This window comes from Ursus maritimus, unplaced genomic scaffold, assembly GCF_017311325.1.
Source record: "Ursus maritimus isolate PB19 unplaced genomic scaffold, ASM1731132v1 scaffold_3, whole genome shotgun sequence".
NCBI classification, from domain to species: domain Eukaryota; kingdom Metazoa; phylum Chordata; class Mammalia; order Carnivora; family Ursidae; genus Ursus; species Ursus maritimus.
Genome location: NW_024425563.1, coordinates 26,252,014 through 26,307,104, shown reverse-complemented (window position 1 = coordinate 26,307,104; position 55,091 = coordinate 26,252,014). Strand labels below are relative to the sequence as shown.

Sequence of the window (55,091 nt, the reverse complement as noted above, 5' to 3'; positions counted from 1 at the left end):
AAGTATATACTGAAAATTGTGTGCCAAATGAAGTTAATTAGGAAACAACTACTCTAGTGACTGCATCCCACATACCGCTCACTTCTACTTGCTAGGCTTCCTTTGAATTGCAAGTCCTTTAAAGGAATGCCGAGAGTTAGCCTAAGACCCTAAGATTTCTTCCACATCTTTTAATTTAGATGTAAAATAGGACTGTATTTTATTTCTAGCCTTCTATTCATTTCATAGGACTTCTTTCTAAATACTTTTGCAATAGATCTGGGTCAGAAAGATAAATGAGCAAGGTAGTAAGTATTTTCAGTTTTGTGGACTCCCTGATTTCTTTTGCAACTTCTCAATTTTGGCTTTGTAGCAGGAAAGCTTCCACAGACAATACAACAAATCACAATGTGCCTAATCACAAAAATTAACAATGGGCTGGTTTTGGCCCACAGGTAACAGTTTGCCGTATCTTGCTTTAGGTGTTATTTCCATTTAGTCACCTCCCTATAATTCCATATTATCTGCTATTATTATAGCTTATTTTGGGACTATATCAATTAAATCGCCATGCCATCTGACAACTCCTCTGATATTCTACACAATCATGAAATAAAATACGTACCCTATTTATGCTCTAGACTTAATGTGCTTTTTTAAAAAATAGTTTCTTACGATACTAGTTCTGGAGGGCTAGATGCAAAAAAAAAGAAATTAAATGTTCTATCTTTGTAGGATATTCATTAGCCCATTTTTGCCCAATATTATATTTTAAATGGACTGCTTTTATGGAAACATTTATTTTTTGCTTCAAACAAATACCAGGAGATAAAAATCTTGGTGAGATAAAAATCTTGGTGAGATAAAAGAAAGGAAGAGATGATAGTAGCCACTGCAGAACAGAATGGATCTGTAAAATTGTTTTCAGAAAATGAAATCATGACTGACATGATCTAACATCTCTCCCTCAGGAAAACACTAGCCCATACCAATTCAGGTCTGTGTTTATTAGTTCAAAATAAAACATATCTGAAATAGCTACATACTTGAAAATCCTAGAAGGTAAACAAAATAGTCTTTTTCATTTCAATCTCATGTTAATTTCTTTTAATGCAACACATATAGATATATATGTATGTATATACATATATATGTATATGTGTGTATATGTATGTTTTTATTGAAATTCCAGTTAACATACAGTGTAATATTAGTGTCAGGTGTACAATACAGTGATTCAACACTTCCACACAACACCCTGTGCTCATCACAGCAAGTGCACTCCTTAATCCCCATCATCTGTTTCACCCACCCCCCACCCACCTCCCCTCTGGTAACCATCAGTTTGTTCTCTATAGTTAAGAGTCTGTTTCTTGGTTTGCCTCCCTTTCTTTCTTTCTTTTTTTTTCCCCCCTTTTAGTGCAACATATTTTGAATTACTGGGCCAAAGAAGCAAACAAGGAAGCTAGCTACAGCAAATGAATTCAAGCACAAAGTTATTTAAAGAGATGAATTATCATAAGACCCAAGGCTATTTTTGTTTCCCGCTTCAAACAGCATGTGTATGGAGGGAAAAGATATATGTATGACACAGTAGTGCAGTGTCTCAATGAGCACACTAGAACACTAATTAAAATCAATTTTATCGGCTTATAAAAGATATATGAATGAACTTTGTCTTTTAATGTACTTGGTTCGTTTGTTCCTATATAAACCCCTGAATATACCCGTCAGTTGGTTTCTAAAGAAACTGGGATAAGTTCTCCACTTGACTGCTTCATTGCTCACTTAGGATATAACCAAGGACAAGACCTTTTTCAAAGGGAGGAAAATATATTGATGCAGACTGGAATGGCTCAAGCATGAAATGGATTGTAATGTGCCCCTGTGTCCCAACCAAAAGTGGAAGCACTTCTGTGCTCAGGATGCTTTCCTGCAGTGTAGGTGCCACAGAGCTGGAGATGTCACCGAGCGCGAGCAGCACTGAATACCGAAAACAGACCGGCAACAGATCTGTACATAGACAGACTTTGGCTGAAAGCTGGCTCACCTACTATGAACTGTAGGAGCTTGTGCAGGTTATTTAATCATTAAAAGTTTTGGCTCTCTCAACTATTAGGTGGAGCTATATTAACTACCAATATTTGGCTATTTTTAATCTACAAAATTGGCAATTTCATGATTCATCATCAGCATCTACACCATTCTATGGCTGTGATTAAATAAAATGTTTCTAGAAACTTAAAGGTACAGTATAAATGCATTTATAATATTTTTTTACTTCCTCTAAGAAAAATGATTGATTAGCAGGTATTATTTAATAATAGTTGCAATTCATTTTAATTAATTGATTTATATCACAAATTAATAATTGGTAAGTTCATATTTGTCATTACAGAAATATAAATTGTATTCTAGAATAATTTATTTGTGTACATACTCTGTGGTCCTGGGATCCTAAAGTTTACTTCATCATTGGTAGAGCCTTTGCCAATAGTCATGTCATTAGGTTAGACATGGTCTATGCAATAACATGCTCTCCTAATATAGTCTTAAGACACCTGTTTTATACCTTTCTTATTCCAGGTTAGTATGCATTTGTAAAGTTAATTTAATGATACTGGCAAGCTCTGTCAAGATGATTTCACTTGTGAACTCCATCTGCATGAATAAACCTCCAGGTATAGAGCAGAGCTCCATTATTAATTGAAATGGGATCTGTATCTTACACATACATTCAGATCCAGCCAAGCCCACTTGTACAACACTGAGATGCTCAGAAGGTATTTGCTTTAGAAAAACACATTCATAAAGTTACTTAACTCTTTAGTTGAGGGCATATTTGCAGCATTTTATAAAACCTGGGCATTTTGGTCAAGTATCCATTTGATATAGCTTAAGTTTGAATTAATCCAAGGTGAAGAGTTGAGTGTTCATATGGGGTGAAGATTGAAGCAGGACAGCAGAAAATGGTCACTAAGTCTCTACGGTAATTAAGGAATCTCTAATGGGTAGTTTTAGAACTGAAGAAACAAACAACAATCTATAATTAATAATGAGATGTGACAGATTTGCTGATAATGTTTATAATTACTATGAAACCACAAAAGGCACTTGACTCCCATTGGAATGTAGCAAGTGCTTTGGGGTTGCAATGCATCTCCTACTTAAATTTCTCAAAATGGTTTTTAGATACTCTATTAGGTTAAAAATCCTCAAGAAAACCATTTACAGTCAGAAGGACACGTCACCCTTCGCCTCCTTTATATCTGGAGTTTACTGAAGGTGACATCAGTGGGAGAGGCTATACACCTCCATGGTTTCAATCATACTCTGCAAACTAGAGAATGCTAAATATTTTATTACTCTTTCATTCTCAATTATGTCACAGGTTGAAGACTGTTCTGGAAATAACAATATATAACCTGAACACTGGTGAATTTTCTGAAGATTCAAGATCCATTGGAAACTAGTCTGAAAAATCTTGGCCAGATTTTAGAAGAAGGCAAATGTTGGGTCACATGGGTGGCTCGCGTCTGCCTTCAGCTCAGGTCATGATCCCAGGGTCCTGGGATCAAGCCCAGCATTGGGCTCTCTGCTCAGCAGTGAGTCTGCTTCTCCCTCTCACTCTCCCTCTGTACTCTCTCTTTCTTTCTTTCTCCAATAAATAAATAAAATCTTTAGAAAAAGAGTTTATATAGAAGACGACAAATGTTCATTGACAAAATTTTTCATCAGATAGCCTCTTCTTGTGTCCTTGTGAGCTTTGCCCACTTTCTATAGTCCCACGGCCCTTCTCATGCCTTAAGCAGCCATTGTCCGGAATACAGAATAGGTTACTTTCGTATCCATTTTTAATTTTACAGATTATTTTACAATTATTTTATAGTGTACAATAATGATAGCTAATAGAATAACACTCACTATTGGTAATAATTACATTTTATCTTCAAGAGAAAGTCCAAAAGAGTCACTAATGATGTACATTTTAAGTATCCTAATACTGATAGAAGATATTTACTGGTAGATACCTTGAGAAATTCTCAAAGCACCCTAGTGACATGGTCTCATATTTCTGCCTTACGTAACATCACTCCTGTTACAAATCAATCAATCAAGAAGCACTCATTCTGTGCCCAGTACTAAGGTAGATGTTGTGGAGCATAAGCTAAAGTTCTTCTGAAAAATACTTAATTTTTTTTTTTAGCCTTCTAGGTATTGCAGTGTCATTTGAGAATGCCCAGCTGCTGGAGGAAAATTGCCCAGAGGCGAAAAATTGAAACTTGCAAAAATCTAACCAGAGTACAATGGGAGGCTTTGGTGCTATTCACTGAATAAAAATCCAGCAGAGATCTTATTCAGAAAGCAGAAGTTCCCCCAGAATAGCTTTGCATAGAGAAGCACAACAAAAAAAGAAGGAAGCAAGTGTCACAAAAGAAAAACCCGGACTTTACAACAGCATGTCTTTTACTGAATATTTTGTGGAATAAGCATTTGAGGAGATGTGGAGGGTGGGGAGAGAATTCTGTTTTCCTCCTTCTTCTAAGAACCATGGGCAGGCACCCTGTTCAGCCTACATTTCTGAAGGTAGGTTAGCTTGATAGTCTTAAGGTCTAAGAAATAAGTACAGCAGTGCGAGTCCTTCATTACCTGAGAAAACCCCTCCCAATGCCACCTTCTCCCTCACACCTCCCCTCTATTACTAAGTTCATGCTCAAATGACCAGCAATGAAAGGCGGCATGAGTGGGAAAATAATGTAGAAACTGCAGCAACCCGTGAAGTATACAACTGTGAGTAAAGTGGACTTATTTACTGGCAATGAGGTTATGGGCTGATGGCCTTTGGAACAGGGATGACAAACAGACCGCCCATGGGACAAATTTAACTGACAAATGGGTTTTAAATGGGTTTATTTTCTCAGACATGTAATTAAAAGCAGACATAGTCTTCTAAGACAGTATAAAAATCGTATCTTCCCAGACAGCAGATTTAAGGCTTAACTGTCTGCCTTTGCAATCATTACTTTCATAATATTCATTTTTAAACCACCATTTCCTTAGCTTATTTCTAAGAGGGAAAAACATGAATGTTAAAATATTAAGTGTTAATGCCCAGTTTATCTCTAAGCATTATGTGACTTGAATCCTTGAAAACTTTGTTTGAACTATATGGTAAGAATCCTGTCAGTAGAACTGTTTTCATCCTCCTCAGCTAGCTTGGAAAGAAAAAAAAAAAAAACAAAACCTCACAATATTGTACTGTATCATAAGTAGTAAAAATAGTTTAAAGTTAAGCTTAAAATCATGGTCCACAGAAAATCATTGGGGGGGGGGAGCTTGTTAGAGAAGAAACAATCAACGTGGGGAAACAAAAACTAGACACTAATGAGGTCTTTTTGTTTTGCTTTGCAACATTTTACTAATATGTCTTCTGAAATATGTTAGAGGTAATTATACACTTTTATCATTGAAGACTTAAAAAATACCTGCACTTCTTCTCTTTTCAAAATATGATTATAGTTCGATTCTCTAGCGTGATTAAAAACAGTTGAAAACCAGTAATCTCTGATGTTAATAATAATCCCTTTTACTCCTAACTATGTTTTCCTCTCATTATTTCCTTATACTGCCTTGTTAATTATCACTTTTTACAGTTTAAAAGTTTTCCCTAGGGAAAATAACACAAAGAGGAGGAAGAATTTTTCTTGAAAGTATAATTCTTTATTTTTCTTTTTCCAAACAATGTTGACCTAATTTTATGATACCCACTTTGCAAATTATAACAGAACCTAGTTCCTAGTTACCTGAAATATCAGAAGGAAGTACACTAATACGGTTCAGTCTCTGGCACTATATTCTTCATAAATTATATCCATATCCTCAACTTATGTGATTGTTTAATTAAACTGAATTTGTTAAAAATGGCTGTATGAAAAGAATTATAATTGCCATTCTTAGAGAACATCTGTGTCAGTATCTTTTATCTGGCGTGCATTCTTTTCTCCTTCGAACTTTAGTGATATGTTCTCTGTGAGGTTGTGTTTTCTCACGCTGAGAGTGAAAAGAATCTCCTTCCACCTTTGAGGTTGTATAATATGCTCCGTTCTGCAGTAAGACAGAATAGCCTCATTGGCCTAGAATTTTTCTGGGTCCTGATGTTAGCAAAACTTTTCAGAGTAGGATGGATAGCAAGCTTGTGCAATACTCTGAGCTCAAGTGACCTGACTCCCGTTGATTTACCCAGCAGGTATATAGCCCAAAGGGAAGATCTGATTGGGTTAGGTTGACTCACTCAATTCTGGGGTGTCCTTCCTGGGAAAGCCTATGCTAGGTCAATTCAGTGGTGACATACTTCCGTTGTATCAGCACTGTACTACTTAGGTTTACCTTTGTGACAATCCTTAGTTAGTTGCTAGATAGCTGAACTAATTTATTCCCTACGGGTCTCCGGATTCATGATACAACGTCCCAAAATGAAGCAAATAATATAATAAACATCATATTATATATGTTAGAATTCTTCAGTGAAAATAATAAAATATCCACCACCTTGGTGTTAACCCAGTGAGACAGGTATCAAATTTCAGGCCTACAGACCTGTAACAGAATAAATTCATAGTGTTTAAGTTGTTAAACTTATGGTAATTTGCAACAATAGACGCAGAATACTAATGCACTGAATTAGGACACATGGATTGGACACATTTAGACCCACTGCTGAACATGTCACAGCGGCAAAGGAAATGCTATGAGCTGGTTGACCGAGGTAAAAGTTAAGTAACCAAACAAATCATTGTGGAGAGAAAGATGGGGTAAGAATCAGTGAGCCTACCTTTGGAGCTGGGAGAAGCAATCCACACGATTCGTGGCTGTCTCACAATAAAGAATAAATGTGGATGGGAAGTCTAGAATACGTTCTTTAGTACACTTACCTCAGAAGGCGTGCGAAACTGGCAGGTACTTTTAAGACTTGATGGTCTGTTCAGCTCAAAGGTCATTCAGAAAAGTGGTTTCTTCTTTTCTTTCTAAGAGGGGTATGGATTAATTTTTCTTCCATGTCTTACAACTTCTCTTGATCAATGTATTTTTAATGTCTGAGGAGGCTGTAATTTGTCACAGGGTCTGTCTGAAATGAGGTGAATGATGTTTCATGCTCGGAGACTGCTTGCTCGATGCCTAATGGAGGAAAGAATGATTCAGTGGAAGAAAAATGAGGCTCAGACATAAGAATGACCAAGTGTTTATGGGAGAACAATGTTTTTATTACTTAGAACAATATAAGATCATAAACGCATGAAAAAATATTACAGCAAACTGTTTAAATTTATTATATAATTCTTGTTCACCGAGGTATTTCGAGAATTCTTTAAATGTGTATTAACAAAGACCTACTCTCTAACTTTTTATGTTTATTTCCATTTCTGGTGCAAAGTAAATGCTCTATTAATATTTGCTGTCATCAATGCTATTTTATCTATATAACGTAAGTATCTACAGGATATGAGATGACTCATTTCTTCCTGAGTCATCAGGAAGAACTCTGAGATATGAGGAAGACTATTTCTCTCTGAAGGTAAAATTAATGTCAACCCCAAATAGGAAGCAATAGATCATTTCCTAGACATGTGGGAACAGTAAATTTGGCTAGAAACAGCTTTCAATCTAATCAGTGAAGTTAATGCAGAGATATACAGAACTAAATTCTTGTAGCTTATCTACCACTGTCCAAAGAAGAGGGAATCAAAATTGTGAGGAACATGGGCATGTCAGTCATGAAAGGACTTTTCCCCAGGCATCTTCATGGCCTAGAAGAGCTAGCCTTCTGGACCTGTCATTTCCCTTCGCTCACCAAGTGACTACATGGTTACTAATGCAAATCCTCACATTCTTTGATCTAAGGACATAGCACCATAGATAGAGGATATGAGAATATGCTTATATGGCTCCAAATATACAAATTAGCTGATATTCTTATCATATCTGAGCCAGTGAGCTTGTCAACCTAGTCAAATTGTCCTAGGTAATACTGAAAGAGTTTGAGACCAAAAAAAAAAAAAAAATTTTTTGACTTTGGCAAATTCAACTCTATAGGGTCTCTTACCTCATCGCAACTCCACACCTCAACAAACCTTTGGCTTTTCTATTCAAAAAACTCTACAATTCATTAAATAAATCTTGGAGATGCAGCCTAATGGTTTCTATGAAAAAGTATGTATAAAGTTATAAATAACAAATTTTTAAAAATGTAAACCCTTTTGAAATACTTTAAAAGGCAGGAATTGTCTACATATATTCTGTAGTTTTAGGGCTGAATGTTACTCTTCATATTCTGAATTTCATAAAACATGGTAAACTATGGATAGTGGCTATGCCTCTGTATTTTTCAAAATAGTTCATTAACCATACTACCTAACCATGGTTCTCAGTCGGGCACCACTCCACAGTTTCCCAGAGACATTTGCAAATACGGGAGGTGGGGATGAAAAGAGAGGAGCTTTCTCTTGTCAAAATTATTAGGAGATTGTGGTATCTAAGTCCTGAAGGGTCAGGTATAGTTGCAGCAGCAAGCTGCAACGTTGGCAAAATCACACATGAGAAAGAACAACAAAAAACTGTCTTGTCTCAAATGCCAACTGTATTTCTGTTGAGAAACATTGCTCCTAGTTTCTTAGGCTATAAGGATTGATTGTGACTTTCTGAGGTTATGATTTAAAACAGAAAGACACTGAGTGCATTTCCTGTTGCTAGACCAGGAACTAGTATCACCAGTCTGACTTTTTACTCCCATATCATTGTATACAGCAGTGGGGGCTGGGAGGCATGGGTGTGGGTGTGGGTATAGCTGGCTTTGCATGAGTTTCTTTTCCCTTCCAAAGGCTCTAACAATAAAAAAATATTTTCTCCCCATTTTAAGTGGCCAAAGCCTGATGACACAGTCCTTGGGTCTGTAGAAAATGAAAATTTTATAAGCTTGTAAAGTTAATTTGATCAATCAAAGCAGCCAAGTCAGATAGCTCACCTTGGTGACGGGGAACTGCAGAACTGAGCACAAAGTCCCAGTCCTCATTCAGCTTGGCATGGATCAGTCATTCACTTAACACTTATAATTATTCAGTAACACTTCTTTCCACTAGACTCAATCATCCAAAGGTGACAGTATAAGGGGAACCTCTGATCACCCATGCATTTTCTCAACCAGATTACAAAGACCAGCATTATATGCACGCTTTGCTGATGCAGAAATAGGTTGACATACAAACAAGGGCTGATCAAATATCAGAGCAGGGCTGACCATTTACACAAAGGCATTCATTCCAGAGACAGATGCAGCTGGGGCTCATAGGCCTGCCCTAGACAAAGGCTCTTCAGCTAAAATCCTTTATGAGTGAGGTTTAAACAATCATACAATCAGTTGGCATTACAGCATCCAATCTTTTTAAACTTGGTGACCAAAGATCAGTCCCAACCAGTGAACTTTCTAATTGTTGCAAATGTCATGTAAATGCCTGGCTTGTCCTGCCCCAAGGTTTTCAGGAGATAAAACTTAATTCAGAAACAAAGTTCTATGGAAGTCAAGGAAGCCTTTTAAAGAAACATTACTGAGATTTTTTAATCTCTTGCCAAAATGAAGAAAAGAAAAAGTTACATTTCTGTCCAACAATCTCAAAATCAGCAAGACAAAGAAAAATAATCCAACCCCCAAAGGCAACAAAAGGCCCATTTACTATCTGACACCCTGGGTGGACTTTGAAGCCACACTTCTCCAACAATCACCGCATTATGTCCATAGAATAAGGCCAACCTATTAATGTGGGGTTTGTTCAATCAATTTGGAATTCAAATCAGAGTAAATCAGGATAGAAGGCTGCCCTAACACTAAGTCACTAAGGCTAATCAAATACAGAGACACAAAAAACAAACAATTTTAAAAAGTCTTCATTCCAGGAGTAGTGAAGGCAAGATTAAAACTTAACAGAACTCTGCCCACGTTAGCCTAACTATATGGTACAAAAGCATATTTTCAAAATAAAAGAAAACCTGACCTTCATGACTTTCAGGGACTCAAATGTGATTCATGTTGTCCCTCCTGTTCTCACACTAATTCAGAAAAGAACATATTTATCTTTACCAACTGTTCTTAAAATTTTTAGACTTTAAACTTGAAATGCCAATGTGAAAGAAACAAGCTGTACGGAGAAACTTGTTTTTAAACAGAAACATGGAATCTGTTTTTGGAATGACTAGAGCGCATCCCAACATAATTTCTCCATTGCCAAAATGCTTCGGGACTTAGGTCACTGTACCATGCTCTGGAAGCCCTAGTAATCACAGCCCACTTAATTGGTAAACAGAATTAGAACAATAAGATATTCAGGAATAAAAGTCATTAGTGGAAGAACTAGATAGAAGAAAAATATGATTATGTCATTTTTATAAACTCCTTTGAAATCACAAGCTCTTCTAGACATTTCAAATGTTTTCTCTCTCCATTTTCCTCTCCCTCTCTCTCTCTCTCTTTCTCTCAGAGACACTATTCCCTTAAACTTCCAAATTCCGTCTAAGACAAACTTTCAAATTTTATCAAGTTCAAAATAGTTTATTTGATTAGGGAAAAGAATCCTAGTTGACCTAGATCTCTAAATACATTATGAAAACAAATACAAATAAAAGAAATACAATTACAAGAGACCATTTTTCTTAAAATTCAGGAAAATAAATGATTAAATAAAAAAATTTTAAATTTGTATTGTTATAGTTAAATTCAGTGTATATAAAATCACATGTCCGTCCATAGAGCAAGGCATTCAGTGCAGGTTTCTATGGATTTCACAGAATGTATAGCATATAAGTTATTTATATCTCTCAAAAATTCAAGAAAAAATATTGAATTCAGTTTGTAGAATTGACGACAATTGGACTAGCAGGAAATGGAAATGTCACTTGATAGCTATGTGATTGATTAAAGTATTATTAATTCAAGAGGATGCTCACTTTGAGATTGACTAAGGCATATTATTTTTTTTAAATCAATCTTTAAGTTCTGAGTATTTGAGCCACAAGACTTCTAATCCTCTACAAATGTACAGAATGCGATGGAAAACTGATTTAGCACCAAAGTTCTAGGAATCTCATAACTATGATAGTAAATAATTGTCTTCCACTTACACCAATACAATCTCTTCAATCAATGAATTATTATCCTATTTCAGATTGCAATATTTGGGGCACACGTGTGGAAACACAATTCAGCAATATGAAATGAAAAATCAAGACTGAGAATTGTAAGCCTGTTACATTCAAATATATAGGAAGTCAGTTTTCTAATAACCATGATAGGTGGTCTCCTATGAACCATACAAGAGCAATCTAACATTGACAAAGTGAAGTTATTCTGCCTACATAAACAGAAACCTATTGTAGTTGAACAGCAATTTGTTTCATACAAATTCTGGCCTCCTGCTACTTTACGCTTGCCTTGGCTTTTTGCATGCCAGCCTTCCTTGGCCCTTCTTAGTTCTTTAACTTGCTCTGTTCTGTCTCCACAAAGAACCTTAATAAAGTACAGTGGTCTCCCCTTATCCACAGGAGATACGTTCCAAGACTCCCAGTGGATGCTTGAAATCACAGCGTGTGTAAGTATATACACACACACACTACCTACCGAACCCTATATACGCTGTTTTTCCCTGGGCATACACACCTTTAATAAAGTTTAATTTATAAATTAGGCACAGTAAGAGATTAACAATAATAATGAAACAGAACAGTTAATAACAATTTACCATAATAAAAGTTGGGTGAATATGCTCTCGAGCATACTCGCAAAATATCTCGCGCCGCACTCACCCTTCTTCCGGGGATGATGTGAGATGAGAAAATGCCTACGTGAGGAGAGGAAGTGAGGCGAATGACGTGGGCGCTCTGACGCAGCGCTAGGCTACTATCGACCTTCCGCTGATTCGTCAGAAGGAAGATCTTCGACTTCCGGCGTGCAGTTAAACCGCGGAGCCGAAACGCCGGAGCTCCGGAAAGCCAAGCGGCTGATAAGCGAAACTAATAATGCGGAACTGCGCTCTGCCTGGACTCATCCCTGCCAATCCTTTCCTAGCGCTTCCTCAAGGAAATGTTCTTGGACGTTACCACTACGTCCGTTTCCCCTGTGACATACTCGCAGAGCACTTTTCTCCCATCCAAGGACTAACCAGGCCCGACCCTGCTTAGCTGCTGACATCAGACGAGATCAGGCGCATTCAGGGTGGTATGGCCCTAGACTCAGAGCACTTTTCTTTCCGAACTTTTCTTCCTAAGCGTTACTCACGCTTTCAGTAAATATTTGATTGAGGAAATAATGTTTAATGCCTGAAGGTGCTGCCATACTGTAAACTCCAAAAGGGTCTGAACTACATCTAATTCATATACTGTAAAGTCTCTAGGATTTAGCACAATGTTGGGCAGCTAAGTGTTTAACCTAATGCGTGCAGTGATTGAGGGAAGGAATGAAATGGGAAGAATCTTAGAGTGACTTTTTGGATACTTGGACTCAATAACTTTGGGGTGGAGAATTTTGAGGATTCATTTGTAGCACCCAGATGTTATAATTTGTCTAGAACATATACCATGTCCATGCCCATAACTATGTATCTGATATCACTTGATTAACTCCAGACTGCTAATTTTACAGTTTGAAAACTCTTAGAAAAAAAAAAAAAAACTTTCTTCCTTTTTCTTTTGCTGCTGCTTCTTAACTTACAGTCCTGGTTTTTCATCTGATTTTGCTAAACTGTGTTTTCTGCATGTTCTTTCAGTTTAAAGATGTATTTATTTTTTCATTGAGTATTTATTGAACACCTACCATGCGTTATCCAAATTAAGATAGTATTTCATAGATTGTTGTTAGTGTATCAGTTAAGTAGAAAAGAATTATTATTTATAATTCCTGAAAGGAGATCTCCTAATTCCTAGAATTCCAATGCTAAATCAATAATTAACCAGGGTCAAATTACATGACTTGCTGTAGGTCAGTTAACTTCTCAGAGAATCCATTCTGTATACATAAAGAAAGAGCTGGGTAATACAAGAAATTTGAGATCATTTTGAGCTCTAAAGTAATGTAACTCCAGTCTATTACATAAGCCCTATGTAGGGTAATTTCAAATTAAAAAACTGACAATATAAGTAGCAAAGCAAAACTGGGATTCAGTGAATACTCTTCAATTGCATTCACTGAAATACCAGGCCAAAGAAAATATAGCATATATTTTTCTACTCTCAGAAAGAGGACATTCAAATACTTTTTTGTATTTTTTGAATAATAGTTGCATATTTTATCAAGAATATACAGAAAAATAATTTGCATTTTAAGGGCTGATACCATAAAAGCAGGTATAGGAATAAACCAAAATATCTAAATTGTGAAGGAAAGCAAAAAGGAGGAAGGGAATACTCAGAAAACAGATTGTGGGGGCTCCTGGGTGGCACAGTCGTTAAGCGTCTGCCTTCAGCTCAGGGTGTGATCCTGGCGTTCTGGGATCGAGCTCCACATCAGGCTCCTCCGCTAGGAGCCTGCTTCTTCCTCTCCCACTCCCCCTGCTTGTGTTCCCTCTCTCGCTGGCTGTCTCTGTCAAATGAATAAATAAAATCTTTAAAAGAAAAAAAAGAAAAGAAAACAGATTGTGAAATTGTCAAAACTTTAACGTGTTTTTTCTCCCTCTTTATGAAAACGTATAGTCATAATCAGGTATGCTGGGAACTCCTAGAAAGAGAACATAGAAAGCCAAACCAACAGAACCGAATTAAAGAGTACTTTAAAATTTGAGATGAATTCAAATGATCGGGAAGAGGCTTTAACCTGTTCCCTTGGAAAATCCTTGGTAGATGGACTAGAAAAGAGCATCTATTTTTAAAATGAGGGGCAAAGTTTGGAGAAGAAAATTTCTTGAATAGGAGTATCTTAAATGTGTCTTAGAGGAACCAATCTCCCTGCCAAACATTTTCCAGTTCAGGACCAGGTGTGATTATAGCGGAGCAGTTGTTACACCTGCTGCAAATTAATACATAGTATTTGAGTGCGGGATGGAGGGAGGGTAGGGCCTCTCCTGTGAACACAGGACATGTGGCATGCCAAAGAGATAGGGCTATATAACTGCTTGCTCACTGATACAAGCTTTAGGAATATGGACTAGTCTGCAGGAGTGTAAGTTTGTGTTTGGAATATCTGATGGTAACGGCATCTTCTGTAGTGTCAGGCCAGCTCTTAATCTAGGTAGTTCCTAACATGGAACATTTTGGTTGACACCGTGTGAGTATCGCTAAGTACTATGGAGGGGAGGAAAAATGAAGTGTGTTTCTTTTGAAGTTCATAGTGTTGCTAAGAACTGTGGCACATAATAATATTGATATGTATCGACAATATTGATATAATAATAACGGCTAATATTCAGTGAGTGCTTACTCTATGAAAGACACTGTTCCAGATATGTATTAATTCATCTACTCAATATTATGGGTCCCTAGAACTGTCAAACATGAGAGAATAGTCATATAATTATAAATTAGTCACAAGTTCTTAGAAATTCTAAGGAATTGTAAAAGGCTAAAATGAACAAAGGAGGAGTCATCACAGTTATTTAGAACATCTAAGGTCATTTTTGTCCAAGTGAGGTCCCTAATAGAAGCACCTGGGTGCTTAGCCCACCATAGACTTAATCATTTTTTGATCTCATGGCTCAGAATTGACTTGGAAAAGAGATGGTGTCTGATAAATAATGGACCCAAGACTTTTCACAGAATCAGGGAACTTTTTGAGTATGAAATATTCAGAGTCTGAAACAGAAATCCCTGTAAGAATAAAATCTGTAAGACTCAGAGAGGTAAAGGTTTTGAATATAATCATTGCCATACACGCCATCAAAATGAATTAGTAATTTAAATTCTTCCCACAATTAAAAGCCTCAACCAAGATGGCCTTGCTCATGAGTTCCATTGAATACTTAAGAAGAAATAATAACAACTCCTCAAAAGTTCTTTCAGAAAATTAAGAGTGGAACATTTTCCCAGCTCACTTTCTGAAGCCAGTATTACTCAGATAATAAAATCAGACAAGGACGTCATAAGGAAAAACATACAAACTATAGACCAATATTACTCAAAAACAGGAAAGAAGGGACAAATAAGTCACTGGCACTTAAATCCTCCTCCGGTTTTACTTTCAGAAACCGCATCTAAGACAATATCAATGATCCAAATTTAAAAAGAACCAGGAAAGAAGGGGGGAGGGATTAGGAAGGATATTCTATAAGGGAAACTCCTGTAAAGGACATTACTGGGGATAATTGAGAAATTTGAAAATATACTGAATATTAGGAAATATGACTGTTTCAGTGTTTAATTTCTCGGCTCTGATAATGATATTGAGTTCAGCAGGAGAATGTTCTTATTCTTAAGAGATACACGATAAAGTGTTTACAGGTGAAGCATCAGAATATCTATCTGTAACTTACTTTCAAACCATAAGAAAAAAATAGAGACAGAATAAAGCAAGTGCAGAAACTGTTAATAATTTGTGATTCCAGGTGAATAGCAAACTTGTGTTTACTATTGTTGTCTTTTGATTTTTCTGTTGGTTAATGTTTTTTAAAAATAAAATTGATTAGAGAAGTGCAAAACCCACTGATACTGCTATGCACCTATTAGAATGGCTAAAATTTTTAAAAATTAAAAACTAGCAAGTACTATTGACAATATGGAGAAAGTGGAGCTCTCATACATTGTTGGTGAGAGGACAAAATGGTATAACAACTTTGGCAAACGGTTGTTTCTCATAGTTAAAAAATAGATTAATCAAGTGACCCAAAATTTCTTCTCCTAGCTGTTTACCAGAGACACAAAAACTTATGTTCACATAAAAACTTATACATCAATATTTATAGTGACTTTATTCATAATCACCAAAAACTGGAAACATGCAAATGTCCCTCAACTGGGAAAGAGAGGGATATACTGTGATACATCCATACAATGGAATATTACTTAGCAATAAAAAGAAACAAACTACGGATACACACAACAACATGAGTGAATATCCAATATATTATGCTAAGTGAAAAAAGCCAGACTCAAGGGCTATGAATGGTATAATTACATTTATAGAACAGTCTGCAAAAGGTAAATTATAAGGACAGAGAACAGATTAATAGGTGGACTGGGGGTAAAATAAGGAGTTGGCAACAAAGACACATGGAGGAAATTTCTAGAATGATAGAACTGTTCAGTATTTTCTGGTGGTGGTTACATAATGATATGTGCTAAAGGTGGTGAATTTACTGTATATTTTAATTAAAAATTATATTAATTTTAAAATTAAGTAAATGTTATTTAAAAGGTCATGTCACTCCTCTCTCCAAAACCATCCAATGGAGTCTTACCCCGCATAAACAGCAATGTCATTGCAATAGCTTCCCAGGCCTTACATCATCTGGCATCCTTCTAGCTCTCTGGTCTCATCTGGTACTTCTCCCTCCTCCAATTGTTCCAGCCACATTGGCCACTTTACATTCCTGAAACCTATCAAGCATGTTCCTGCCTCAGACCATTTGTACTGCCCATTCCCCCAGATAGCTAGCTAACTTGTTTACTCCAGTGTCACCTTTACAGTAAAGTCTTCTTCAAAACCCCAACTTATACTGTTACTCCTTTTCTCCATGTTATTTTTCACTATCAAATATACTGTATATTATACTTTTAAATTTATTTTGTCCAGTTTCTACAGCACGTGCACCCACAACAGTGTTTAACACTAACTGTACTCACTTATTGGTTCAACAAGTGGGTTGAGATATAATGAAAGAGCCATCACTTAACCAATGCTCTGTACTCGGTATCACTTGCATACTTTTTGTAACACATTAAAATCAATCTGACCATAATTATTAAAGAAGTAGACCTTTATTCTAATTCTACTTTTATGAGAAAAAAGCAAATAATGAGGAAAAGAGTTATTAAGAATATATTTGTAAAAACAAGTATCAGCATTTCCTTAGAATAAACACAAATTCATCATTCATTCAATAAACATAAATCACTTAGATCTAAAATCACTTAGATTAATATGGAACAATAAGCATTTGGTCTTTCTCCTCTGTGAAGCCTTCATTCTTACCTCCTTCCAACCAACCGCTGAGCCCTCAGAGTCAGTTCCCACCCTCGGCTTCCCACCAACTACTCCATGTTTCATGCACACTGAAATTATCACACTAAATTTTATTTGCTTACAAATATGTGCCTTTCAGCAAATAAACTACTTGATGGCAGGAATCTAAAGGTTAAGAAAAGTTGAGTTATGTGTTCTAACTGCCTCGTTTAACACTAGGCACAAAAAAGTTTAATAAAGGTTCATTGAGTTAAATATAAATGAATTGATTTTTGAAGTCAGATTTGAAGGCTTGTGACTCATCAAAGAAATGCTAAATTAAGTTGATTATGCTATCCTGTTGTACATACAGGTATAGATATTGACATAGGCATAGATATAGATATTTTTGAAAAGAGTTTTGCTGACTATCCTGAAACCACAGAATTGATTTGGTTCAGTAACTCAAACACCATCTGTAGAGATTTCCGATCAATCAAAATTTTAGTAGACTTAATCTTAGGTATAAGTTTCTCTTTTTAAGGAAACTTTGAGGAGGGGAAGACATGGGACAGAATCTTGATTAGAGAGAAGTAGAGCATAAAAGAGTAACAGTGAAAAAAAATATACTGCAGGAATTCTTATGAGAAAGCAATGAGCAAGGCTATGGAGAAAACTTTCAAACCACTTTATACTTTGGATGACCTCACTGGAGTTATCAGAGTTTCGACTTCCACAGAGATAGGATTCAATAAGAAGGTACATGTTTCAACTACTGAAAAGTCAAAAGTCAAGGATAAAAGAAAAAAAGAAATTTGAGTCCCAACTGCCCTCATTGTGGTTCAACCTTTATAATAGCTTCCTAATTGGTTTTTCACTTTCAGACTCTTCCCAGTAGCCTGTTTAAACTGTTTTCAAATGGATCTTCCTTCTGCAGAATTGCGGCGATGTTTCTCCAATGCTCGAAAACCATAAAAACCAAGCCATATTACCTGAACGACTCCATCTAAACATCCTTCAGAACATGAACCTTTTATAATATGGTATCAATGCATATTTTCATCAGCACGTTCTACGAGGCTTCTGTGCCCACATAGCACAGGAACCAAGCTAGACTATTTATTCATTTATTCTTCAGTCACACCCCATAAGTCCTCCCCCTATTCCTTTGTTCAATCGGCTCCCTCTTCCTGGAGTGTCCACTCCTCACACTACCTGCTATCAACTTTCTGACAGACGAAGCATCCAGTTATGTTACACAGCCTTTCACGATATCCTCTAATCCGGTGAGCTCTCTCTCTCTTCTCTGACCCATCACGGACGTTACACCTCCCTGACAGGTCCCAGCTTATACCAGTGTTGTTTACACATCTATGTTATTCCTGCCTTCTCATCCCACTCCTGCTTGGTTTTGTCAAGTCTGCCACTAAGCTCTGGTTACTTCTCTTTACTACAGGTAATAGCATAGAGCGCTTGCTGCATCATGTGCTCAGTCAGTGTTTCTTGATTTATAAAGTTGACTAAGTATCATGAGAGACACTGTGGAATCACAATTGTTGATATGCTCAGCAGCGCAAACCGAGTTGAGGCGTCCTCGAGAAGTTTTCCAGAGATCTATTACAGGGATCTGTAAGAAGACAATGGTGCCTTGTTTTCATTCCCAGATCCCTGGAGGCAGGCATCCTACACAACTGTTGGAACTTAAACTCCTGAGGGGAATCAAATAATTCAAAAGGAGAGGGTTAGTTTTTTGCTGTTGTTGGAAGCTTATGGAATATGAATTTAAAGGTAGTATTTGAATATTCAAGTGTTCTAATCAAGATATATAAATATTTTATTATTCCACTACTGTACTTTCATTCTCTTAAAGAAATTAAGTCACACGGATTTAACCAAGTTTGTTTTTTAAAAGGAGAAAAGTTAGAATTCAGAGTGCTTCAAAGGTCAATGTTAGAGGAAATTAGATGACAAGTGTGGGGTGTCTTAGTCCTTGATTCTACTCATAATTCATAATGGGAAAACTTGTAGCTCTATGTGCTAGTTCAGAGATAAATAATAATAACTCTGCTGTCTATTCTTATTTTGTAAATATTTGGAAGTAATTTTACATCTGTATCTGAATATTAAAAATACAATTTTGTCTGAACATATAATGTAGTTTTATATGAATCATGCATATAAAATAGTACTATTAGGAAAACTGCTTTATAAGATGGTGATTACCTGCCTTAAAGGAAAATAGCATTTTAAAACAATAAGGCTGATTTTAAATTGTGCGTAGAACCAGTAATTGTGTACTTAAGGCAATTAAAAGATTTATTGAATCTTGGTTAAAAGTAGATTGACAATGACATTAAAGAATAAAGTATAATTTATTTGGTGCTACTTTGTGAATGTTTCTTAACTACAAATCATCTCACGATACCGTATACAATATACTTTCAATCACAACTCAAACATAAAATAACCTACAAAATCACACGGCTATAATCAATATACAGTGATTATATTTTTAAAAGAAAGAAAGTTAGCAATTAATTAAGTTAAGGTGCAGTAACTTTTTTCAAATAAAATATTAGCACCATACCAGATAAAATGACCTAAAACTATTGGCCTCCTCATATTTCTTAAATAACTAAATATAAACATTTTTTTCAAAGCACAAATATTAATTTGCAGAATCAGTTCTACAGTAGTTAATATTTCTCTCTTTTGTTGCATTTTTTTCCCCAGGAGGGAAAAATATGAAGTAAAATCTTTCACAGGATATGAAAATCAAATAAATCTAACCAAAAAAAAGGTTGTCCTTCAGCAATGAGTTCCAACAGAAGCAAAAGTGGACATTTCCCGGCGTATGGTACTAAAAGGTGAGAGTTCAAGTTCTGTGGTATATTCATTGTCATTGTCATCACTGGTCACTGTTGAAGACTTCTGAATGCACTCATCACAGCAACAGCAACAGCACTCCATAAACGCCCGACTGAAGGGTTTGCAAAGACAGAAAAGGAGGACAGGAGTGACACAGGACTTAAAGAACAGAAGGAACTGGCTGATGATATAAAGCAAGTCCATTGTCTGCTGAGAAACCCCTGTGGCCATGTAGGCAGTAACAATGTTGCAGATATTTTCAGGAATAATGCAAAATCCGTATAAAATGGTCAGAGCCACTACTGTGCAGTTCATCTGGCTTTCTAGCTGAATCTGTCGCTTATTCCCCCGGGTACAGGCTTTCTCCGCTTTGCGGATTTTCCTTGCAGTCACCAAAGAGCAGGTGATGGTGAAAAGTGTGGGCAGACAGAAGTAACAGCCAAAGTACCACCAGAGTCTTGCACTGTCATAGGTAAGGGCTAAAACGTAGATGGTGTCCGGTAAATCTGGGGAGACCTTGATAACGCAGCGTTCTGCAGGAGCTCGGCCACTAAACCCCAAATCCTCCTTGCTCAGCTGACGGAGGACAACTTCTGGAAGTGCTAACAGTAGGGCACCGACCCATATCACAGCAAGCTTGGCAGTTGTCGAAGAACAGTTCTCGATCATTTCATAGTACATCTGCACGTTGGTGGCTGCCCGGAAGCGGTCTATACACAGAGCACATAAGGTGAAGGTAGTGACTCCCAGGGAGGCAACCTGCGGGAGGAACATGAATGCATTTATTCTGGGTGATCTTTGAAAGATCACAACACTAGGCAGTAAATTCACGTTAGCAAAACAGAAAAAAATAAAAAAAATAAAAAAAATTTCCTTGAATGAGGCATGGGTAACTGGGTTGGCGACTTTAGCTGGATTATTATAAAGATAAAAATAGGAGGGGGGAAAAATGTAGTGGTTCAAGGGGCATGGCATCAAAAAATTTTACTGCTGGAAGGATCCATAAAGATCAGCTGGTCCAATACCACTTTATTATAGAAAAGAGCACAGACAATCCAAGAATTTCAGTCACCACAAAAATGCCTACCACCAGAAGATTCAGAGAGAGTAAGGATAGTTGAGTATATCCCATTTTCGTTACTGAAAAGGCTGGTCATGTTTTCCAGCGTGCGGGTCGATAGTATGCCTCACATACCACAAACGTTCAAGAGCTTATTATTTCCAACAAATGATATTTGTAAAGATCTCCTCCAATTGCTCCTAAATGCAAAATAAAGTATTTTAATATTATTTTCAAATGCATATACTTATGGAAAACAAGAAAGGGAAATTCTTCAGGGGTCAAAATCAATGAAAAAACAAATGCCAAAAAGGTCAGTGACCCCTCCCCCTCCATGTTGCGTGCTTGCCCCAGGGACATCTGCCAATCCTGATGAGTTTCAGGTTGGTTTTAGCTAGATGATGGGGCAGGTGCCCAAGTACATGGAGGTAGGAAACAAAGCCAGAGCCAGTGTACGTGGGGATTAGGTCAAAGATTCCCTTATGAATTGGGAACTCCCCAAATAGTGACATCTTCTTGGGTATAAAGAGGAAAAATAGAGGGAAATAGTAGAGAAACTTGTCTGCATTATATGATTTGGATCTAGGCGAACTGGAGATAAAAAAAGAAGAGCAAATTCTAACCAGGAACCCAAATTTACACTGGCCTAAGGCCAGAATTCACACCATCTATGTGGCTCAGAAAAAAACCCAAATTACAATTTTAAATTGTCCCAGGCACCTGGTAGAAGAAAACACAAAACCTCTCTGGAAGAAGGCACTTTAAAACCAGGCCCCAGAAATCCACAGATAAAATTTGAGGGAACATGGATTCACAATGAAAAATCACAATATGCAAGAGACAATCCACCACTATGAACTTATGTTGCCAAAAGAAGCAAGTTACAGGATCAGGCATAAAATAAGTACATTTATCAAATTTAAGGTTATATGAGATACTGAAAGAATGTCAAAAAAAATAGGAGATATAAAAAATAACCATGAAAATATGCAAAAAGGAGCCAGATACAATGTCTAGATGTACCAGCCATGCGAAAATTTCAGATCAAAAAACCCTTTGATGCTGACCACATAGAATACTGTATCCAAACTCTTATATGCATTCGGCCCAGACATCTAAATAAATCAACAACTGAAGGTTAAGAACCAAAAATAGGTACATTTTTTTTTTCACACAGAGAATATAAATATATGTTCCTACTGTAAACATACTATCATTCAGGAGCCTGTAGAATACTTACAAACATCATACACACACTCTAATGGGGTACACAGACAGGTATTCAACACAAGCATACAGTTAGCACTGTCGACTCTGGCCCAAGCGCTCTGCTACATATTGGGGATATAGAACAAGAAACAATTCTTTCCCTCAAGGAAGTCATAGTCAACCAAAAAGGGGAAGCTGATTCTTAAAGTCACAAGATAAACACAGTAATCATCTGGGAGCATCAAATTTACTCAACTATTTACAGGAAATTGAAGTAATTTAATGTTTAATAAATGTAGTCATTATTTATATATTTAAATAAAGAGAATGAGGGTGGAAGGTAAAATGTTCATGAGGTTTAAGATGAAACAGAAGACTAAAAACTCTGTAGGTGGGAAAGATGTTTGGGGGTGTACCCTAGGCTCTCGGGTATGTGCATTCACACTCCTCTGTCTGCTGGTGGGAATGTTTAAGAAGCACAGCTATAGGTCATGCCTTGGCAAAGGGACAAGGAAACATATGTAACGTTCCTGTCTAATTTTTTAGAACTCAAAGGGATCATGTTGAAAAAAGGAAAACCATTTGTCATAACAGTTTTGACACTCAACACATTAGTTGTTTATCTGCTACATTCAAGCTGTCACTCTTCCCAGAATGATGGCAACTTGCCTTGCGGATTCTATGAGCGTTCTAATGTCAAATGTTCTCCCCTTTTTCACACACTAAACATTAGTCAGTGTCTACTGGTTCCACTATGGAAAATAAGGACATTGCATCTATGCCCTGACTATTCTCATAACTCTTAGTGGAGACAGTCTGAAAATGAGATATAATGAGGGCTTAGGTGTATGAAAAGCAAAACTGAAGAAAAAGTATGACTCACAATCTAGATCAGGGCAGATCAAGATGACATGGTTGAGCTTATAACAACAATTCTCGTACAAATTTCAGAAAGTTTCCCATAAATACCAGTATAAGAAATATCCACCCAATAGGACTTCCATAAAAAGTCATCCCTCCATATACCTTTTTTTTTAAAGACTTTTATTTATTTATCTATCTGAGAGAGAGAGAGAGAGAGATCACGAGTGGGGAGGAGGGGCAGAAGGAGAGGGAGAAGCAGACTTCTCACTGAGCAGGGAGCCCACCTCGGAGCTCACTAGATCCCAGGACCCTGGGATTATGACCTGAGCCAAAGGCAGATGCTTAACTGAATGAGCCACCCAGGGGGCCCTCCATACACCTTTTTAAAATTAACTTCCAAATTAATGAATTGTTGATCTTGATGGAAATGTATTTTCCCTCTAAGCCAGAGATTCAAAATAAATCTAAAATTGAGGTCCACACTATGCAACTGCCTTATGATCAGATTATGACTTTTCTTAATGTCAGTAACTGCCACACTTTGCATGGAAATCTGAGGACTGGCTATTCTCTAAAGGTCTGCATCAAAAGTATGATTTAGAAATTGCAGTATTTTATTTTATGGGTTTTTGAAACTTCACATTTGTATATTTTTCAAATATTTTGATTCATGTTTCTCTAAGAATGTAAAACAAAACAGAAAAAATCCTCAATCTATCAAACGTGCACAAATCCTCAGCAAGGCTTTCTGTGCCATCTTCACTAACGCACATCTTTGTGCGTGTCTCCCTGTCACCCACATATCCGGAGTCAGTCCACAAACAACAAAGTTACAGAGCTTTATGCCGTGCATTCTATTAAAATTATGAATAACATTTCTACTGAAGGATAGCTTGGTAAGACAAAAATACTAGAGAGTCTGATGAGAGGCAATCCCTTAGAGGCTTGGCACATCCATTTCTTTGTAGTTTTCGATCATTATTTACAAAGAACACACAACACTCAAGAGGTAGCATCTTCTCCCCCGATTAATCTCCTTAATTTTAAACACAGAGATTTAAAATCTGGACCAGGGGCAGCTGGATGGTTCAGTCGGTTAAGCATCTGCTTTTGGCTCAGGTCATGATCCCAGGGTCCTGGAATCGAGCGGGGAGTATGCTTCTCCCTCTGCCCTTACCCCTGCTCGTTCTCTCTCTCTCTCAAATAAATAAGTTAAATTAAATCTTAAAAAAAATCTGGAGCAGTTATCACAAGAGCTAGCTGGCATTTGTGTACCTAACTCACAGTCTGTTACAATGCATTTCATGAGCGGGGATAGCCAATGGATGTGGGTGGACATGTATTAAGACGGGTGTGTTAGACTGCCTCTCCTTAGATATTTATAAACTGTGCTGCACATCCACTTTTAATTAGAAGCTGTTTGCTGCCTCAAAAAGCAAAAAATGTTTTCTAGCTTCTGTATATTTCATCGCATACGATAACAAAAGCCAGGGCAAATTTTAAGCAAGATTTACACGTGCTCCAACTCTCCCTCGGGAATTCTACGCTGTACTTTATTTGAAGATGCTTAGTTCTTCAGCCATGTTCCCCAAAGCTTTCGGACTGAGCACCAAATATATCTGAAAGAACACATTTGATCCTTAGTCCTACTGACGAATCACAGGTTGAGGGAAGCTTCCTAGCTTTCATACACGCATTGCAGGCGGCTCCAGGACCCAGCTTCCTATTGTCAAATCGTACTTCTGTCTGATAGTGTTCTCCTCAGTTAGGAGCTGGCTGAGGCAGGAAGGTCACAAGAGCTGGGGCCTCCGAGGAAAAATGCTGCCCCAAATGCAGATAGCACTTACTACATAGTTGCCAACAGCAACCACAGCCCAAAGGCCAGTCCTAGATATCTCCTCCCTCCTGCTGCTGCCTGCAGTGCTATGACTTCAGATAGTTTTCTGTTAATTCACTTCTGCTCCTGATTTTATGATGTGAAAAAGCAAGAAAGGTACAAAGCTCCTGCTCAGTACTTTATAGAAGGCTTTAAACATTCGTAAAGAATCAGCCTCAGAAATTAATTGATAAAAATCATCTGAATCATGGGTGGTGGGCTAATTTCTGCTTTCTCCGACATAAAATCTATCCATGCAATTAAAATTGCTAAACGTTGGGGTAACATGAAAAGATTTCAATCACAATTTTTAAATATATTTGTTTACTTACAGCTCATTGGAAATTCTACCAAGATAAATGGTGCAATTCTATGCAATTATAAAACTGTGTCATAAATGCTGGATCTTCTGCATGTAATGGCCATATCTGATTGCTAAAATTCAATCACTAAGAAATTTGCTCTTGGGAGTAAAACTGGTAAGGGGTAGTTTTTTTGTTTTTGTTTTTGTTTTTGTTTTTTTTTTGAAGCAACATCCAGAGAGATGGAATGAGTAAGATGCAATCTCCTACTAATTAAACTGCAATGGGAGAAATAATGAATGTCAACAAGAGCAGAACTGTAAACACTTCTAATAGACAGGACTATTAATTTTGAGAATCAAAATCAGAGGAAAGCTGGAAGCAGAAATTTTTAACTATTTGGGAAAATGAGATAATGGAGCATTTTGAGGGTGCTGGCATCAAAATATACAAGCAAAGAGAATCAAAATAAACAACTCTAAAATCTTTTCTTTCATCCCGCAATGTTCTGCTCATCTCTGTATCCCGGAGGAACAACAGTACAGTGCCTTCAGCTCCTCCCCAGGCCACATCCAGAGCCGGGAGGCTCCTGGCAGCCTCGGCCACGTGCAGCACTGCTTCAAGGCATGGGATGGGCAGACCTGAGTGCTCAGGTGGGAAAGCAGCAGCTGTGGTGCCGAAGTATTCTTCCCACTGTTCAAGTTCTAGTTCAGTACAAACATGAGGCCATGAGAAAACCGGGGCCATCATATTCACTCTGTGCTACATTAAATTCCCGTTCACTCAACATGATGGTAAGAAAGAACACACGGACGCTTTATGAGAAACAGTAAGGCTCTTGGCAGGAAGATCCTGAGTTATTGTCTTAGCTGTTGCTCCATTTTCCAGAAGCTTACTGCAGACAGACAAATAAATCATTTTTTTAAGTATTGTATTTTTAATTTTTTAGAGAGAGAGAGAGAGAGAGAGAGAGAGATGGATGGTGGGGGAGGGGCAGGGGGGGAGAGAGAGAATCTCAAGCAGGCTCCACGCCTAGCGTGGAGCCCGATGCAGAGCTGCATCTCACGACCGTGAGATCAGTACCTGAGCGGAAATCAAGAGTTGGCCGCTTAACTGACTGAACCCCCCAGGCGCCCCATACGAAACCATTTTGAATGAGAGTAAGTTATGAAGGTACAACTCTTACCAAATACATGGTATCTTTTGCTAAACTTTCTGATATAAATCAGTGATAACAATGATGGGGGGGAAAAGACCAATGTACTTCCTAGTGAAATTTCTTTCGTATGAAACTGAGTCGACATACTTTAGGTACAGTGAAGTGACCAGAATACACTGATTTTTATATAATAGAGAAATTTCTAACCAAAAGTCATGACAACTGTACTCTAGCCTAACTTATATTTTACCTTGAAAAGATGTTTAAGTACATCTATTTCTGTGCTGTCCTTTGTATACCAGTAACGCACAAAACAAGGGCATTATTGTTAAGAAAACCCATTCATTTGGACCATGAATGATAATCTATTATAAGTCTGTGGTTACAGCCCTAACAATCAGTCAGGGAAAAAGCAGGAGGAGCACAGGGTAGAGTTTCCTTTGAAACTCTAAATGGCTTGAGCTTGTATGCCTTTGGCTTCCTCTTGCATTTTCCATAATCCTTATCCTTGCAGCACTTCAGGGCAACTTCTCCAGGAAAGAGACACTTCTTTGATCACCAGTGAGGAGAGCATGTTTATCAGAGCCTCTGCTGTGAATAAGATGGCCTTTATCAAAAGGTCTTCATTTCAGAATGCATGCAAGTCATGAGACTATAGTAGTAACACACTTCCATTAGTGTTTCCGAACCAAAACAGAGCAAGTGGGAGAGATCTGCCTCACCCCTTACAAACATGCATGGATCTCTAAAATGAAATAAAGCTATTTACAGCCACTCCTCCACAGTCAAAGAAAAGGCTTCTTCCCTTTATCAAAATTACTGAGATTTAATCTGACACACCCAGATATCATAAATATCCATTTATTTCAATGATACCCAACGTATTTCATCTATATTTGATTCCCAATGTCATGGAAAAACAAAATATTTTGAAGGCATCATCTGTCATTATAGTCTGATTCTTCACCTTCCAGTCCCTCTTGCTTCAGCTTGGTAACATGCTCTTTTTTTTTTTTTTTTAAAGATTTTATTTATTTATTTGACAGAGAGAGAGACAGCCAGCGAGAGAGGGAACACAAGCAGGGGGAGTGGGAGAGGAAGAAGCAGGCTCCCAGCAGAAGAGCCCGATGTGGGACTCGATCCCGGAATGCCGGGATCACGCCCTGAGCTGAAGGCAGACGCTTTTAACGACTGCGCTACCCAGGCGCCCCTGCTCTTCCTTATTTTAAAAACAACTGAGACAATTTAAAAGCTAACATATCATCCCCAAACTTGTGTTGATTTTAAAATTCTTTCTTTACCTTTATAGTCCGACCTTGACATAAAGTTTCCTACCAGTTGTGACATCTGACCTCTCTAGCACAGTATATTTCTTTTGCAGTTAAAAAAAAAATTACTACAACGTGTCTAAAACATTATAATTTGGTTATAAATATGCCAATGCTCACTAGTATAAAACATACCAATGAAGCAAGATTAACATCATTTGTCCTAAGAGGGAAGCAATCTATTGAAATCAACGGATCTTAAGGAATCTATTTATTCTCAATAATTAGTATTTATCCCAAGCCCACAGTCCTTGGTATTATCGTAAAGTTTCTCATCAATCTTAAAGTGGCCTGGAATTTCTGTTGTTCACCTAGGGGTTCTGATGAGTTTCCAAAGAACAGCAATAAATTTTCACCAATTTTCCTTCATTCTTAATGACATTAGTTTGCATGATGGGAAACCTAAACTAAAAACACATTCCTCATTCATTTGTGGTTGGGTAATTATGATTTGAATGACATCAAGAAACAACTTTTAAGACAAAATTTCTCTGCTCTTAACCAAAATTCCACCCTTGGTAGTCTATTAAGGAAGTACTTTTTCTTCATTCAGTCCTCCTATAAAAGGCACATATCTCTAAATCTCACATCTTTCTGTAAGTGAGTTAACAGGTGCTTTTCCCATACATGAGAGATTTGAACCAAGGAGAAGACAACGAAGGTAGGAGGAAAGGCCCTCAGGGTGGGGTGTGATGAGCAGGAAGTAGAAAATGGCAGCCCTGAGCACAGTCATACACCTAATGAAAATGACTCATTCCAGTTCTGGATCAAATCGGTGACCCTGGCCTTGTTAATGCTACAACCATTCAAGTGTGCTGACAAATAACATGTAAAACTATCACAAATCACAAACCAAGCGTATTCTGTCTCAGGAATAAGGCTGGCACTGGGATTATATCCCGTGTTTTATAGAGGTTTTATGGAAAGTATGTATATCTACTTTTCAAATAGAGAGACCCCATATTTGAGGCTGCAGCAACCCCATTCTCCATTCTACCTTGAAATTGTAGATGAGATCATCTCCTCTGGCACAAAGAACATCATTCTAATTTGGATACTTAAGAGTTAGTCTTGGCAACAAGGTTGAGTTAATTATTGGACTTTGGCAGGTCAATTCTTGGGAAGTAAAAGGACCAGAGGATCCCCAGAGGGTGGGAGTAGAGTGCAATGCCAGAGACAAATCTCACTGCAGAGCAGCCCGCACACGGTCCACACCCCAGACACTGATCCCTGTGCTTCCGATGTGACACTGTTAAATCTAGTAAAGAGCTAGTGAAGGCGGAACATTCTGTTAAGGTCCATGCAGCATAAGGGTAAAAAGCAAGATAGATAGACCCTCACCTATTCAGCCTGGGAATCATAAGCCCGGATCTATTTTGCTTGTTTCCTTTTTGCTGTTGAAGGATGCTTTGTTGATATAACCAGATACCTTGGCAGTCCTTGGGAACTTAGGATAAGCACTCTGATTCTGTGCTTGAAAGATTAATCCAATTTTGAGAAAGTCCATTCTTTATGTTTCCCTTTCTATAACAGGGTCTAAGGTATCTATAATAGGGTCTAATGTGTCTCCTTTGTCAGCCTTTCTTCCTAGGTTCTCTAAAGTCAAATTTTTCTTTTTTAAAGATTTTATTTATGTATTTGAGAGAGAGAGTGAGAGCATGAGAGAGAGATAGAGAGAGCACAAGCAAGAGGAGGGGCAGAGGGAGAGAAGCAGGCTCCCCACTGAGCAGAGAGTCTGATGCGGGGCTCCATCCCTGGACCCTGGGATCAGGACTTGAGCAGATGTTTAACCAACTGAGCCACCCAGGCGCCCCTCTAAGGTCAAATTAAATAATAGGTACATTTCTGAGATTTTCAGAAGAAAAGAACTCAATTTAATGTACTATTATTACACTGTTAAATGACCATTCATTTAAGTAAAATTTTAAAATTTGATTTACCTAATTCCTCAGGGCTAATAAGGACTAATAATTCCAAAGCAGAGATGGTTATCTCAGGCATTGCATTCTAAATAATAATTTAGAATTCTATGATCCAAATGAGATTTCTAGGGCTGTCCTATCTGCCAAATTATCCTGCCAATGATTCTTATGGGCTTCCTACCCCACAAAAGGTTGAGAAAACAGGAAAGCAAGAATTAAAAGATTTTCATACTTGTATCTTTTCACCATAGATCTAGACTGTATAGAATTTATGAAGACTAATAATAAAAATATGATAGAACAGGAATTAGAGTGAGCACAGTTTTCACTTGAATTTGTCCATCTTCGGTCCTAACTCAGTACAACTGTGAGCTGACTCATTCTAGGACCCATTCTTAACCTTCCATAATACCTTGTTTTAACTTCTAGTATAGTGCTCATTACTCTGTAGAACATTACTTTACTTCTCCATAACTTTAAAAGCAATAATGCCTCTATGTTATTCATCTCTGGAAATCCCCCCCCCTTTTCTCCCACTCCTTCAACTCCCATCCCCACCTAACATTATACCCAACACAGCAGAAAAGCTCAATAAATGTTTGATGAATAAATGGATAGTAAATAAATGAATGAATGATGACATACACGGAAAAGGATTATAGAAAATAATGAATTATTCAAACTGTTCTTTAATCAGTTACTAGGTGCTGCTGTTTTATATATAATCCTTCCAAGCTGAATGCCAACAAGTATCTCTAGAAGAGAAGTAAAGAAAAAAACATTTCTGTGTGTACTTCACTGACAAGCTTTAGAAAAGAACAGCATTCTCAGCATAATCACTAGTTAAGGAAGTTATTTAAATTTCACATTTGAATATCATAAAACTTTTATTTCTTATATAGAACCCAAATTCAGTAAACTTCACCATACACTGTTCATAAATGGCATTATAAATAAGAGCTCATTCTATAACTTTTTAAATCTTTTCTGCAAAAGTCATCAGCTAAATATTTTTACTTGCATGGGAATGTAGGAAATGATTACAAAGGGATTAAAGGGAAGTCATAAAATATTTGTTGAGCACCATTCACATACACTGAGCTTCTTTTCCCTGAGAATATTATTAGTGACTTTCAAATTGCTCATAAAACTGTATGTCTGCACTTACAAGTCCACCAGAATACCTCATGGTTACTCCACAACTCAAGCCAACTTACCATCTGTCATGATAAGAGTACTATTACTTGAATGGAGGGGTTGCAGGGAAATCTGTGTGGCATCGCATACCTGTATGGTAAATCACCTTCAGCTTCCAGGACCTTCCTTTTTTACCTGTCAGTGCTAACTACAATCCAAGGTAATTAAAGAGCCATTTATTTCACTCAGTTTAAAACCAGTATTTCTAAAGCCATTGGAGAATCTGGCTCTTTTTATCACAAAAGATTGTAGGTCTCTCACAAATCATCCCCGGTCCAGAGGCCCTGGGGAGATGCATTTCCTTTATCCATCCTCCACCCTCTTGCGGGAATCTTGTATCCCAGTAAAATAAAAATACAGTTAGGGGCGCCCGGGTGGCTCAGTCGGTTAAGTATTGGACTCTTGATTTCAGCTCAGGTCACGATCTCAGGGCTGTGAGATCGAGGCCCGCCTCAGGCTCTGTGCTGGGCACGGAGCCTGCTTCAAATTCTCTCTTCCTCTACCTCTGCCCCTCCCTCATTCAGAACTTCCAGTTAACATCCAAACAGAAATAAATATTTGGCAGTGGATCTGCATCAGGTGATACACTGATTCTGGTTGGCTTTCATCAAGTAATGAGCAAACATCTGTTCCAGTTGCCACATTCAGTGCCTGAATTATTTGGCTTTAATCACTTGTTAGATCCTTAAAGGAATAGTGTGATAGGGAACTCCTTGCCAATCTCCTATTGCAGTCTACACCCAGACCTCCATATCTATCCATCTCTCTCCTTCCCTCTTCCCTACCCCTTTCTTTCCACATACAACTACCAGTTTGAGGATAGATCTGTTTGGTTTGTTTTTTTTTTTCTGGTGACTATCTGATAAACCAGTTGAAAATGATGTGTCTATTAGGATGGCTGCCATCCATCCCCTCAGATTCTCTTCTCTCCTATCCCTTTTTCTTACCATTCCATCTGCCCTTGATCCTTAAGGGACTTACCACTAGGCTACAAAGGCATCAGAATCCTGGAACAGAAAGAGAGAAGTTACCCACTACAACATTTCCCAGTATATTCCCACTAATAGCAACATTAAATATGATAAAACTACTTTCTAGCAACAGACCCTGGAAGCTGGCTACTCTCCTCAAGCCTTATGCCAACAAATTGAAATAAAACAAGTGTTGAATATAAATTGCAAAGATATGTAATTTCTACTAAAGAAACGCCTCCTATATTTCTACACAAACCCAACTCTCCCCAAAATTCCACTATCTCCGTAAGATTATGCTAATACTAAAGTTGTAGGGAAAAAAAAAAAACTATGGTAGAAGAAAAGAAGGCAGAAAGGAAGATAGGAGAGAAAAATTGAGAAAATTTCTGAAGATTAATAAAATTAACTGTGGTATAGCTACTATGGAAAATAGAATGGAGAGTACTGAAAAATTTGAAGTGCTGCCTGGGGGGCTCAGTTGATTAAGCATCTGCCTTCAGCTCAGGTCATGATCCCAGGGTCCTGGGATCGAGCCCCACATCAGGCTCCCTGCTCAGTGGAGAGCCTGCTTCTTCCTCTCCCTCTGCTACTCCCCCTGCTTGTGCTCTCTTTCTCTCAAATAAATAAATAAAATCTTTTAAAAAATTAAAAATTGAATTATCATATGATCTAGCAATTCCACTTTTGGGTGTTTATCTGAAGAACATGAAAACACTAACTTGAAAAGATATATGCAACCCTATGCTCATTGTAGCATGATTTGCAATAGCCAAGATATGGAAACAACCCAGGTGCCCACTGATGGATGGATGGATGAAAAAAATGTAGTGGATACACTGGAATATTATTCAGTCGGAAAAAAGAATGAAATCTTGCTATTTGTAACAACATAGATGGACCTCAAGGCTTTTGCTGAATGAAATAAATCAGATGGGGAAAGACAAATACCATATGATCTCACTTATATGTGGAATCTAAAAAACAACAACAACAACAACAACACACACACACACTAAAAAACCTAAAACAAAAACACTAAGCTCATAGATACAGAGAAGAGATTGGTAGTTGCTAGAGGCTGGGGGTTCTTGAAGGGTATCAAAAGATACAAGTTTTCAATTATAAAATGAGTCATGAGGATGTAATGTACAACGTGGTGACTATAGTTAACAATACCGTATTACATATTTGGAAGTTGTTAAGAAAGAAAGTAGATTTTAAAAGTTTTCATCATAGGAAAAAAGAATATTGTAACTATGTAAGGTGACAGATACTAACTAGAGTTATTGTGGTCATTTCACAATTATACAGATATTGACTCATACTCTCTCATACACCTGAAACTAATATAATGTTACATGTCAATTATACCTCAATAAAAAATAAAAATTAATTGTGAATAAAATTTTAAAATAACTAAGAAATATTAAAAAATAACACTGGAAAAGATGAAACAGATTACTATCAAAAAGGTCACTCATACATTACAAATCAATAATAAGATGTGTGGTAAAAAGAAAGAAAGAAAGAAAGAAAAGCCAACAAATAAATATAAGTAAAAAGTGAAGAGAAGGTAAAATCTAGATCATAAGAGGGGATAAAATGTCAAATAATTTTTAGAAGTCTTGTGGTCAAGAAGAAAAAGATTTGGTGGGGGAAGATTTTTGAGAAAGTTTAAACAAATATAATTATTTACAGTGTCTTTTACCAATCTAAAACAATTCATGATTTTAAGAATATAAAATGTAACCTACATAGCTTAATTTGATCACTAAAATAATCATCTTTGACACATTAAAAAGTGCAATTGACTCATGATTGCAGTTTTTAAAAATTTAATGAACTACCAACTCTGGAACTTACAGGTAATTTACAAGAAACAAGATCAAACTTAAGAATATAAAAAGCTATAAATTTCATCATACAGCAAATGATGTTAACTGGGCTTATTTTTTCCCCTACCCCCACTGGATATAAATGTCTTTTTAAAAAGATGCCAAGGAGCAGACCTAAAAAAGAAAACACTCATTGGACATTCTGGCCTCATAGATGTTTGTCAAATAAGCAAATTTGAGATGAAGAGTCTGGCTGCCACTGACTAGGTATATATGCTTCAGATGATCACTTCTCTCTGGGCCTCTTGTTTCATCTTTAAAACCAGGGGGTTGGATCAGAGTGCCATCTGGTTCTAATTTAACCTGGTAATTCAAAAGCTACTAGTGCAGGTTGTGGCTTCCCACCGAGATTGCCTCCCCACAAAATTCCTTCAGGCATGAGGTGCTGATTCCCGGACTGCTGGGATTGTTGGTGGTTGGTGGCTCTCAGCTGCATCCCTCTGTAGGAATTGCCCTTCAGAGAGATCCACCCAGATGGGGGTTATGCCCCCCCTTCCTGGGAGCAACTTCCATCCAGTGACCGGATGGAAGACATAAAGTCTGGGCTGTCTTCCCTCAATTCAGGACACCTGGCAAGGCCCTCCAGCCCTGGAGCTCCCCGTGGTGTCAGCCGAGGTCTCTGGCATTGGATCACAGTTCAACTTCTCCCTCTGCCCAATCCCGCCTCCTTCAGTCCCTATTAGGTGTTGAACCTGAGCACATGCCCCAGTAAACTTCCTGCAAAGCAAATCTGCGCATTTGGGTTTGTTCTTTCCGGAAGCTGACATGGAACAGGCACTAAATCTCTCTTACTTCTGTGAAAATAATAGTGCCTCCTAGAGGCAGAAATGTTTTATTTTGAAATTTGGACTATTTCCGGTTATCATCAGGAATTACAGAGCTGATACCACTATCCAATAATTATTTTCACAAACATACTAATGCATCATTAAATTATTTCAGAAGAATAGGACAGGAATGTAGAAACACTACATCTTAAGATTTTCATTCATGACTTTAACAGTAAAAATGTATATTACAGTCTAATTTTAAAGAAAAAGATGAGTAAAATCCCCCCTCCCCAAACTTTGCTTCTCTGGGGAAAACAAAGTCTAATACTACTAACTAAAAAAAAAAAAAATAGGGCTATAAAGAAGGGGTGGAAAATACAGAGAGCAAAAAATAACAATAGTTGTTTTAATAATAAAAAAGGTAAAAAATATTCTTAAGGAGCAGAGAATTACATTTAAAAATGAAATAAAAATGAAAATATACATTTAAAAAAATCCTTAGAGCTAGAGAGAAAGAAAATTAAAAGACATACATGATAAATGCCATCACTCAAAACTCATTGGTCTCATAAAGTAACCAAAGTTTTTATATTCTTTTCTGAATTTGGATGGGATTCCTTCTTTTAAAGTGTTGTTTTTTTTTAAGAACTGGGTAACTTTTTTTTTCCCCCAGTTTCTTTTTTCTGTCCTTTTTATATTGTTTTTTCCTCTAATGTACAAAGGCTTCATCATGCCCAGTGTATTTTAGACAAGCCAATACACTTCTGTGTTACTTGGGGTAACTCTCCTGTTCACTTTATAGTTCACTTTTGTCTCATTCTCGCATATGTCAATTTCTTCTGCATTATTCAAGCACATAATCAGAGAACACTTAAATCTTGACCTTGAAAAGGCAATTGATAGACACATTTCTCTTACATAAATTCAACTACCTCCCCTGCAATTCAAAAATGAACTGTCTACCAAATAAATTAGATATTTCAGAGCTACTTGGATCCTGGCAACAAAAGAAACCCTAGGTCTTGGTAAAGTAGCAACAGCTGATTTAGCCAGCATGGAATGATTCTGCATCTGATCCCTGCCAGGACAACAGAGGGTCTTATTTACTGTCTCTTCCCCCTGGTTCTTCTAAGTAGGTACTGTTTTCTGTTTACTTATCCCTTAGCTTTAGGCCCTGGGACAATGTTGAACATAGTGTCACTGGCTCTGCTGCCAGACAGAATCAGGGGCTCTGGAATATTTACAGTTTCCCTTCTTCTGCTTCCATAAATGAAATGGGCAGTCTGAATGGAGGAAATCAAGGGCCAGCTGGCTAAAAACACAACTGGCAACAAAGCACTTGGGCTCCTTCCAAGAGCTGGTGTTTAAAGAGAGGCCATTTAAAGAGCAAATTCCAACTATCATAATAACGGTTCAGGACACTAGCTGTAAGATGGAACAATAAAATTTTACTCAGCAATATTTTTGTTTCCAAAGTTTGGAACCTATTATATGGCCCCTTCTTAAGAATTTTTTCTAGTCTTAGTCAATCACTTAAAATAGCCAATCCATTATATCCTAACAAATGACAAATATATATTATATACTTTGAGAATATATATATATACACACACATATATGTACATGTCTATGTATATATATGAATTCTGTGCCACGATGGCCAAAGTGTTAGTTTTGCTTAAGCTCATTCATACAAAATAAATAAAACTGTTAAGAAATTGAAAAGAAAAAGGAGAGAAATAAGAAATGACATAAGGATTAAATGGGATGGAATGGCAGACAGCCAAAGGACACTTAAACTAATTTGGGAGGTTATTAATATATCATGAAGCCAACTGACAGAAAGCAGATTTCCTTTGCTAAATAAAATAGTATTTCCATTTTGATATTTAAGAAAAATTCGATAATCTTCTTGGGGAAAATCATGTTGGAGTACTACTCAATAAACAATACATGGTTTTTTGTTGTTGCTGCTGAGTTCTGGTAATGACAACCATAGACTGGCTATTTACCTACCCTAGAATCCCTGATAGGTGCCAAATCAGAAATATATATAAATGCCATATTCAGCGAGATAAATTTAAAATGTAAACAATTCTATACATCATGAGATCATAATTATTTCACGATCCAGGAGCAGATGAGTTTGAAGGTGAGCGAACAAAGCTGCCTCTCTCTGTTTCTCAATGATTGACAAGAGTAATGGAGGAGGGGCCCAGAAAAAAAAGTAAAAGGGTTCAGCAGCTAGGTAGGTGCGTGGCGCAGCAGTTCTGATGCTATAAATCCCAGAAATGGATAAAGCCAGTAGTTTGAGACCCCCTGCAAGCCATTACCTCGATATAGGGCACAATCTTGCAAGAGAAGTCCTCCAGCAGCCACTTCTTCGTCAGCTCGTGAAAGATGACGAGCGGAAGGCAGAAGAAGATGATGAGAAAGTCCCAGAAGGCCAGGTTGGCCAAGAGGGAATTGGAGATGCTCCGCATGTAGTAGTTGTGACACACGATACACATCACCGCCAGGTTGCCAATGATGCCAGTGCCGAAGATCACCACAGACAAACACATAACTGCATAGGCTCCGTATGACTCCTGGGTCAGCGGATAGAAGGGGTTCTTTAGTCGCAAGCGCCGGTTTGTGCTGTTCCCCCGGCGGGAACCCCCGCGTTCGTGGACCCCTTCTCCCGAGGACCCATTCTGGGCCAGCGCCCTGCCAGGGGGTGCGATCGTCCGCCCTTCGTGCCCCGACGGTCCATGGACCATCTTGGGTGGGGTGTCGTGGTGGGAACCCTGGAGTTTCCCGCCTCTCCTTGGCCAGTAATAAAGGTCGCTGGCTCCGGGTTCTGTCCTCACACTCTGCTCCTGGCTATGCCCAGAAATGCCAGCGCCTCTGGGACCCTTCTCTTTCCCCTCTGAAGTCTGAAGGAAGAGTTGGAGAGCCGGGGGGCTTCCTCTCCCCAAAGTTCCAGGGGGCTCCTGACCCCAGGCACCTTTCCACCTCCAGGCTCCAGACAGCCTGGCTGGGGGTCCCGAGGGTTCTGCGGCCAACGCCTCCGCCCCTCTTCCCGCACCTGGGTCACCGCCCCGGGCTGCCCTTAGGTCCCACAAGGGCGCCGCGCGCGCCGCTGCCTCCTGCTCCTCCTCCCTGGGCGCACGGGTTAGCAGAAGGTCTCCTGCAGAATTTCCCAGTCCCCACGCGTCCCTGCTGCGACGCTGGCTCAGTGCAGGTGAACAGTTTTCCCCCAGGCAAGTTTCGTTCCTGGGCGAAGAAGCGGACCCGAGGGCAGGAGAGGCAGAAACCTTGAGCAGTAGCAGAAGCAGAAGCCGCGAGGTGCGGGCGAGAGGCGTGCCCGGGGCCCGCATGGCTCGGTGAGGGCGCACCCGGTAGCCGCGGCTCCTGGTTAGGACCGACACCTGCTGCCCAAGTTGCTGCTGAGAGTTAGACACATGTTACAACTTACCCCCGCCCCGGCAGTGGGGGACGGGAGATTACAGGGAGCTTTGGGGGATGGGTCTTGGGTCACAAACCCTCCCCCTCTACAATCCTTCCTCTTTTGGCTTTCCGTGCATTTCTCAGCCAAATCCACCCCGAGCGCAGCCTATCCCCAAGGTTCAGAGAGGGAATTGCTGCTCCCGGTGGCTGACCTTGAAAAGTTGCAACCAACACCTGACTGTTGATTAATGTTGCGACTGGGAGAAGCCCGGACCAAGCCCCACGTTCCTCCCTGCCTTTGGGTGGTTGCCTTCTTGGTAACAGTTGCTCTGCCTATTTACATCCTTCCCATACCGCTTTATCCCGTTGGTAACAGTTGCTCTGCCTTCTACACCCTTTCAATACCGCTTTATCCAGTTGTAAGCCGAGGTCGCTAAAGGGAGAGAAAAACAAGTTGCCCTTCTTCAGATGACTGGCAGCCACAATCCCGCTCCCGGCTCTCTGGAAACAGGTTGCAAACAGCCAGACGCCGCGCAGATGCGCCACGGAAACTCTTGCCCCACCTAACCCCAGCGACTTGCGAGGCTACTGCTGCCGAGGAGAAGCTGGATTCCAAACCCGCGGCCACTGTCAAAGTTGCTTCTCCTCCTGCTCAAAGTTGACCAGGGGGCGGCGCGGGCTGCTGGGCGGCGTGTCCTCGCGGACTAGGAATTGGTGGTGGGGGTGGGGAGGGCGGGCGCTTGCTCCTCTGTGGATGGTGTCGGCGGCCGAAGGAGCTTGCTTCTGTGACAGCAGGCGCAAGCCGGGCGGAGAGTGTGGTGCCTGGAACCGCCGCGGGCGAGGCGGTGCATGGCCGGAAAGGGGGAGGTGGCCCGGCCTCTCCCCACCGCTCCAGTCGCTGCGCGCGCGGGCGAGACCCAGCGCTCGGCTCCCCGCCTCCTCCCCCTCCTCTGCCTCCTCCGAGAGAGGCTGGTTTGTGGGGAGAGACTGGATTCCCTGGTGGTTTACGACTCACTAAACCCACACACGTTTCATTCAAGCCCTTTGTAGAAGCTTTCACTCGTAGGAGCTGGATGCGGAGAGGGAACAAGGGCGGAGGCGCGGTGCTAGAGATGGGCGGGACCCGTTAATTCCCCAGATGCCTGAACCAGCTTGACAGGTCCCAGAGACCAGTGCTTTCGCTTCCAATCCGCCGTGGCGAGTGCGCATGCCCAGGCGTCGGCCCCGAGGGAGTAGTAAGGTGAACCGCTCACCTCCTTCGGTGTTCCCAAGAGCTGAGACTGGAGAGAAAGGAAGCTCAGAGGTTTCAATCGTAGAGAATGAGCTCTTCCGACTGTGGGGCGCAGAGTGAAAATGTTCAGGATGCACCATTACCTTTAACACCGAGTTTGGAAGCCTGCTAACAGGGTTTACTTAGAATGCCCAGAGTACAAAGAAAGTAGTTTTGTTTGATGAACTGGTGGGAAATGACGGGTGGGAGGAAATTAACGTGAACAGAACTGCCAGCATGGCTGACCATGCCTTTCCAACCTTTACAATAAACCCTCCACTCCTGCCACAGTTGTTCAGGGTACAGTTAATAAGACAGACAAATATAAAATAGACAAACTGATGAAAAGAGAAAGTGATAGAGGAAGAAATAAAGGCATTTTGAAATGAAAAAAAAAAAGGCAACATCTAGAAAAACAGGAGAAAATACAATGAAAGATGATGCCAGCTGTGACAGGTATAGAATAATGGCCCTCCAAAAGATGTCCACATCCTAATTCTTAGTGAAAATTTTACCTTATTTGGCAAAAGGGACTTGGCAGATGTGATTCAGTTAAAGATCTTGAGATGGGAACAGTATCATGAATTATCTATCATTCAGGTGGGTCCACTGAAATCACAAGGGTCCTTATAAGAGGGAGGTAGGAGGGTCAGAGTGGCATAGGGCAGTAAGCCAAGTAATGCTGGCAATCTCTGGAAACTAGAAAAGTCCCTGCCTGCTCATTTTAGACTTCTGACCTCCAGAACTATAAAATAATGAATTTTTTGTGTTGTTTTAAGCCACTAAATTTGTAGTAATTTGTTGCAGCAGCAATGATAAACTAATATACCAATTAATCTGAAAATGTAGACAGCAGCAACAATTTTATTGAAAAATATTAACTACTAAAAATAGCTCAAGAAGAATTTTTTAGAAACCTAAAGATAACCATAACATAAAAGAAATTAAGTCGTTCATCGTGTTCTACCTATCGGAAAGCACTAGACATTATCAAATCCTAAGGCGTAATTATACTTTATATGAAATGTTTGATACCTACCCAATTAATTTTATGAAGCCAGAATAACCTTAATATCAAAATCAGACAATCACAGCAAAGGGAAAATAAAGGGGCTAATAGCACTCATTATACATTAATTTATTCATTTACATACAATAATTAATTTTCTCAAGTACATTAGTCCATTAGACAAATATTCTGCTCATGTTATATACGGAAGAGCAGTGAACAAAATAAAGGTCTGCTCCCTCTGAATTTATATTCTCTTGGGGGAGACAGTAAACAAATAAATATACAATATGTCAGATGATGATAAGTGCTATAGAGAGAAGAATGGAGAATAAGGAAATAGAGTAATGGATGGGGGAAATATGTTCTTTTATAAGGATGGCTAGTGAAAGCCTTTCTAATAAGGTGATTTTTGAAGACTTACAAACATATAATCCAATAATCCCAAATAAAAGCCTGACAAATTCAACACCACCTGGTTTTTTTAATGTGGCATATAATAGGACTTATCCCAGAAATGTCAGGATAGCTTAACATTTAGAATATTTTTTAATAATTTATGAAATCAAGCAATTTATGAAATTAAGGACAAAGACATACTAATCTCAACAGATGCAGGAGAAGCATTTGGTTAAATGCAGTCATCATTCATTATTAAAACTATTAGCAAACTAGAAACAGAAAATAAGCTTCTTTAATATAACAAATGTTAATTTAAAAATAAAGCAAACATGAATGTCAAAATAACAGAAACATTCCCTTTAAAATGAAAACAAGACATGGATCACCTCTTCTATAATCAGCACTGTACTGAAAATACTTACCAATGAAATAAGACAAGAAAAAAATAATTGTAGTACAAAAGTACAATTGGTGTTATCTGTAGATTAGATAAGCTTATATACAAAACTTAAAGTGAATTAACATTTACATAACTTCCACTTATAACTTAGCAGATATCAAGACTTATATAACTATAGTAGCAAACAGCATGACATTGGTGCAGGGTAGACCAAAGAGATAAATGAAATAGAACAGAAAACAAGGAAGCATGCATAAACTTACGTGAGAATCTGATATAGCAAGAGAACTGCCATTGCAAGTGGATGGTTGAACTAATCAATAAATGGTACTGAAAAAAATTGACAATCCATAGAGGAAAAAATAAAGTTATATTTCTTCATGCTATATATAAAATATATTTCAGATTAAAGATCTCAATATGAAAACTAAGTATTTAAAACTTTGAGAAGAAAATATAGGAAAATGTCATTATGACATAAGAGTGGAAAGGTTTCATAAGATTGAGGAAGAAAAAGTGTAAAAGATAAAAATGATAAATATGATTTTCTTAAAGTTTTACATTTCTGAACCAACAAGGAAACCATCAGCAGAGTTAAAATCAAGCCACAAATTGGAAGACGACTGTAGTATAGAAGTAGTAAGATCTAGTGCTGCCTACTAGTGAGAGGAAAGTCTAGTTCCAGTGGGTCTTTTAAAGGCACAAAATATGCTATGGTACAAGTTTATAGCTGCCCACTAGAAATATCTTATAAAGTAAGCACCTAGCGCACTCACTCAAAGCTGAATTATTATTACATAAGTTATCATAACAAAATGATATAATGTCTATGAATTTGCAGGCACATTGGTAAAACTCCTGAGAGGGCTTTCCAAGGTGGTTCCCCCAGCAGTATTCCTGTTTTGGGACATACTTTTTCAAGTTTTGCTCTGGGACTAAGAGGAACAAATATGGGAACACTCATGCATGTTGTGGTCTTCAGGTTCTTTACTACCATTTTATCATTTTCTCTCAAATAATCCACATTCCACAGAGAACTCTGGAATTTACTCTTTGTCCTGCAATGGGACAAAAGAACTGGCCTCCAATATCTACAAAAACACCTGCAAATATAAGAAAAAAAAACATTAATTTTAAAAAGATGGACAAAAGATGAGATCGGGAATTTCACAAAGGACGAAACTCAAACGGCCATTAAAAATGTGGAAATATGGTCAATCTAATTAATAATTAGAGAACTGCAAATTATAATAACACTGGAATGCCATTTTACCTCTATTAGACTATAAAAGAGAATGTCAATATCCAACTGTTTGAGAGGATAGGAAAAAATGAGAGCTGTCATAACCTCCTCTTGGAAGAGAGAGTAATTTGTAAATACCTTAAAAAGTTGATGATGTTTATACCTTGTGAACAAGAAATAATACCCAAAAGAATAAGCCCTAGAGGAGTTCTTGCATGTGGGCATAAGGAAATGTTTTTTACATTTGTTTTTAAGAATAAAAAGAATGGAACGTTGCAAATGTCAATCAATATAGGAATGGAAAAATTAATTGAGGCATATTTATAAAAAGGACAAAATAGATTTACACGTATCGACAAGGCTGAATCTCAGAAATATAAATGTCAGGGGAAAAAAGAAAAATTCAATGTCAACCATACTATGCTGCCATTTGTGTAACTCTCAGGAAGAACACAAAACACCATGGTAAACCATACCTGATATATCATAAAAGTATAAAATATATAGAAGGAAAAAGTACGCTTCAACTTCAGAATATTAGTTATCTCTGGAGATAGAGGGATGGGAATGAAATGAGAGCGAGCTTCTACTCTAACTGTAGTATTTTGTATTTTGTTTCTTTAAAAAAAAACTCAGGAGGAGGTAATCTGGGTTAATTATGGAACAAGAAAAAAGTAGTTGCTAAAATAAAACCAGAGATATTGCCTCCCCTCTTACCTCATCAGTTTAAGTTTGGGTTTACAAGAGTAAGCTATTTTTATATCCCTTTACCTTAGATCACAATAATGTGTCACTAATTTTCACCTTTACCCAGAAAGGAATCCAAACTCAATAGGGAAGAATTCCCTTGCACCCTTCCCAGAAACCCGCTATAAACTGACACATGCTTGCCCTGAGGAGGGCATCATTTTCCGAGTGGAAGCTGCCGAAGAGCTAGGTATCCAGCGTGGGGAGTTGCTTAGGAAAATCCTGGAGGAGGGGCTGCCTTTGCCTGTCTGCAATGATACCTCCTCATTCATAAGTAGCCCCCTCCTTAACCTGAACAACAGTGCCTTTCTATTAGGAGGGCAGCCATGCTCTGCCTCCTTAAGTAAAGGCTTGTTGTGGCCATGAATAAGACTGCAGAGAGCTCCAGCCACCCTGCTGGAGTCTGGGACAACGTAAAGCATTTATCTTCTTGGAAACCATTTTCTTATCTGTAAAACAATGATATTCACACCTGTTCTCAGCTCTGCCCACCCAAGTCATTATGATGACGAGGCAAACACGAAAAGACTTTATAAATTGTACAATATTCATCTTTGTTCCTTTTAGTATTCAACTATTTGTTGCTACTAGCAAAATTTAAATGACATCGAGAACACATAAGCTGTGAAGGAGATCATACTTGATAAATGAAAGTCTGAAGTAATAGATTTATTTTATAAGAAAATGGAGAAAGGGGGACCCGGGTGACACCGTCGGTTAAGCAGCCAACTCTTGGTTTTGGCTTAGGTTGTGATCTCAGGGTCCTGAGACTGAGCTCCCAGCTAAGCTCTGCACTCAGCTTGGAGTCTGCTTAGGACTGTCTCTCCCTCTGCTCCTCCTTCCTCTCTAAACATAAATCAGTCAACAAAAGAAAGAGAAAGAAAGAAAGAAAGAAAGAAAGAAAGAAAGAAAGAAAGAAAGAAAGAAAGGAAGGAAGGAAGGAAGGAAGGAAGGAAGGAAGGAAGGAAGGAAGGAAGGAAAAATTGAGAAGGCATTCACTTTGAAAAGAAAAACAAATGTCGTTGAAATCTTTTCCCAAAGCTTATCTCACCTGTAACTATAGTTTTTGAAATAGGAATAGTCACAACTCATCTATTTCTATAGTTTCCACTATAGAAATATAGATCAGAAAATACATTGGCTAATTATTGTCTGGTTTACATGAGAGATCATTTATCCAGACAAGAACTGATTTGAACATGGATTTTTCTGTGTCAGCATTCAAAAGGGTTTATACTATGTAATATCGATTTTTTATATTCAAAACAGAGCATGTAAATTATTACCTATCTTGGCATTTCTGTACAATCTATTACACCGTGTTTAGTGTTTGGTGTGCTGAAATTAAGACACATTACAAAAATCAGAGAAATGACTATTTCAACTTTTGAGATACATCACTGAACATAGGAAGTTTTTCTCAGCATCCAATTCACTTCTCAAATAATATTTTTTCCTTTTGGCTTCAGAGAATTCTAAAGGACCATTTCTCTTACAGAAATTGTAACATGCAACCAATAGATTATTATTTTCTGAAATTCAAAATATGTCTTTTTTTTTTTTTTACAGTTTGTCACTGCAAACTCTGTCCCTAAATTACTAAATGTTAGTTTGGGAGTTTTTCTTAACTACCTACTTTACCTCTTCCCTTTGCCATATATGAGAGTGGGAATTAGTGGGAAAAAATTAGAATTAGTGGGAAAAAATTAGAATTAGTGGGAAAAAATTCAGTGTTTGGGATAAAACACTAATATGATTATATCTATCTTAAAAATAAAACATCAGTATTAAAAGTATTTAAAATTTTAAATGAAACAACAATAATTAAAATGGTCCTTTATTTATGCTAGAAAAAATATGTAGCTATTGGGCTGCATGAAATCTGTTGAAACCACTACATTATATTGCATAGCTAAATCTTTCTTTTTAATTGGAAAGAAACTTGAATGCAGAAAGGGATAAAATTAAGGATTAATTAATGCATATAAAGCCAAAGATTCTAACCTTTCACAGCTCTTTACCAAGGTAAATGTTGTATCAAATACAACCCACCTTTTGATGAAAATCCATTGAGAAGCAATGATACTTAGTTGGCAATGAGCCAATAATGATATCCCAGGAGACCAGAGAACCACAGGCTTTAGAACCTCATAACTTCTCAAATAATATAGTTTCCCTAGCAATTATATTACTTTGGTTTTATTCCTCTAAATAATCATAGAAGGCAGAACTTTTCAACAGCCATCCAAAGAAAATGTAATATTATAAAGATACATATTTTGCTTCCTTCTTCTATCGTTTGGATCCAAGCTGTGTATTAAATCAGTAAGATTCCTTCTAAGACTCTCCAAAACAAATCACCCTTTTCTATTGTTGCTCCATCTCTGACCAAACATCATCCTTTAAACCAGTTTTCTGTGTCATGTTGATACTGAATAATATTCAAGTATAAAAGCAAGTCAAGCCAAGCTTTAAAAGCTACAGAAGCATTGTCTTGTTTATTTTTTATTTTTTTAAAGATTTTATTTATTTGACAGAGAGAGAGACAGCCAGTGAGAGAGGGAACACAAGAAGGGGGAGTGGGAGAGGAATAAGCATACTCCCAGAGGAGCCAGAAGCCCGATGTGGGGCTCGATCCCAGAACCCCAGGATCAGGCCCTGGGCTGACGGCAGACGCTTAACAACTGAGCCACCCAGGCGCCCCCATTGTCTTTGTTTAAAACTTAAAAATACTAGTAAATTTCACCAGAATGCAATTTTTCCATACAGAGCCAGTAAGGAAGATCATGCTTTTCTATATGAAAAGTGAAAAGCCAAGATAGTTAGAAGGATTTTAAAAAAGCATACACCATTGAGTTGGCTGTTTCTCAGCCATCTTTTAAATTTTATCCCCAGCAAAGAAATCAATTCAATGGATACATCCAAGCCTTGAGTCTTGGCACTTGTAGCAATTATTTTCTTGATTAGTAGTTGAAATATAAATGGTTCTAAAACAAGGTTTGCTTTGTGAGAATCATAAAACTCTACCCTAAAGATTGGTCAGCAAAAGGGAAACAATAAACCTTTCCAGTATAATCTTTCTGGCTTGTTTGTATTCCCTTTTTTAGAAGATCTCCTTTAAAGATTTTTATTTTTAAGTTATCTCTATACCAACATGGGGCTCGAACTCACAACTCTGAGATCAAGAGTCTCATGTATATATTGAACTCCATTAATGTCTATTTTGAACTTCATGAAAGAATTTTACTTATAAAATGAGAGATTTGGCTGCTGAAAAGAAATTAAACATCAATAATCTAGTACTACACTTTTCATTTTAGAAATAAGGAAAATGAGGGGCACCTGGGTGGCTCAGTTGGTTAAGCGGCCAGTTCTCGATTTCAGCTCAAGTCAAGATCTCAGAGTCCTGGGATCAAGCACTGGGTCTGGTTCCACGCTCAGCGGGGAGTCTGCTCCCTCTCTCTCTGCCCCTCTCCCTGCTCTCTCTCACTCTCTCTCTCTCTCTCTCAAATAAATTAATCTTTAAAAAAAGAATTAAGGAAACTGAGATCAAAATGGGTGAGGTAATTCCCCTATATCATTCAGGGCAGTAGTATAGAACTTGAACTAAAAACCAAGTTCTTTGAGAATAAAGAGAAAGGGCCACCAGGCAATGGTTCAGAGAGGCTTCCTGAAGGAGATGGATGGTGAAAGGGCAGGAGGGTAGGAGTTGGTGGTTGAAGTGGGAGGAGGAAGAATCCATGGTGCAGGCAGAGGGATTGATTCCAGGAAAGATGGGAGAAGAGAAAAAGATTAAAGTGTGTGGAACAAGTAGTTTGGTGTTGCTAGGAATAATGTGTGAGAATTTGTGTTCTTAAAGAAAAAGAGCTCAAGGTCAATTTTATTTTTTGAGTGCTTAACTAGTACAATCCTTAGGTGATGTTTGACTTAAAGATCTGCTTATTCTGAGTCTAGTAATATTAGAATACATATTTATCTTTTATTTATTCAAAAATGCTCATTGCTTACCTCCTCTGTGCCAGGAACTATGCTATGTGTGCTAGCTGTCTAATGGCTAAGGGAAATCACAGAAAAATTGCAGGGGCATTTCCCAGTAGAGAAGGGGTTCCGAGTGGGAAAAGTCATGGGTCTTCACTTCACAACTAGCAAAGTTGTTGTAATGATGGAAAAGGTAATGCATATACAATCAGAGTGTACTTTGACATGCACCCACAGTCAGCAACTGTTATTTAACTGATTTATTTTAGTTGCTTGAATATCAATGAAGAGATTGAAGTTCTCACAAGAACTGCTTGTTTTGTCTTACCACCAGCCACACGCACGCTTCTGGGAAGTACGCCCACGCAGTTGATTGTCCTAGTACTGGCTCGGTCAAATTAACTGAAGTTTAGCCAATTAATCCGAAGCCTGGAACTCTGCCAACTAAGAAAGAAAGAGAAAGAAGGTAGAGGGAGTAGCTCCACTTCAGATAGAACTTTAGACAGGAGCTGTTGGCAGCCATGTTTCCAATGAGGTTGAGGGCACAGAGAAAAGCAATCTGTAGTTAGGAAGATTAATGAAGGAGATTCAGAAACAAATTTAAATAAACAATAAATTTATGTTTTATTTTTTATTTTTTTATTTTTTTATTTTTTTTTTAAGATTTTATTTATTTATGTGACAGAGAGACAGCCAGCGAGAGAGGGAACACAAGCAGGGGGAGTGGGAGAGGAAGAAGCAGGCTCCCAGCGGAGGAGCCCGATGTGGGACTCGATCCTGAAACGCTAGGATCACGCCCTGAGCCGAAGGCAGCCGCCTAACAACTGCACCACCCAGGCATCCCAATAAATTTATGTTTTAGATTAAAAATTTGAAGACATGCATTAATCACTTTTTAATGACCCCTCGCATTCACTGTTTTTCAATGATAGAACCAACACAGGTTTTACTTTAGTCAGATAAGAAAATTCCTATTACGACTATTTCTTTAGATACAGTAGGATAAATAATCCTTCGGTGGCTCCTCTCCTACTAGTCTCACAAATGAATCTCAAACCCTTCCTTCCTTTTCAAATCCTTCTTAATTATCAACAAAGCATAGATACCTCCTGAACTATAACAGCCTGAAAGAAAAGAGCCTTAAGACAATTATCTCGGAAGCACCATTAATAATCTGCTTTTAATCCCGGCTATTATTCTAATTACTGCTATTTTTTCAAGAAAATTCATTCTTTGTCAATTCAATCCATTCATCCAACTTGGTTGTTCCATGCAGAACGAGGGATTAGTACTCTAAAGTTTTGAAAATTAAAAAATAAACATTGTATCTTGATTAAATTTAATGAAGAATTACTACCTCCCAGAATGGTTTGTGAGGGGAGAAATATTAATTCAACAAATACTCACTGGTTATATGTTAGTGCACAAGACAGTGCAGTGTGCATGTATGTACATTAAAAAAAGAAAAAGAAAAAAGAGATCTTATATAAGGAAATTTAATATGTCTATGGTTCTAGCTTTAGGGAAGGTTTCTTTTGATGACTTTAAACCAAGAAGTATGAAACAGACTATGTAAAAAGTGAAGAGAAAGCCAATAGTGTAGCTAACACAATCTCTGATGAAAGCACTTTTCCCCGAAAAATACAAAGGCAAATGTATTAATTTTCAAGAGACAGACAACAAAAATCAGAAAATAAAAATGACAAGGGAAACTCTCAGGATTTAGGTGAAAGGTCATTGTTGCTCTAATCTGTATTCAATATACTGAAAATTCTTCATTGTTTTCTACTAAAACCTATACACCGAAACAATGCCTGACATATTTTCTCACTGCATGTCTTCAGCAATGCATGGTTGCTAATGACAGCATTTGCTCCTGAGCCTGCAGGAGAGCCTTTGGGTGGAGAATTTTCTGTAACAGCAGACCTGCCATAGCTGATCTGTCAGGGTGAGTCAGACAGGCCTTCTGCTCCCGGAGGAGGGCAAGAAAACAAATAAACATTAAACCAAATGCAAACAGTTTCATCAAAGGCATTTGACAAATTAGCAGGTGCCCTAAGGAATCAAAAGAAAGGGCAGAAATAAATAGCACTTCATTCATTGAAATCTTTTGATTTCAAAATTCCAAACAAATACATTAAACCATCTCTTACATCTTCTGATATTCCATTGCACAAATAGATGAGTTTGAAACTTGGCCAATATTATATGCTTTCATGCATTACTCATACTCAGTTTTCACTCTTCTACAAAGAGTCTTCACCAAGCTTCTACTCTTCCAAGGCACAGTGCTGGGCACTGGGGGAATGTAATGGTGTGCAGGAACTGACAGGGACTCTCCCTCACAGAGACCACAGCTTAATGGGGATGGGGAGGCAGACATAGCAATTAAGTGTTCACACAAATAAGTGTGAAATTTCACTAGAAACTAAATTTGACAAAGGAGAGCTATGTGATGCTTAGAGTCTGTGATTGGAGTATTTTACCCAATTCAGAAGGTCTAAGATAGCTTCTATAAAGAAGTTCGGAAGGATTCTTAGAAGTTAGCTACTCAACTTAGGGAGGGCAAGATACTGCAGGCAGAGTAAACATCCACATCCTAAGGCATGGTGGCAGAAAGAGACTGTGATCAGTTGAGACTGAAAGGAGGTCCCTGTGGCTAAAGCAGTGAGCGCCAAGGTGCTGTGGCTGGCAATAGGGCTGAAGAGAGACAGAGGCGCCAAATCATGAAGAACCTTATTGGCATAATAAAGGGCTTGCTTCCATCCTGAGTGATCTATAAAGTCAATGGAGGGTTCAGGGGTGTGTGTGTGTGTGTATATCTGCTGGGGGGACAGCAGGTGTCATGCTATCGAGTGGCAGATTCAGGTTTGCTTTCATACTCTATTGAATCACTTCTGAATTTTACCAACAGACAACTGTCCTTGCTAACAGTTTCTTATATGGTAAGACTAATTGGAGTTGAACATAAAGCGGCTTATATCTACATTGTGGAAAACATAAATATAGCATCATATATAGAGAAAATATTAAATCAGTAGACATCGCAAGTTTTCCATGTTTTTCACTTGTAATATAACACAACAAAATGTCTCTTTTAGATGTATAATTTGTATTCAAAAGTAGTATAATTTGCTATTCTTAACATGAAGAGAATAGAGAAAAACCTCATTCTAAGACCAAGTAAATGTTTGAATAATCAGCTTTAAGCATAGACACTGTTGTTCCTGAGCAAAATAATGAATACAATATCTGGTTACACTCAAAGATGAAAAGTGTTCCTCTTTTAGAGAATTTACAATATAGTAAATCCACAGAGGTTGGGAATATGAAAAATCTGAATACAGTCTAAGCACAGTACACTGAATGATAAGATACAGAATGATACATTAATAATAATATAATAACTTGCAGTCATGGTTGACTTTAGCAATTGAACACAGCTCTTAGAATATTATCTTTTCAAATTAATTTACTAATTCTGTAATACACCTACAGAATTGTGGGCAATATTATATATGTCACAGAATTCCAGTTTTTAATTGATTGCCTGTTATATGCTAGGTGCTTTAAACATTTCCATACTGAATCTTTGGGAGCTCGTTGACTGCAGGAAGAGCCCTCACAGAGCTTGAAGCCCAGGCCTGCTGAAGCCTGATCGCGGGTAATAGAACCTCACTTCATCCCACCTTCATATAAACACTCGGGAAGGTGCTAATTTTGTTTTGCACTAGTTATTTGCACCTAGTGAGGAGGCAGGCATGCAGCCAGAATCTCCACAGCAGCCTCGTTGATACCAGTAACAGGGTTTTAAAAAACCCCTTGAAAATGGCAAAGGAAGCTTCTCCCACCTGGTGGGATCCTCACTCCATTCAGGCAGTGTCATCGGAAGCTGCACAATTCCACTAGAATCCTGGGGGAATACGAGTGGCCATACCTGCACCTCTGAAACCTGTGTTAACCCCTGCTTTATGTAACTGTTCTCTGTCTTTGCTATCTCTGTAAATTTCCTAACCATTTGCCACTAAAACCTTTTATCTTTATGCCGATCACATTACCATTCTACTGTGACTACATGGAAATTATTACACTGAATTTAGAAATGAAGACACGGAGGCTCTGAGCATGATAGTAACTCATCCGATTTAACAAGCAATCATGTTGAGGTCTTGATCAACACAAGTGTGGCCTTTGTGGATGCGACTTTTAGGAAAGGCGAGAAGGCTGATAGCACAATACAGGGTGAGTATTACGAAGAGAACAAGAACCACCATAAATGTGTAATTGTGACTGTAAGGAGAGATCATTTAGGTTTTTTTTCATGTTGCACATGAAAATCATAATGTGATATTACTAATATGTTTACCTCACCATCAAACTGTAAGTTCTATGACCACGGCAAGTCTATTTTATTCACCTTTGTAAGGCAGGACCAAGCAAAGGGCCATGCGTGTAATAGACACACAATAAATACTTACAATTTTAAACTTTCAAAATGCCTTTTGAGCTGAATTATTTCATTACTTAAGATGAAAAGATGTAGTTTGGTGATTTGGGGGATATACTCTATGTACTGTTTCTGTGAGGGTTTTTGGGATGAGATTTACATTGAAATTGGTGGACTTTCAGTAAAGTACCTCCGTACTGTGGGTGGGCCTCATCCAATCAGTGAAAGGACTGACTAGAACAAAAGACTGACCTTCCCTAAGCAGGAAGGAATTCTGCTAGCGGACTGCCTTCAGACTTCAACTGCAACATCCGCTCTTCTCTGGGTCTCCAGTTTGTCAGCCCACTCTGCGAATTTGGAAATTCCCAACCTCTATAATCGTGTGAACCAATTCATCACTAAATCTCTCTCTCTGTCTCTCTAGAGAAACTTAATACAGTCAGTATTAACATAACTTTTAAAGGATATAAATGTTTCAATATATATAACCTTAATGGTGTACAGACTATTAATATTTTTCCATTTATTTATTAATTCCTCAAATACTTCTTGAGCTTCTGTGATAACCCCAGGCACTTGTTTTAGGAGCTGAGGGTACAGTGAAGAATGGGTTTGCTTAGTAAAGTGTATATATTAGTTTCTGAAAAACTTTTTGACTAATTAAGTCAAAGTAACTCACTCAATTTGGAAGCAAAACAAAACTTATCTCCATAAGATAGAAATATTTTACATTTCTTTTCCTTTTAACTCAAGAAACTTGGAAAAAACTTTGCTGTGAAAAAAACAAAAGAAAATTATTACCTGCAAACTATTTTTCTCCTTCCTTTTGTATCCTTTACTTCTTATTTCACCATATTGCCTTATCTGGCCGTGTTTGTGTATACTTACAGCTATCCATCTATATCTACCAGATAGTTATTATTTCTTTAGAGCTGTGTGTGTGTGTAGTTATAAATAATATAATATAATAATTTGCACATATATATATGCTTTCATTTCCTCTAACACCATATAAGTATGAATAATTTTAACCCTTCAAATGACTTTTCCACCTGCTACGCCTGATTTGCACAGTTGACATCTCTGTAGCCTGAGACTCAGAGTAGAAAATAGACATTGCATTGATACAGCTAGTTAGTGGTAGACCCAGGATCAGATGTCTTCACTCTCTTGCTTTTTCCTCGATGGCTCCAATTTTCTCCCTAGCCAAAGATATTAGTTGAAGAACAGCTAGATGTCAATTTGCTAATAAAATGCCATTTAGGTTCCATTTTTCCTACTTTTCCTTGAAAACATACATAACCCCTTTGACTAATTTCTGAATGTTAGAAACCTATTGAAAGATGTCATCATTTCAATATAATAATTTATGTTTACAGATTACATTTTTTATTTATTTCTGAGAACAAATTTAATGTGAACTATTTAATTTGCCCCACCACAATTCAATATCAACCCTGCTTTAAAAATAGGCCTAGATGTTATCAGTATAGTCACTCTGTAGATACTCAGTCTTAATGATGGGGACTATATAATGTTCCCTCTCATTGTTAACAAAAATAAATGTTTCCACGCTATCATAATGGTTTAAGTAAAGAAATGAGGCTCATGACAATCATAGTGCAAATTAAAGCAGAATAAAAAGAATGCAGGAGGATTCTATTAAGCTCCCAAAATAGATAGCTAAAACCATTCTTTAAAGAGTGCAATGGCAGTTCAAAACTTCAACTCTCCAAAGATCAGGAACTTCTTTGTAATTCAGAACTCTTAAAGGATATGTGGAGAGAGGGATCCAGAATCCAAAGTCACAATCCACTGTCTATATCAGAAGGCACTCGCCCACATATACAGCTTGGCTCCAGCACACTTCAGACTCTAGGCTGGGAGTGAACTTGAATGAACCTCCTGAGTTGAAAGCCCTCCATTTTTAGCTCTGAGTAGACACTATAACTTCCGTATTCCTCCAAAACCATTTAGAATCTCTGAAAACCTCAACAGAATAAAAAAACGTCCTCCCATCCTCAGCTGTGATAGGTCTAATTATGTTTCTCAAGGTCTCCAAACACAGCACCGCCATGATGTTGCCCAAACTCTTGGGGTGTTTCCTCTGACTGCGCTGGCTTCTCACACCTGTTTCTCCAGAGCATTAGACCAGAATGCTACAGGGAAGAGCTCCCTCGCCTGACTCTAGAAGGTAATGCCACTGCGGGAGATTGCCAGGGTCGGTTCATTAACTGCCTCTTGCAGCCAAACCAGTTAATTTGATTACACAAAGTTTGTTCTTTAGTTTGGCTAAGTCTTTTCTGTATTTATAATCTTTCATTTGGAAATCCAAGTCTCATGTAGAAACAAATATATAATTAAAACATCAACTATAGATTGCATGTATAAACAAAATGTATAATTTGCACATTGACTACAGATTTCCTCCAGAAAAACAACAATTATTTCATATGAGGTTTTGGAATTAATAGGAATCTGTTCAGTTGTGATTTATGTGCACTTCCAATCTGAGATTGTTACGGAGAAAATTGTGGCAGTTAATCAACATGCAAATGACATGTTTATGCATGAGTTAAAATGAATTTTGACAGATGTATGAATGCCAAATATTAAAATTTAATGCTTTAGCCTTGTAATGAAAATAACACAAACCACAGAAAGATCTGTCTTACCTATAGACATGCTGAAGGGCAAGAGAGTTTTAATTAATACCAGATAATTTTTTGCTTGTTGGTAATAGGTGAAATATAAAATATAAATACTCAAAATGCCAAAAGAAAACACTCTTACACTCAGAACCTTACCTGGCACCTCCATCACAATGTGTCGTTATAATATTCATTCCAGTAAATAGAGTTTTCAGGCACGTCTTCAGAATTAAAATGAGTATATTTAAGTAACCATTCGAGATCAAATTCTTTTTCTCTATTCATAAATATTTGAAAATGTATTACAGTTTCTGAATCTTAATCACCAAAGTTCAACTTCTGTTAGGAAGAAATTGTTTTGAAAAAGTATGAGATTAAAAGATAAACACAAAAGTAATCAAAGTAATTTTCAGTAATGTCACTCATCTGTGCTTTAGTTAGTTCTCATCACTCGTTTGGAAGATCCTCAAATTAATATGAATTAACACTTACAGAGTGTTCCTCAAATGTTAGCTACTATTATGTACTGTGCATTGTGCTAATTGCATTACGTTCATTATCCCCTTCAAACTTCAGGAATTCCAGGAAATCTAAGCAAACCAAGGTTGAGGGAATTAAATATCTTGACCCAGCTCACACGGCCAGGAAGTAGTTGAACCAAGGTCTGGTTCCAGACTCCATGTGTTTAACCACTACACTGTAGATTTTGGACTAATTCATTGACCAACAACTATGCTTTTTCCCACAATCCTTTGCCATTTCCTGAGTACACTACTGGTCAGTGACTCCAGTGTGGAACTGGAGTTGAGGATCCAGGATAGCACCCACAATGCCAAGACTGCAAGAAGGAGAAATACTAGCTTTTGCTATGAGAGACGTCAAGAAGTCAATCGAGGATAACTAGAAAGAAGATAAGTGGATCTGGTCAGGATCTGGGCAGAGATTAACTTAACAAATGTTAGGGCTTCAGTGAAATAGTAAGAC

The 55,091-nt window shown here is 38.0% G+C and overlaps 1 protein-coding gene across 1 annotated transcript; it reads right to left on the bottom strand.

The window, feature by feature from the left end:
* Window positions 1-19,504: 19,504 nt before the first annotated feature.
* GPR37 (G protein-coupled receptor 37) lies at window positions 19,505-37,890 on the bottom strand. Its single transcript, XM_008705828.2, has 2 exons — window positions 36,865-37,890; window positions 19,505-20,734 (listed from the first exon to the last, which is right to left on the bottom strand). Exons 1-2 carry the CDS (start codon window positions 37,888-37,890, stop codon window positions 19,916-19,918), a joined length of 1,845 nt encoding a protein of 614 aa, XP_008704050.2. The 3' UTR covers window positions 19,505-19,915.
* Between the last annotated feature and the right edge of the window lie 17,201 nt (window positions 37,891-55,091).

Coding starts and splice junctions, on each gene's coding strand:
- GPR37 (XM_008705828.2), bottom strand. CDS start 37,890: ATGCGGGCCCCGGGCACGCCTCTCGCCCGCACCTCGCGGCTTCTGCTT. Junction 20,735..36,864: donor AGATTGTGCCCTATATCGAG/GTAATGGCTTGC, acceptor TTCCTCCCGCAG/GTTGCCTCCCTGGGAGTCAC.